General features: G+C 35.3%; 4 protein-coding genes across 4 annotated transcripts; 3 read left to right on the top strand and 1 right to left on the bottom strand.

Moving 5' to 3' along the window:
* The first annotated feature begins 11,651 nt into the window (after nucleotides 1-11,651).
* On the top strand, nucleotides 11,652-15,064 carry LOC136827895 (rhodopsin-like). The gene is made up of 2 exons (XM_067085368.1): nucleotides 11,652-11,792; nucleotides 13,233-15,064. Exon 2 carries the CDS (start codon nucleotides 13,233-13,235, stop codon nucleotides 14,349-14,351), a length of 1,119 nt encoding a protein of 372 aa, XP_066941469.1. The 5' UTR covers nucleotides 11,652-11,792; the 3' UTR covers nucleotides 14,352-15,064.
* A 16,962-nt stretch (nucleotides 15,065-32,026) lies between these two features.
* LOC136827893 (rhodopsin-like) lies at nucleotides 32,027-35,160 on the top strand. Its single transcript, XM_067085366.1, has 2 exons — nucleotides 32,027-32,203; nucleotides 33,882-35,160. Exon 2 carries the CDS (start codon nucleotides 33,882-33,884, stop codon nucleotides 34,995-34,997), a length of 1,116 nt encoding a protein of 371 aa, XP_066941467.1. The 5' UTR covers nucleotides 32,027-32,203; the 3' UTR covers nucleotides 34,998-35,160.
* A 7,837-nt stretch (nucleotides 35,161-42,997) lies between these two features.
* On the top strand, nucleotides 42,998-46,598 carry LOC136827608 (piggyBac transposable element-derived protein 3-like). The gene is made up of 3 exons (XM_067085084.1): nucleotides 42,998-43,401; nucleotides 44,036-44,225; nucleotides 44,540-46,598. The coding sequence occupies exons 1-3, from the start codon at nucleotides 43,399-43,401 to the stop codon at nucleotides 45,958-45,960; spliced, it is 1,614 nt and encodes a 537-aa protein (XP_066941185.1). The 5' UTR covers nucleotides 42,998-43,398; the 3' UTR covers nucleotides 45,961-46,598.
* A 16,733-nt stretch (nucleotides 46,599-63,331) lies between these two features.
* On the bottom strand, nucleotides 63,332-66,509 carry LOC136827894 (rhodopsin-like). Its single transcript, XM_067085367.1, has 2 exons — nucleotides 66,351-66,509; nucleotides 63,332-64,533 (listed from the first exon to the last, which is right to left on the bottom strand). Exon 2 carries the CDS (start codon nucleotides 64,531-64,533, stop codon nucleotides 63,400-63,402), a length of 1,134 nt encoding a protein of 377 aa, XP_066941468.1. The 5' UTR covers nucleotides 66,351-66,509; the 3' UTR covers nucleotides 63,332-63,399.
* Nucleotides 66,510-72,089: the final 5,580 nt, after the last annotated feature.

The following is a 72,089-nucleotide window of genomic DNA, read 5'->3' as shown; positions in this document are numbered from 1 at the left end:
CAGCTTGTTAAAGAAATTGGTCTATAATTATTGACATTACTGGGATCCTTTCAGGCTTGAGGATAGGAATTATTATAGCTTTGCCGCCATTCATCTGAAATAAATTTCGAAGCTATAAATGATTATAAATTTCAAGCTATAAATGATTATAAAACTCTCATTCATATGACTTTGCCAAAAGGTGCTAAATGGCAGATCATCACAAAACAAATATTGTCACTTCCAGGAGTAGATTTATGCTGTTCAAGAGAGTGTATTCTAATTCTGACCTATTAAATTTTCTAATATAATATATATATCTTCTGTTGTTTGAAAATTTGTTATTTATTAATTCGTTTTCTTTTTCTTTGCCGGAAGAGTTCATCTAAATTTTCATCATTACTTACATTGTAAATTTTCTACTTTTATATTACTAATTTCTCTTGGATCAAATGTTCTTTTCCCATCTTTTAATATGGCATGTCTAGGTGGTTTAACATGGGTACCATTTATTTTCCTGAATTTCCCATATTTTTGTATGGAGTATTATTAGAGAGATCTGATACATTTTCACCATGAAACGATTCCTTCCTTGAATTACTTCTTTTTAAATTTTGCAGATATTATGTTGTATAGATGTTTTAATGTATCAATTTCTAGTAATATAGTCATTTACATGGGTTCCTTCTAATACTGGTAATGTTTTGTTCACATTTACTGAACTTTCTATTCAAATTATCTAATCGTCTCCTATTGAATGTTTATATTTCATCTCTCTCAATGGAACTTTGTGTTTGGTTGGATGGGGTTTAGATTTGGTATTGCTTTATCATGAGCATTTTTAATGAAATCAACAAAAATTTATTGGTTTCATTATTGTCTTTTAAATATTCAAATGGTGGGATATTCTGGTGCATTTCATATCGCTCCCAATATGCTTTATAAATGTTACAGTGAGGACATATTTTTCAGAGTTATTTGTAATAAGAAATTAATATTGGGAAAATGATCACTTTAATTGATGATACCAAGTCATCAACTGTATTCCAATCTAATCTGTCAACTATATTTGTTGTACATAGTCCAAGATCTACTGAGGAATATGTTCCATGTGATTTTGAAAAATATGGGCTAATATCGTCGTCATTTATCGCTTTGTATGGTTTGAATCAATAGACTCTTCTATTTGCTCCTGCTCTATTTGAGTCTGTACAATTACACAGTCCCACGTCGGGTTGTGAGCATTAAAATCATCTACTATTAATGTAGAGGTGTAGCATTATTAATCAATTTTTCCAAGTTTGTCAATATCGTAATTTTTATTAGGTTGGTTGTATAAATTATAATTACACACTTATCGTTTTATATTCGTATTTTAATGCTTGATATTTGCAAGTCAGTAACGTTCTGGGTACTCTGTCATAACATACTTTGTTATGTACACATATAGCAATTACCTACATTTCCTTCTTCTCTAGATGTAGATACAAAGATTATATTTACCTATTGTTAGCGTATTTTATTTGACATGTTGTAAAAGCATAGTACAGTATCATTGGTTCATACTCCCTTAGTAATCATGTATTTCCTTACGATGTAATCCGGTCTAGTAGACCATTTACGTTCCATTGCATCATTATATAATCAATTTGAAAGAGAAATGTTTAATAGTGTGTTCAAGTATTTATTTTCTTTTTGTGGATCATCAATTTGCATTTTTTCTAAAAATTCTATTTACAACATTTATTCGTTTTTCTTTGCAAGACATTGTGTGTCCAATGCACATACAGCCCTTTTCGTGAGTATCTAAACTAGTAGTTTCTTTATTTCTGTATCTTATAAAATTTCGTACAGTGTCTGATAAACTGTCCTTTGTTATGCTTTTGTTCTTGTTGCAGAGTTCAATGAAACATTCATTACCTACGTGCGTTTTCATGTCGTTTTACGTTTACTCTTGCTGCACCTATTATTGGTGATAGAGTAATCTCTTCTGCCATCACATAATCATTCTTGTCAATGGTTTGCTCCTCTACTATTACTTTGAGTTTGTTCTGAGTATGTGTTTCCATTGGTTTTATTATTACTTTAGGAGACAAAGGTATATTCTTATAATTTTTTCGTTTATGTTCTTTCTTTGGGTCTTCCGCCTTTATTTTAATGGATGTATCTCTATTAATAGTTGGTTTTGTTGGTCTTGGTGGACTTCTCTAAAGGCCTCTTTTTCCTTTAGCTTGTAATTCATCATAACTATCTTCTAATATTTCTAGCGTTTCCATTTCTCTTAATATCTCAAATGAATTTGAACAAATATTTGTATACTTTTCTTGGTTCTTTTTTATATTAGTTTCTTCTTGCAAAGAGGTTATTTTTCTTTGAGACTGATCTATCAGGGATTTTGTTATATTATCTATTCCATTTTGTTCATTGTTTGATCTTGTTACAGCGAAACGTTCGTTTCTAGCGGGATCATGCATTCCCTCCTGCTTTTAATTCTAATTTGGCCTCTTTTATAAGGCATTTCTGTCCTTTCCTGAGTAATTTTAATTTTGCGTGCATATATAAATACATACGCTCCTTAGATCTTACATGGTGATTTTGTCCACAGTTCACGCATTTGGAGTTCACCACACCTCCACTGTGTGGTATGTTTATCCAGATCCAGTATATATACATATAGATGTATTACGGCAATTTTACTTGTATACATACATGCTACAGTTTTAGCACAGTAGTGGTTTTGAAACACTCAGTCTTAGTTCTCTGCTCAGCCCCGGTTTTAATTTTTAAGGTAATTTGTGGCCTTCAAATTTTATCTTTGCTATTCTCAGTGTTTTCCATTACACCATCTACTGGTTGTGTATTATATTTCGCAATCTTGTGTGCATTGTTGTACATTTTTAAAGGAATCAGCAATATATTTTTCAATTGGTTCTTCATCATTATCAGGGTACTATGGTGCCCTGTATACACTGTTCATATTAATATGTTTTTATATGTACCTTTATATATTATCATATTTTTAATAGTTAAGTAATTTTTCTTATTTGATTTTTTGTTGTACTTTCTATTAACTTCCATCCTGATCTTTTATTTGTCTGAATGACATTCGGTAGCTGAATGTCGATTCAACAGGAAGTTTCTAATTTCAATGCTGTGGCACTGCTTCTTCTCTGTTCTAAGGTCAGGAATCTTGACGAACTTCCACTTCCAAAGAGGGAGTCGAAGTGAGTCAAGGTTGGGTCAAGATATTTCCGTTTTTTGGTTTGCTTTGTACTGGAGCATAGGGTTCCGGTGTAATTACGGAATTTTATTTGAATTTTCCCGAGAAAGGTTGTCAGAGGAAGTTCCACCGGTTGTCAACTGTTCCGAGTCACTACCATCAAAGGGCCCAGGGGACTCGAACCTTTATTTCTACTTGTCATAAAGATTTGAGGTAAAAAAATAAGAAAAATTAAACCCGAAAACTTTAAAAAAATATCATCGGCTTTTCATGAAATTTATTCTTCCACCAATGGCACAAGTGAGCCAGGCCCCAAAGCCTTCCGTGTCCTACCTACCCCACAGGAGATAGCACAACATGATTAGAGTGGCCCAAGTGTAAAGCTGAACCCGCTTGCTGCTAGAACCGAAGGTATTACGAGAACCATCATCCCCACACTGATCACATTATGGAGCAAACCGGCTAGAGAATGCTGCAAGTGCCCCAGAACAGGAGCCCCTGAATCCGTGGTCAGCCCTAAGAGACAGTTTTGCCTTTGGGCTACCAATCTGATGACTCTTAGGTCAGAACATTATCGGGCATTTGATGGTCTACAGTTCTCACTATTTAACTTCGGATATAAACCCATTCCCAGCCATGATATCTTCTCTATTTAACAGATCCAATAAATTGTAGCAAATGTGAAAAATTCTAAGAATTAAATCAAACAACTATATAATCTATGAGACTCTTGGACTCAAACCAGGAACAAATTCCTGGGGTTCAAGAGCCCCTCACCACGTCAAGGTGGTCCCACATCGAGGAGAAATTTTAGGAACTGCTTTTCTTTAACGAGGATACAGTACCTCAAAGAGACTCTCCAATTAGTCTGAGTGAGTATGGTGCTCTTCAACTTGAAAACAGAGGTAACTTTCCACAAGGTAAATTGTGTAGAAATTATGTCTTTGATTTTTTTAATATACATAAATATAAGAAGGCTAATATTTTATTTAAATTCTGAATAACTGAAATTCTCACCATATAGAAGGAAAGAACAAAGTTATGCCAAGGCAAAGAATACATACGCCAAGGCGTAATAGACACAATAAACATAAGTCTATGTGAGGTAGTGTCATTGATCCCTAAGGCATAGAAATCACTTGGAAACTACTTACACAGCATTAAAATTCAAAATTAAAGCTATGGTAAAATCATAAAAAAAAATTATCATCACCTGCTTAATGATGCCAGTACGAATTGGCTCCCTAATGTGCATTCCTTATTCTGCCATGAAGGACTGCCACTAACATCTTTGTAGAAAAGTGTGGGTCCAACTCGCTCAATGGGTCTGGAAACATCAAAAGAATATAGTCATCCCAACCCCTTCTTCAATGTAAGGCATGGTGAATAAAATGCCGGGTCGCATTTTCCGAGATGTAACCGAGTACCAGGACCTTTCCCTGAAAAAAGCGGGATGCCATACCTTAAAACTAACCACAGAATTTTCTTGAAAATAATATCATTATGTTTCCCACACCCAAATTACCATAAATATACGAATCTATCCTAACCTAACCTAATCCAGGGGCATAGCAAAAATACTGGGGCTGGTGCATTACTAGCATACATCTCAGGAATTTGCTGCTGAGTCCTACTCCAAAACCTAGCTTATTCTAGGAATTTATGGACCAATTTTAAAGTATAGTTCTGTCATTTAGATGCTAAAAGGAATAGTTAATAGCTATTAAGTTTACCATTGGTTGACGACTGTACACAAACGCCCACGATTATCTCCAAATACAAACTCCAACCCCAATATGTTGCCTTACCCTATTTGCCAACACAATTCTCTTGAAAGTAAAAATATATGTGCTAGGTGAAACTAAATGATTTCAGAGAGTCTTGGTCGTGAATCCAGGAACAAATGCTAGATTCAAGAGGACCTTACCGGAGAGAGGGATCCTTTATAAAAGGAAGAGACCTTTGGAGGCTGTCTGTTAGCATTACCCAAGGACCATAGCTCTTTTACAGCTAAATGGGTACCACCACTTCCAAGAGGAAATTTTTTTTAAGTACAGGTAAACTGCTGCCAATGCATCAGTAGAAGATTACGAAGTCCCTTTTACTGATGAAAGTTGGCCTTGGGTAATGCAGCGGTATTTGTTTGGATGGGACTTTATCAGAAGAATTCACCAAAATTCAATGCCGGCATGGATAGAAATCCATCCACTTAATGCAGTTATTGCAGACAGGCGACATGTTTACTAAAACGTTATTGTTAAACCAATTCCAATTAATTATTTATACTTATAATCTTCAATCCCAATGAAAACGTAAGGCATACACGTAATGTACAGAGATGGAAAAATTTCAGGTGGAATAATAAAACACGTAAACACTGATTCCACGTCGAAGTACACGAAAACTGCAACACAGGTTTTTGGCCTATATGGTTTCAGTAAAAAATGTTAACAGATTAGCTCCCCTTGTAGCGCTCTTTTCCAGTCTCTTGAGAAGTGTTAATGTAATCACAGATGATGTAAACTAAGGCCATTTGACTTATCAAGAAAATGAGCGAAAGGTCTTACCCTCATTCTTCCTGATTACTCTGAAACATCCCATTCACCGTTGGACATAGAAGAGAACTGACTGAGTTCTTATTCAGTAATTTGTTCCTACAACACTAACATAGTAAATAATCGTATTCCGCCAATGAACCTCTTGTAAAATTTCCTCTTTTGTCAAACAACTTGTTAACTTCAGAACTTAAAAATGTTTGCAACACAGACTAAATGTGCAAGATAGCGAGAAAAAAGAACCATTTCCGAACTTCTATTCGCAATTCATCCCAAAACAAATAAGATTATTATGTTCGAATAAAAAATAATTAACAAGGAGAAACCAAGACTGGAACCTGAATTGAACTAAGGAATAACAAGAGTGGAAGCAAAAAGATTTTCAGGGGTTTGTGGCACTTATGGAGGGTTCATATATGACATTTTACTGAAACAACAAAAATGCCCATACTTCTGTAATAGAAAGAAGCAATTTGGCTGACAGAGCGAGACTAAACGTTCATCCTATAGCAAGGACCATCATGCAGCAATTAAAAACACACATTACAAAGAGCACACATTAATGTGACAAAATTCTTACTTATCACTAGTCATCATGAGTACACTCATCTGGGACAAGCTCATAAGACATTGACTTGATTGGCAACCTTACAAAGAGCTGAATATCCATTCGTGAAAAATGATACGGCAAGAAGCAGATTATTCGAAAAGTAATATACATATATAAAAATGGATGTATGTATGTATGTATGTGTGTGTGTCTGTATATGTTCCACATAGACTCTGAAACACATTGCGCAATTTCAACCAAACTTGGTACACATATGACTTACCATCTGGGAAAGAACACTGTGGGGGTAATGGGGTGTGGGAAAGGGGTGAAATGTAAAAATTACAGAAAACGACAGATATTAGTGTCTAATCCCTAGTTTTCGAGGTCACTGAGATGAATAGTGACACTCCCGATGCCCTTTACCCCCGATAGGGAGAGGGGTGGGAAGGGGTGACATGTAAAAATAACTGAAACGACAGATATTAGTGCCGAACCCATAGTTTTCGAGGTCACTGAGAAGAACTGTAGTGACACTCCTGATGCCCTTTAAGTCCAAGTTCAGCCCTGATAGAACAGGGGTGGGAAGGGGGTGACATGTAGAAATAATCGAAAACGACATATATTAGTGTCTACTCCATAGTTTTCAAGGTCACTGAGATTAATAGTAACACTCCCGATATCCTTCAAGTCCAAGTTCAGCCCTGATAGAAAGCGTGGGGTGAGAAGGGGTGGAAAGGTGGTGACGTAAAAATAATTGAAACAACAGATATTAGTGCCTAATCCATAGTTTTTGAGGCCCTTGAGAAGAATAGTGGGAATCCCAATGCCATTTAAGTCCACGTTCAGCCATGATATGAAGGAGTGGTGGGAAGGGGGTGGGAAGATGGTGACGTGTAAAAAATGACCGAAATGAAAGATATCAGTGTCTAATCCATAGTTTTCGAGGTCACTGAGAAGAACAGCTACACTCCTGATGCCCTTTAAGTCCAAGTTCAGCCCCAATAGGGAGTGGGGTGAGAAGAGGTGGGAAGGGGGTGACATGTAGAAATAATCGAAAACGACATATATTAGTGTCTACTCCATAGTTTTCAAGGTCGCTGAGATTAATAGTAACACTCCCGATGTCCTTCAAGTCCAAGTTCAGCCCTGATAGAAAGCGTGGGGGTGAGAAGGGGTGGAAAGGTGGTGACGTAAAAATAATTGAAACAACAGATATTAGTGTCTAATCCATAGTTTTTGAGGCCCTAGAGAAGAATAGTGGGAATCCCAATGCCATTTAAGTCCACGTTCAGCCATGATATGAAGGGGTGGTGGGAAGGGGGTGGGAAGATGGTGACGTGTAAAAAATGACCGAAACGAAAGATATCAGTGTCTAATCCATAGTTTTCGAGGGTCCTGAGAAGAACAGCTACACTCCTGATGCCCTTTAAGTCCAAGTTCAGCACCAATAGGGAGTGGGGTGAGAAGGGGTGGGAAGGGGGTGACGTAAAAATAATTGAAAACAACAGATATTATGTGTCTAATCCATAATTTTCAAGTCCGCTGAGATGAATAGTGACACTTCCGATGCCCCTCAAGTCCAAGTTCAGCCCTGATAGGAAAGGGTGGGGGGGGGTGGAAAGTGGGTGACATGTAAATATAACCAAATGCAACAGATATTAGTGTCTAATCCCTGAGAAGAATAGTGACACTTCTGATGCCATTTAAGTCCAAGTTCAGCCCTGATAGGAAGGTGGGTGGGAAGGGGTGGAAAGGCAATGACATGTAAAAATAGCCAAAAACTACAGATATTAGTGTCTAATCCATAGTTTTTGAGGTCGCTGAGATGATTAGTGAAACTCCCGATGTCCTTTAAGTCCAAGTTCAGCCCTGGTAGGAAGGGGGGGTGGGTGAGAAGACATCCATAGTTTTCGAGATCACTGGGATGAACAGAGACACTCCTGATGCCCTTTAAGTCCAAGTTCAGCCCTATAGGAATGGGGGGTGAGAAGTGGTGAAATATAAAATGACAAAAATGCTTGGCAATGTAACTGAAGCAACTATCTTAACAGGAATGGGGGGAGAGAGAGAGAGAGAGAGAGAGAGAGAGAGAGAGAGAGAGAGAGAGAGAGAGAGAGTTTATCGGCTGTCATTCAGAGATTTCCTGAGCAGCACCGGGTTCGTCAGCTAGTAGAATATAAGGAAGAGATAAGTCAACGTAAATGTACTGAGAACAAAATACGACGACACAAGTGCCAAGTGCTATGCTAGGGATGTAATGGACATTCCCTCGAGGATTGAAATAGTGCTGGCCACCTCTTTAGATGGGTTAAAGAAGGATAACTGTAATAGTTTTGTTTCGTGACCAAGAAAATGGACTGAAGGCAAACAATGGTTTATACTATAGAATCTATGGAATAAAATGATATTTGCAAATGCACACATACATAATTATATGATAAGTATAACTATACTGTAAAACCAATCTTTTGTACCCTGGTAATTAATGAGTAATCATACCTTTGATTACATCAGGTGCAATGCTGAACTCGAGAACTCACACCTTCACAAAAATACAGCTGGGACGATGGCCTGAAGGAGTACGTCAATTGCACCAGCACATGACGAAAGACATTGTCAGATAGAATGATGAGGTAAACATTAAAGTTTTCACCACAGTGATATAATGGGTATACTAACTACATCTCTTATCACCCGAGCCTTATAATGCCTGAAAATTTATATTTTCTTATTGGTATTTTGCCTACAAAGGCAGTTGGCTCTTGACTTTTTTATAGATGTATAGCAAGCAACTATCTGTACAGTAGTTAGTAAAGTAGATGATTGGGACTAAACCTTCTGGTGTTACAAACCTCCTGTGGAAGACAAGAAACTGCTCAAAGGCAAACATTAAAATTTACGTCCCCATAAATCGGCAATAGGTGTGCTATCTGTGTTAAGGCACATAACCCCTCTCGTCAGATCAAAGGGCATTTCACACTGACATGCACGAAAGAGGGAATGCAATGCAGCCTGCTACTCATCTCAGTACTATGAAAAAGCATTAAGTGTTTGGAGATCGAGTATTTGGAGTGAAAATGGGCCATGTCATGCCCTAATAGTGAAGTCGTTGTTATCCCGATATGGGTGGCATGATGAGGCCCACACTGTTCACTTTGGCAGGTATACCAAGACGTCAGGAGAGAAAAAGTTTTCTTTGACAGATAATAAATTGATTATTTTTTTATCTTGTAGTCCCATGAGCGGGATGGACATCAATATCTGTTATTTCTTATACTTTCATCTTTGTTGGCTGTTGTCAACTGCTTGAGATAGCAGAAGGTTATTTTGTCTCTGTTGTTGTCATAGTTAACATCTCTCGAGTTATACCATCAGCTGAAGACCCTCCTTGTGACCCTTCCAACAATGGTATTGGGCAGCTCACGAGTTTCATTTGGGTAGTGGCCCAACTACTGTAGCGTGAGAGGGCATGGCAGACGAAGGCAAGTGACAGTGGACTCGGGGTATTGAATGGAAACTTGCAGACATTGCTAACATAGTTCCCAAAGTTCACAGCCTTTGCATGGACTATGTTGTCCATATTTTTGTCCATATTTCTTAGGAGTATGTCAGAGGGAGGGGATACAGCATTATTACACTTCTCACGCATGAGATGTACCAGGTTTGGCTTTAAAGATATCCATAAGTCGTTGGTCCCTAACTGTTTCGAAAACAAACAGAAGATTTTAGCAGCTTGAAAGAATTAAAAACATATAAGGCTTTCCCACGCTGCTATAAATTTTAATCAAACACACACACACACACACACACACACACACACACACATATATATACATATACACATATATATATATATATATATATATATATATATATATATATATATATATATATATATATATATATGTGTGTGTGTGTGTGTGTATGTGTATATATATATATATATATATATATATATATATATATATATATATATATATATATATATATATATATATATAAACATTAAGCTACAAATGTCATTTAATATCCAATTCGCTCTACCTCGGAAATAATACCGAAGGGGAATTATAGATGATAACTGATAGTCACCTGATTGCTGGAACCATGGACGAAAACTATCAATGACTTCAGTGATAAGTACTCTACCAACACAACTGTCAAGAGAGTTATAAGTTGATGGCAACTCTGCCGTACAAATCATCCCCGGCGAGCAATGGTGTTTGTGCTTAGCGTCGGCATGAACCCACCCCTACAATGACAGCTGATTGGTACACGTACGGCAGAGCCGGCATCAACTTAGACAACCGAGTTGGTAGAGTACTCGTCACTGAAGTCACTAATAATTTTAGCCGGTGGTTCGAGCCCATCAGGTGGCTGTCACTAATATTATGGAAGTTTTATGCATATGAGTTTCATCAATCATTCACCGGCCCATATGAAGAAAAAATCATTAATTTTTTTTTAGAGTCCTGTCACGTTTCGCCTCTTATTAACATATAAGAACATAAGATTACTATATTTTCAAATGTGGTAATTATCAACTTTCTGAAGGTTTTAATTACTCCAGAAAGCGTATAGATAATATAATCTTCGATTACACTTCCTTTCATGTAATAAAAGCTCAGAATCCTGAAGCCCTAGGTGTATCTGAACCCAAGGAAATTGGTACGATGGGGACAAGAAGAAATCCCTTGCCATCATAAACATGGTACGCATGAAAATAGCAATATATGCTATCTATATCTTCATTCTTAGTCTGATCCTGCAGTTTTTAAGAAGGGTTAGATTAGTTACAGTGGTCTTTACTTCTCTAAACGTTGGACAGATATTTTTTTTTTTTTTTTATCAGGGGATAATTTAAACTGAACCATTTGTTCGGGGTTATAGTAGTGATTTATTAGGTACTGTTGCATGTAGTTTTCAGATTTGTAGTATTCGATTTAACTTGGTATCCTGATCTCACTGATCCATTTTGTGCGTTTTAACAATTTCTTTTCGAACTGAACTCTATAACGGGAGAGGGCAGATATATTTCGGAAATATTATATAGTTTGACACGATCTATAAAAAAAGCGACCATGGTTATTCTTTTTGTACTTAAATCCACAAACATTTGTTAAGAAACTGGTCTCTTACTGAATAAATGATTTGGGAACGAAGTATTTTAAGTGAAAGGAAATGAAGATTAACTTCAAAAGTAGATTATTCCTCTGGTTTTGCGATGACTTATGCGGAAAAGCTTTTCTTGTTGGTTTCACAAGGAAAGGTTATTAGGGGAGGTGGGATGGGGGCGGCTTCGTGACCTGGCTAAGGAAGCACTTCAAGTTTGCACATGGTTAGCGAGAAGTGCAGTATATATAGATCTTTGAGATGTCTGGACATCAGTCACAGCCGATTCCTTCTGGAACTCAGGTCTTGATTCAAGTGGCCATACTGCCATCAGCTGAAGTAGTTCTTCGGGAAATTCTTCACTTTCGGCAGGGTAAGTGACATTTAGAAATCAATTATTTATGATTGAAGTTGAATTTAAGTGTTAGAAATTTACCCTTAGTTTCTATCTTAGCTCTTTTTTTATATTTCACTTTCTTTTATAATAAGAATTCGGATCAGAAACCACACCATCATATGTGCTCTTCGTTAATAATAAGACATGTCTGAGATCATTTTTACTTTTATTTAAAAGCTACACAAGCACGAAGATGTTACTAAGTACTGGTTTCAACTGCCAACGTTTATTTCGAGGGACCAGCCTCCATCATCCATTTCATAAATACAGCTTCAAAGCATTTTTCTATCTTTAACTTTCACATTTTAAAGTTTATCTGGCAAACAAGACTTTCTCTGAATCTACTGTATTTATACTTCACATTAACTTGATTTCACATTTCAACTTGAGAACTGAAAGGAGCGTGTGGTTTTGCTGACGTGAACAAAGTAACATAAGTCATGAGCTAAACCTCTAAATTACCGGAGTGAGGATCAATCTATGATCATCAGGATATTCCACTTTGCAGAAAATACTGACATTTCAACATTTATAGCTACTCGTGTCTGACTTCATACCTCAAGACTCTACAGTCTCCTGGATAAAAAGCCTAAAAACTTTACCTGGGCTAAAATAATGCACTCTAATAGATAATGTATTCATTCTGCACTTTTCCAACACAAAAGGAATCAGATACAAAACCATTATAAACAAGGAATCCAATCTCTGTGTTAGCTAACATTCCTCATTACTTGGTTATATATATTTAATCACATGAAATGGTGCTAATGCCTATCATCTCGACTAAGATCTGTAGACTTTCACTTACATTTTCTTATGTCAGGATTCGATGTTTGCATCTATGGCATTTAGATTTAAACAAGAAGTATACTTATAATCATAATTTTTCCAAAAAGCTTCTATTGTACCTTTTCAATGAACGTACTACTGTAATAATATATATAGAGAAACTAGTTCCTTTATTGGACATCTCAATATTCCATTTTTCTTGAACTGTTTCTCTTAAAAGATACATATTAATTGTATTAATGGTTTACTTATTTTTTAATCAAGTAAGACAGCAAACCAAGCTTGCCTGCTTTTTTTTATAGGAAGACATATAAAAAAATTATGTATATAAGAAACCTTCTCATTTGCTTATACAACAATCATTAGATTACAAGGCAGACACTTACAGAGATTGAGAAGCAACGCCCAAATGAAAATGAATGAACATCGTACATTTTCCTCTATACAATGTGTGAAATAATTTAGGATAACCAACAACATCATACACTAGTAGATTTGAGCTGCATGACTAATTTTCGGAGGGCATAATGAAATGGTGTACATTAGTCAGGGATACAATGCTTGAAATAAAAATGGTAATAAATTGATGTGAACACGAATGGCTAAATTTACACTTTATCTTTTCAGATGTCGTGGAATAATGAACCAGACTACTACCTCCCTTCCACCAACCCCTTTGGGAATGTTACGGTGGTCGATATGGCACCAAAGGAGATCCTTCATATGATTGATGCTCACTGGTACCAGTATCCTCCTCTGAATCCATTGTGGTATGCTTTGGTAGGAATGTGGGTTGGAGTCATGGGGTGTCTTTCCATTGCTGGTAACTTCGTTGTCATCTGGGTATTCATGAATACCAAGTCTCTTCGTACTCCAGCTAACTTGCTTGTTGTCAACTTGGCCATCTCTGATTTCCTGATGATGTTCACCATGTTCCCACCCATGATGATTACCTGCTACTGGCGTGCATGGACTCTTGGTGCATTCTTCTGCGAAGTCTATGGGTTCATGGGATCTCTTTTCGGCTGTGTCTCAATCTGGTCCATGGTTTGGATCACCCTTGATCGTTACAATGTCATCGTTAAGGGTGTTTCTGGAACCCCTCTCTCTAGCAAAGGAGCCCTTATGAGAATTTTGGGAACCTGGGTTGCTAGCATTGCCTGGTGCCTTCCTCCATTCTTTGGCTGGAACCGCTATGTACCAGAAGGCAACATGACTGCTTGTGGTACTGACTATCTTACTGAGGATGCCGTCTCTCACTCTTACCTGTACATCTACTCTGTCTGGGTATATCTGCTCCCTCTGTTCTTAAACATCTATCTGTACACCTTTATCATCAAGGCTGTTGCCAACCACGAGAAACAGATGCGAGAACAGGCCAAGAAGATGGGTGTCAAGTCTCTCAGGAGTGAAGAGAGCCAGAAGACCTCTGCTGAATGCCGTCTTGCCAAGGTCGCCCTCATGACTGTGTCCCTGTGGTTCGTTGCATGGACACCCTATTTCATCATCAACTGGAGCGGAATGCTCAAGAAAGACATGGTCTCTCCTGTATACACCATCTGGGGTTCCGTATTCGCCAAGGCCAATGCTGTGTACAATCCAATTGTGTATGCTATCAGTCATCCCAAATACCGTGCAGCCCTCGAGAAGAAGTTGCCATGCCTGGCATGCACTACTGAGGGTAATAATGACACAGTTAGCGAAACCGTCTCTGCCGCTCCCACCGAAAAGGCTGAGTCTTCTTAAATTACTGATGACAATTAACTCGTGGTCTTAACTCGTGGTCCAGTATGAATTCTCTTGATCTTTGTTCCTTTCCCCTTATGCAATAATAAAACTACAAAAAAAATTTTTATAATTTAACCTACTGCTTCCATAATATTTCTAATTTCATTTATTATGTCTTACAATTAAAGTATGTTTGAAATGCCTCATCCCTGTGTACATATATGTATAAAGTAATCAGTTTGTGAGAGAGTAATTTTCCTAAATAATCAAAATTTAACGCCTTGAACTCCACACAAATTCAGATGCCATTCTCGGGCAAAAGTAATATTTCACGAAAATCCTTCGAACTGCCAGAATGACATTTTGAGCAATACTGTAAAACTTAGTGTCTTTCATCTATAAATACTTTATGCGTTGACTTTTAAGCTTATTTAAGTAATACCTAGTTGATGTTAAGTTTTCACTGACAAGAGCACGTTTCAGATAGAAATAATAGCACTTAAGTTTCATTTATTCGGAGTTCACTCAATCTATTTCTGTCTTTTAATTTTCATTAAAAAATTAAAAAGAAAGCATTAAAAGAGTAACTGATTTATTTTTTAAATTGCTAATTTAATAAACTTGAAATTTTGGGTGGGTTTCCTTTATTGTGATGAAAAAACACGGGTACGGTGTTTATAGTCTTTACACGTTGATATTTTATGTTCTAAAATACACCCGACATAACTGAGTATTGATTGATTGATTTTCATGAAACAGGCGTCGCAAATGTCAAAGATTAAACGACGCCTAATTTATCTTCTATGTTATTTAACATAAGTAAAGAGAAAATTATAAAACCTTCCTTAACATCAGTTCCGTTCATAAGCATGAAGAATCTGGTTCAACACCCTTTTTATTCTTAACTTCGAAATATCTACATCATAATTTTACTAATCACATCATTTCCCAAATCCTCGTGGAGCTTCCAATAATTAAGTATTTAGGTTCGTTGCTTAGAAATGTAAGAGAGGAAGTCCTTTAACAAAAAAAAAAAAAAAAAAATACACATTTTTCTTAACTACACCAATAGAAGACATAAAATGGGAAAGACAGTGAAACTGGTGTTAATGAGTGTTTCTCTAAGCAACCCCTTAAACACATAGAAACCAAATGATCCTGCTTTCCGCGCCCATTACAGTACAGTACACTTGAAATTTTAGTAGATCGACTAACTTCAGTCCAAAGCACTGTTCTCTTTATAGAAAGCTTTCAAATTTTTGCGGAAGTGCCCTGTTGCAGCTTTCACAAACCTCTCACTGGAAGTGGCCGACTTCATGATGAAGAATAAAATAATTTGCCTTTGTTTTCTTTATCCATAACTTAAACTATAAGCAAGGTCAGATGACAACTACCTGATTTCTGTACAGAGAAAGTTCAATAAGCAAGTGAGATCTCGATGTCATTTCATAATACTGACTGAACACTGATATGAAAATATTTATCCGTTCAACATCTCCTCTCATTCTACTTTTACAACGGCAGCAGTCATCACGGATTTTGCTTCAATTGTGGTACAAGATTTTGTAAAAAGAATTTCTGCTGATAAAAAGAAATGCCAATTCCCATTTGAATATTCATACTAAACATAAAAAAGCAGTTACAGAATCAAATAGTGAAATATGAGGATCTTAATCCTTAAAAACAACCCAAATTATATATTCCTAGGTGTAATTATAATATAAATTTCCTAGGTGTAATTTTACGCTTTGCCAAGTAGTTGATCTCTAAATTATAATATAAATTTCCTAGGTGTAATTTTACGCTTTGCCAAGTAGTTGATCTCTAAATTATACATGAAAATTACATATTTTCAAGTCTTAAAACTTAGATTTAGATATGTTGCAAGCTGCATTCACCAAAATTATTTCCATGGTGTAGGCTTTAGTTCTCAGATAATGCCAATTTTGAGGGCAGACGTTCTTAAAGTTGACTTTTAAGAGGAAGTAAACGACAATGTGTTGAATTAATTATTGTGACCCTCTTAGATAATGCCTTGTTGAAGTCAAAAAGCTTCACTATAGAATATCCTATGATGAAGCTTTGTGATGGGTGAGCTCTCAAAAAGGGGAATCTTTATGCCTGCAATTCGAGTCTATATGTCTCACTATGGTTCCTCTTCCTAACTATTTACTAATCTCTTTCATATTTTATTAGCTTTTTTCTGTCTTGTCACCAGCCACTTTGACTACTACTTCCATTGCTAACGTTATATACAATTTGATGTAAATAGTAGGAGCACTGTCATGTTTCCTAAAAATGTTGTGCTGAGGTCAACAAGGGAGGGATCATTGTTGGGAAAGGGATTGTATTCGTAGTTGCTTATGACAACGGGGTGACGTCAGCCACCCCAAAGATAGTCTGGCCCTCACGAGCAGAACTGGACTCAAGGGATGGCATCCTGGAATCCAAGGGGACCAGCTCCTTGGGTATGAACTACCAGCTTTGGGTCAAAAGCACTTCATTACAGATAATGGGAGGATAATTCCAGGTTCACATGGTCCCGGTATTAATGGGGATTTGCTTTACACCTGTGCCTCTATCCATTAGGTGCAACCTGCATGAGTAGGGTGTGGAGTGGCCTGTTGAGAGTAGTAGTAGTAGTATTGAAGTAGTTTAACCAGACCACTGAGCTGACTTTCAGCTCTTATAGGGCTGGCCCGAAGTATTAGGATAAAATACCAAGTAGGCACACGTTCTCATACTGTAACACATACACACAATAAATATTTACTCATGCTTCCACACTAAAAAGGTATATCAAAATTCATAATAAGTTAAGTAATATTTAAAAAGAACATTTAATTTTAAATTCAACGAATGCTGTTTTCGTGCTTTTATTATTTACTCATTTTATATTTTACCTGTCAAACCACAGTTCCTCATAAACAACAAAATTGGAACGACTGGAAATGTAACAGATTACTTGTGCATGTGTCTCTCACTGATATGATGAACTCCATTTTTCAACTTTAGGTTTTATTTGTTTTAATTTATTATTTTCGGGTTCTTCATTCCATATGGCCTGTTGAGAAAGTCGCCTCTCAATGTGCATCATGAGGAATGTGAATTTCCTGAGCAACTATTGATGAAACTTTCTTAATATTCTAATTATTATAATTAATATTTTTTCTTAGAAATTTTTATGCCTACATTAAAACTTACCAGTACTGTTGACAACCCATGCACCTACTTCAAATGATTCTAATCCTGGTGCAGACTCTAGAGCTGTTATAAACTCTCTTATTGACTTCTGCCAAGTCATATCTCTGGTACCCCCGGTTATAAAATTACTAATGGTGTAAATGGAAATATGTGTATCTACTCTATACTCTATTGTGTAATTGTATTTCAGTTACTAAACCATGAAGCTTTGTTTAATAGTATGAAACCTTCTGGCTTAGGGCAAAGGATTAAGCACTGAGTTACTATGACCATAAGAACTTTCAAGCTTTTACTAACTGTAAGAAAAGGAAAGCATGGATAGGGAATATGATTTTATACCCAAACTAATGTGTGTGTGTTTTATAAAGTTACTACCAATGTTCCAAAAATAACATGCATGAAACTTCATAAGAACCATTAAATGTCTCTAAAAGAGCTGCAAAACCCTGCTTCTCAACATAAAACACTATGGTAAAACATTCTGGTCAACTAAGTGCAAAATTCTCCAGACGTAAAAATGGAGGAAGTTACACATCACAGATATTTCAACACCAAAAACGGATTAGTATTCAGGAAAGACATCAACTTCTCAGAGGAGGAAATTTTAAATAGATGTCCTCGTAAAAATTATGCTGTTGATAAATCAGAGGGAGAAACCACACCATCTTATTGACCCTCTAATTCAAAACTTTGCCTGACAACATTACTATTGGATATCTGCCTGTCAGAGCTGAGAGATTCAAAAGTAGACCTAGTTAGTTCTTCGAGTGTTATATGACCTGTTTAAAGAGCATATTCTTATTGGTCAGTGTCCAGCTGTTGTATTCTGCTTTCACTGTCATTGTGAGATCTCTCAAAATTCAAAAATATGCCTAGATAAAATTTTGAAGGATTATGTAAGTACCAAGTGATAAAAAAATTTATGGAACTAATAAAAGCCCTGAATCAACAAATGCCCCCATTATCAAAAACATTAAAATCTTTAGTTTCTTTCAGCCTGGCTCCTCAGACTACTCAGGATGTGTGGGAAAAGAGAATTCTATCTTGGCCTTACACCTCTAGGGTAGTATATGAAGATAAACTTCCTACCAGTTTGTGGCACTCTGTAAGCCCGCTACATCTGAATTTGTTTCTAAGCTTCGTCCTCCTGGCGCAACCACGCTTATTAAGTGACCTGGGACAGGATATGGATGAAGCCATATCCCAATGGAATTTAGTTCATCTGTGTTACTTCCAGCTATCCCTAGGGATACCTTATACAATGAAGTACGATTAGGCCACTCAGAATCTGAGTCACCACCATAAATAAAACCAAAAAGTACTGATAATTTTGAATTTGCCAGTAATAAGTAATAAGCATGTAACACCTTCCTTGCCTTAAGATGCTAAAATCCTTAGGAAATCAAATTCCCTTGGCATCCTTAGTCGAGGTGCAACTGTTACTACAAAGCCAGACAAGATGACCGTAATCTTCAATTGCCTAAACCTTTCACGAAAAAAGATCAAAATTCCTTCCTCAGCAAACGTCAGATTCTCTTCACATTATGATCGAGGTTAAACCAAAATTTTTATCGTCCAACTAATCCTTCTTCCATAGCAAGTATGTCTGGCAAAAAATTCCAAATAACATCTTAAATTTAAATCAGACATTTTGCGATGGATCTGCAAAGGTTTGAGTGCTAGAGCCAAACCACATAAAGTCACGCTTTGCCATAATATTCCAGGAGTTGTGTGATTACACAAAACCTTGGTAGGCAGTTATCCTCTCAATCCTGGATTGACTTACCCAATTTTTCACTCTTCTCCTCCCATGGAGGTGCTACAATTATTGTACATAAGTCACTGCAGCATTCTATCTAGTCCAGGGGCCAAGATAAGAAAAGTAGCTTAGATTCAGAGTTGGTTCCAACCAACTTGCGTAAAGCTGAAACTCCATAGAATATTAGAGGGAACCTTCGCACATCACACCATACTGGTAGTAGACTTCTATCTGTGTGTAAGGCTTCACAATTCGAGATTCAAGAACAGCTTCTTCAAGTTCTTCCATGGTTGAAAACAACAACATTGCGCGGCACATGAAATAGGTCTTTGTTGTTATCGGGATTTTCAATGCTTATTTCCTTATCTGTCTTATTTCTTATTTGTCTTTCTTTTACCTAACAATTTGTTAATTAATTTATCCATCCATTTATTTAATCATTATCAAGATAATGTACTTTTTTTACTGTTTGGCAGCCCTTTTGTATTTGCCTGTAGTTCTTTTGGGTAATCGGTATCAAAATAGCCATGATAACTGGCTACAACTTTGTTATGGCGATATGAATGAATTTTAGAATCTTCAGCAAAAAATTACAGACAAATGAAAGAACTTAGCGCATATTTTTCAAACCGATTCCATTGGAAAATATACGTGGTTTTGAGGGCAAAGGACTTACTCGCTCCTCTTATTGTAAAACTTCACAGATGATTCTTTAATTTATCTCAATTTTATATAATCTATGGTACAAAACCCTTTTTACATTCACTTATTATCAGTATATTGATCAAATTATTTTCCTTTTGATTATTCTTCAGGCTCTAAGATTCAAATGTGCTTTTGAAAGTAATCAGCGGATTACTGACTTATTATTTGTTTTTTCTGGTACATTTCAAGTGACTTAATACTATTTGGTTTGTTTATTTTTGCTGAATATTTTGTGCTTAATTTCCTAATACAACATTTACATGTAAACAATAACTTGACCTTATATTCTGGACAGCCCATATTAGGCGGCTTAGTGGTAACAAATATGCTTACCCATATACACTGTATGTTATATGGGGATGTTTGCAAGCTAGAAGAGCTGCTCCAAAAGTTCAAACCTTTTGCAAGAAACTATACAGACCTGGTGTGTATTTCTAGCAATGACATTGTACCCCCTGATGTCCAGAGAGATCTATTAACTGCTCAAGAAAGGGGGAAACAATTACTGATAAGATTTATGCAAGGCCGTCTTCAACCAAATGCCACGCAAATGTTCCATGCCCCAATAACAAAGAACAAATCAAAAACTTTGGCAAATCTTCATAAAGTGGATGTGACCAATAAATGTGGAAAAGTTAACATTGTTAAAATAGACAAAGATATTTTCAGAAGACTCCTGAGTGCCTCAGCCAGTGGTAGAGATATCAACTATTGTGAAACTTGAGTTAGCCACAGTGCCTAAATCACTTGCAACACTCGATAGAAACCTGAGAAAGGCCGATAAAGCTCCCCTTTGAAACATACTTAGCAGTGGCCACAAAGTGAAGGAGCTGCCTAGAAGTAATGATACCACTTGTGCGCTTGTGGATGCAATGGCACTTCTTCGGTCATTGGGCAAACCCACAGGAGCTGCCACATTTGGTGACTTAGCAGATGTATATTGCAAAATTGTATTTGGGTTTTTTCAGGGACATGCAAACGAGTGGATGTTATATTTAATACATATCGGTCAAATTCCATCAAAGCTGGAACAATGGCATGTCGTGCCAATGTTAGCAGAAAAATTAGACGAGTGATAGATTCAAGAAATGTTCAGTTGCCAAGCTCCTGGCAAAATTTCATTAACCTCTCAGACAATAAGTTGAATCTTATTCATTTCCTTACCAATGAAATACTCATGCAGTCACAGAGATTGCCTCTTGAGCAAGAACTTGTTGCTGCAGGAGGATGTGAAAACCCTGAACTTGTTCTTTCTTCATCTGGAAAGTGTATAACTCATCTTAAGTCTTCTCATGATGAAGCTGACACCAGATTAGTGCTTCATGCCATTGATGCCTCCAAGAATGACTTTAAACGTATTATTGTTCAATGTCGATATACAGATGTGCTAGTTCTCCTTACTTATCACCAGACAACAGAGGAGGTGTGGATGGTTGTGGGTACTGCCAAAAAACCTAGGTATATCCTTGTGCATGATATTAGGACATCTCTCCCTAACAACATCATCAAAAATTTACCAACTTATCAATGCAACCACAGGTTGTGATACAACCAGCCAACTGAGTGGACATGGCAAGAAATCAACTTAGGCCACTTGTATCAGGCATCCAGACGTGTTAAGTACATTCTCTGATATCTCTGAAGGAGATCTGCATGACGCAGAAAAGTTTGTCTTAAAAGTTTATGACCCCAGAACATCACTAACTTCAGTAGATGACCTTTGAGCCGACATGTTCCATGGCGTAGGAAGCTAAGATAAGTTGCCACCAATACATGATGCTCTCACAATGCATCTTAAAAGGTGCAAGCACCAACTATTGATCTGGTTGAAAGCCTCAGAGCCTTTGCCCACTCTTAATTCACCGGAAACTTCTGGCTGGAAAAAAACGGAAACAGGTGAGCTAGTCCCAATTCTCACGACAACTGAATTCATGCCACCTGCTTGTAATGAGTTGTTAAAGTGTGGATGCAAAACAAGGAAATTCACATCTCGCTGTACTGGCAGTAGGAACCGAATTCCTTGTTTATTTGCTTGTGGCTGTAGAGCAAATTGCAGCAACCCTCCTAATCCTGCTGCCGACTTGGATGATACAGACGATGATGAGGAGGATGATGCCATAAATGACAATAGTGTTTTATTTGCAAACACAAATTAAACAATACTTTTTTTTATAAAATAATTCATATAAACAGATATATTAAACAACCATGTCAATGATGAAGTGTTGTTGAGTTTGTACATACTCTCAAGAAAGATGCTCATCATTTCTTATGACTGACATGCTGATAGGTTAAAATGTATTTTGCAATATTTCTTGCGACATATTAATCATAAGTACTTTGATATTTATCTCTTTCATATTTCACTGCATATCTTGAAAAATGTAGTTTTTCATATGAGTATGTTTCATTATCTTGTTTTTAATGTTTAAATTTGCCTATGAATGATAATGTGATTTTATTAGCAATATGCAATAATGGTGACATCAAATTAAAGACATGCATGAATATACTGTAAATGTTCTTATTTTAGATTGGTGATAATGAAGAAACAATGTTCTTGACTCAGGTTGCTCTTTAGCAAAACTTAGTTTCCCATATTTTATGAATGACATGCTGATAGGTTAAAATGTATTTTGCAGCTTTTTTGTGACTTATTAAACATAAGTATTTTGGTATTTATCTAATTCATATTTCACTGTATTTCTTGAGAAATATAGATTTTCATATGAGTATGTTTCACTATTTTGTTTTTTGTGTTTAAATTCGCCTAATAATGACCATATATGTGACTGTATTTGCAACATGCAATAATGGTGATTACAAATTGAAGACATACATATAAATGTTCTTATTTCAGCTTGGTGATAATGGAAAAACAATATTCTTGACTCAAGTTACCCATTAGCTTATGCAAGACGAGCAAAACTTAGAGTTTCCGATTTTTACGGCACCATCATCTTGCCGAAGGTAATGTTCCCAGAATAAGGTTTTTGTAGTCAGTCACACTCCTGTTATTTCTCTGTTTGATTTATTTTCTATTTCCATTATGCAACACCTTCAGTACTGTGTGTTGAATTATCAGGTATTAATGTAGTTATGCATCTAGTGTTGAACTGAGTTATTTGGCACCCTTTGTGCATTCCCTAAGTTCCTTTGAGTGCCTTATTGTTCATGCAAGTAACCTTCTTTCATCTACTGCAGATGGACCTCGGCTGTGGAACCACTTGGCTGTATCCCATGTGAGTGGCCTCATGCCACCCCTTAATGTACCCCTCTGCAATGTTCCTGTTATGAAGACATCATCAGTGTAGAATATTTCTCCTGTGTAGGATTCATTCATTTAGCAGGACCTTATTATCACATGCCCAGTAATTCGTCATTCTTCTGATATATGTTTATTATGTAAATATAATTAATTAAGAGAACCCTTGAGTTTACGTAATCTTCCATCACATAAAGAAGGCCCCAAGCCACAGTATTCCCCTTGATTTATTTGTTTATGGAGTTGCCTCAATCAGTCTATTTAGTTAGGTGTTTTAATGAAATGCAGTAGATTTCTTGATAATGTAAAGAATTCCCAGTGTTTATCCATTGCCGCCCAGAATCAAGCAAGTATCTAAGGTATAGTCGTAACAATATATATATATATATATATATATATATATATATATATATATATATATATATATATATATATATATATATATATATATATACTGTATATAATGTATATGTACACTCAGCAAGAAAAGTGAACATACAGTTTTCATTACATTTTGTTCATCGAATTTTAATTTTTTTCTTACAGAAAACACATAATCTCGGTAAATTTACTAGAATATGAAAATACAATGCAAATTATATCATATATGTTAAATCTGCAAAACAAAAACGTTCAGATACTTAAAATCACCATTCATGTCCGAAGTAATCAGAATTTCTCAGATGACTTCGTTCATTGAGATCTAAAAGCTATTGTGTAGATATCTCGGTGTAGTACTCTTTATCAGAATGGCAATATTTACTCGTTTTCCGTTATGAACGGGCTGATTATTGCATCATCATACGAGGTAATGATAATTTCTTTAATTTTTACACATTCATATTTTTATTTCCCGGTGTTAAAAGTCAGCTGGAATTAATGGCGGTAAATGTTGTGATAGCTAGGGTAGGCTGACCAAATCTATTTAAATCTGCAAGAGCGTTCTCTATGATGTGAGGAGCACTTCGGCGGGTAAACACAAGTAACTGGATGTTTCTTGACGTTGCCATGGTTTCTCTCTCTCTCTCTCTCTCTCTCTCTCTCTCTCTCTCTCTCTCTCTCTCTCTCTCCATTGCTAAAACATACTATACAAATATAGTATCGTTCAATCTCTAAAAGAAAAAATAATGAAACGAGTAGTTCTACATATAGGCCTAGGCTTACGCAGCAGCAACTCTCTCTCTCTCTCTCTCTCTCTCTCTCTCTCTCTCTCTCTCTCTCTCTCTCTCTCTCTCTCTCTCTCTCATCGTAACATTGTATTCGTTCCTTTATTGTTCCCCACGTTTTTCGTTCGATATTGCTCAAATTTAACTCTTGATTTCACTATAGAAGATCGCGTTTCCGATTATACAAGCATCCCGTTCATTGTGGTATCATAAATTCATTTGGGTAAGGTTACTTGGTAGGTTATGTCGAAAATTTTTTATTTTGTTCAGAACTGTCGCTGCAAATTACAACTTGAACGAATACTGTAATGCTTACTACTGCATTTAAGTATCAATGATTTCAGAACCGTAGAATATGATTGAAAGTTATAGGAGGTCAAGCAAAGAGCAAACACATTAAGACTGAAGCTCCTCCCCCTTCTAAAGTTGCCAGATGTTGCATTAATTAGCAATGTATGTCCGAAGATTTAAAAAAACTGTATCCTCACTTTCTTGCCGAGTGTACATATATATATATATATATATATATATATATATATATATATATATATATATATATATATATATATATATATATATATAATATATATATATATATATATTATATATATATATATATAATATATATATATATATATATATATATATATATATATATATATCTTATATATATATATATATATATATATATATATATATATATATATATATATATATATATATATATATATATATATATATATATATATATATATATATATATATATATATATATATATATATATATATATATATATATATATATATATATATATATATATATATATATATATATATATATATATATATATATATATATATATATATATATATATATATATATATATATATATATATATATATATATATATATATATATATATATATATATATATATATATATATATATATATATATATATATATATATATATATATATATATATATATATATATATATATATATATATATATATATATATATATATATATATATATATATATATATATATATATATATATATATATATATATATATATATATATATATAATATCTATATATATAATATATATATATATATATATATATATATATATATATATATATATATATATATATATATATATATATATATATATATATATATATATATATATATATATATATATATATATATATATATATATATATATATATATATATATATATATATATATATATATATATATATATATATATATATATATAATATCTATATATATATATATATATGTATATATATATATATATATATATATATATATATATATATATATATATATATATATATATATATATATATAATGTCACAATGCGTATCAAGTACCTGGTTATTACACAACTAATCTCAAAATTCAAAAATATACCTCACTTCAGCCAGATACCTGAACTCTCATAACATTAATTGTTACGACTGAGTACTCTAAAGGTAACAGTAATCCCTTAAGAAAAAACTTATTTATCAATCACTTGAAAAATCAAACTAAGTCTATCAGAATATGTGTGAGGTATCAAAATTAAACTAGAAATCTTCTAGAGTAAAAGGCATCACTCCATCAAAAACTCTAACTGTTTCCCTGGTCTTAATTCACTTTAGCAAAACTAAAAGAACAAAACATGTTTATCACTTTGCTTTATGCACACACAATCAATCCTATTCTCTGATGGTCAATAAATGAAACACTGTTTTTCTAAAAAATTTTAAATACAAATATTTATTTTTAAATTCAAAGTTTATAATTAGAATTCACAATTAATTAGAATTCACAATCTGAAAAATTTACTATTACTCGAAAATAACACAATACTCAATCAATTCTTGAATTAAATTATGAAACAAAACTAATTCACAAAAACTTTATCAGGAATTTAAATTAATCAAGCAATATTTAAACTTTCAAGAATTACTCAAGATTTAAAAAGAAAATCTTAATAAATGAAATCAAGTATGCAATGTTAAATTACGTATGCAATGTTAAATTACCAAGAAATATTTAAAATGTTATGTAAATAAATGTTACATCACAAACAAAAAAAAATGTGAAAATATAAAGAGATTGTAAATAGAAAATCACACAAAAATACACATAAGATTTATCAATAATGATTTCACTTGTTCAAAATTTCCTAACTTATCATACCATGGTATCAATAAGTAGAATTCACGTTACCTTACACAAAATTGTGAAAACCTCTGTAAATCACTTGCTGCAGCTGCGTTACACGATACACACTTTTTTACCAGGCGCCGTTACGAACTAAATAACTTTACTAAATTCAGATCTCAAAAGTTAATATTAATATGTGACCACAAAAAACTACGTTAAAAGTAAGCTCTTTCTAAGAACGAGAGAGAGAGAGAGAGAACCAATTCGACTGGTCTCAGGAATCAGAATGAAAAAGATTTTAGGATTCCAGTAACACGTGAAACAATTACATGATGTCATTAAAGCATTTTGGGTACGAGATACAAAAGTTCTAGAAGCAGGGAAGTGGCGTCATTAAAGCATTTTGGGTGTGAGATACAATGGAGAAGCTTCTAGAAGAAAGTTACGTCATCCCAGCAAAACGTTTTGAATGCAATCTTACAAAACATGACGTAATTGATCAAGACACGTATTCTTTCTCTCAAAGTGGCGAACGTGACTCGAACAACGCATGTAACAACATGAAATCACTCGTCTTGAGCTCGTATGGTACGAATCGGTATTTGTTTTCAAAAGTTGTCATCACTAGCCCAAAACAAAGTGCTCGCTCTTATCTGAACTGATGACAATTGAAATGAAACAAGCCCTTCCTGGACACACACACACACACGTGTTCAATATACTACGCTTTTACCAAGAAAGATATTCGTTCCAAATTACGTTACTATTAAAATTGTATTATCAATTCTAAATTACGCTATCAAGTTAATTAATCATTAGTTCTTTTGAGATCTGATGCCAAACTAAATATGACACTTCAACAACCACTATTATTACACATAACACATGAAAAAAAGTAAATATGTCAAAATTATAGGAGGATATACGTATTACAAGGCAACATCTTGAAAAAAAAAAAAAAAAAAATATATATATATATATATATATATATATATATATATATATATATATATATATATATATATATATATATATATATATATATATATATATATATATATATATATATATATATATATATATATATATATATATATATATATATATATATATATATATATATATATATATATATATATATATATATATATATTATATATATATATATATATATATATATATATATATATATATATATATATATATATATATATATATATATATATATCTTCTTCTTCTTCGTTTAACATGCTTTTTCCCATTTTTCATATGGGGTAAGCACGATGCCTTCTTTTGAAGGACTTTGATTTGGCATTGGGGTAGGCCGTAGCCTCGATCAGCTGCCCTGCCTGACATCGCTTAGACACCGGTAGCACTTGTGTATATGTATCGTGCCAAATCTCCAGCTCCCTTTCTCCCAGTAGCGAGGAGACGTGAGCGGTTAGGCTGACAGTTCGAGACGTGTGAGGGATCTGTTATGTTTTTAGAAGATGTTGGAGTGGCATAGTTTGTGTGTGTATTAGTCTGTAACAGCCATTTGCTTTCAGCAAACCTATCCGTTGATTACGTACATAATCCCTGGGGTGTCTACACGGATAGCAAAGTGTCCGCCTCTGACTGGTTTTATATATATATATATATATATATATATATATATATATATATATATATATATATATATATATATATATATATATATATATATATATATATATATATATATATATATATATATATATATATATATATATATATATATATATATATATATATATATATATATATATATATATATATATATATATATATATATATATATATATATATATATATATATATATATATATATATATATATATATATATATATATATATATATATATATATATATATATATATATATATATATATATATATATATATATATATATATATATATATATATATATATATATATATATATATATATATATATATATATATATATATATATATATATATATATATATATATATATATATATATATATATATATATATATATATATATATATATATATATATATATATATATATATATATATATATATATATATATATATATATATATATATATATATATATATATATATATATATATATATATATATATATATAATCAATAAGTTTTACAAACGTCCTTTAATATCCAATTTGCTCTACCTAAGAAATAATATATTTTCATATATGTTACCGAACAGGAATTTTTTATTTGATAATAAGTTCTTCGTCCCGTGGGCTCGAACCAGCGAAGGACAAGAACTCAGGACTACAGTGGACGCATTTAACCCACACGGCCAGCAAGTGAGGTATAAGTGGATATCGTCTCCCATATACAAATCGCCCGTCGAACTCAGGTGTTTGTATTTAGAGGCGATATCCACCCACCTCTGCCATGCTAACCGTGTAGTGCGTTTGTCGCACTCAGCCATATTATGACTTTTTATCACATCACCATGATTCATATACAATCAGTAAGCTACAAACGTCCTTTAATATCCAATTCGCTCTACCTCGGAAATAATATATTTTCATATTATATGTTACCGAAGGGGAATTTTTTAGTTGATAATAAGTTCGTCGTCCCGTGGGCTCGAACCAGCGAAGGATAAGAACTCAGGACTACAGTGGACGCATTTAACCCACATGGCCAGCAAGTGAGGTATAAGTGGATATCGTCTCCCATATACAAATCGCCCGTCGAACTCAGGTGTTTGTATTTAGAGACGATATCCACCCACCTCTGCCATGCTAACTGTGTAGTGCGTTTGTCGCACGCAGCCATATTATGACTTTTTATCACATCACCGTGATTCGTATACAATCAGTAAGCTACAAACGTCCTTTAATATCCAATTCGCTCTACCTCGGAAATAATATATTTTCATATATGTTACCGAAGGGGAATTTTTAGTTGATAATAAGTTCGTCGTCCCGTGGGCTCGAACCAGCGAAGGACAAGAACTCAGGACTACAGTGGACGCATTTAACCCACGCGGCCAGCAAGTGAGGTATAAGTGGATATTGTCTCCCATATACAAATCGCCCGTCGAACTCTGGTGTTTGTATTTAGAGACGATATCCACCCACCTCTACCATGCTAACCGTGTAGTGCGTTTGTCACACGCAGCCATATTATGACTTTTTATCACATCACCGTGATTCATATACAGTCATTAAGCTACAAACGTCCTTTAATATCCAATTCGCTCCACCTCGGAAATAATATATTTTCATATATGTTACCGAAGGGGAATTTTTTAGCTGATAATAAGTTCGTCGTCCCGTGGGCTCAAAACAGCGAAGGACAAGAACTCAGGACTACAGTGGACGCATTTTTTTGTGACTTATTAAACATAAGTATTTTGGTATTTATCTAATTCATATTTCACTGTATTTCTTGAAAAATATAGATTTTCATATGAGTATGTTTCACTATTTTGTTTTTTGTGTTTAAATTCGCCTAATAATGACCATATATGTGACTGTATTTGCAACATGCAATAATGGTGATTACAAATTGAAGACATACATATAAATGTTCTTATTTCAGCTTGGTGATAATGGAAAAACAATATTCTTGACTCAGGTTACCCTTTAGCTTATGCAAGACGAGCAAAACTTAGAGTTTCCGATTTTTTACGGATGATGCTTAGATTGGACGAAATAGGGAGTAAGAGTATATAATGTTCTCTGAACTGCCCGCAAATAGGTTTATGCATTAACATTTTTTCACAAGTCAAGCAGGAACAAAGGAGAATTTTTTTTATCACTACTATCATGACATCATGACAACTTATTTAGATACAGCCCGTTATGTCTAACAGTTAAAATTTTTAAAAACACTTTTTCACCGAATTTTGAATTTTAAACCCCTATAAGTCAAAGCAAAGTTTAAATCAAAGGTTTTGAGTTAACTAATCTTACAGTATGCCTACTCTGAGTCATTTTGGTATGAATTTTATTTATATGTGAGTTGGAACAACTGACTTAATCATGAAAGTTGAACAACTGGCTTAATCATGAAAGTAAGTCAAAATTGCCTGGAGAAATCAATAAAGCATATTCTTTACAAAAGTCAATATTTTTTCTAACCTAACAGACACTTGCAATCCTACTGCCGGTCTCAAATGGTGTACTTAGAGTTAGTCTGTCAAATAATAATGGTAGTAGCTTTACACAAAATAGCTGGAACGAAAAATGAAATTTGGACCATTGGCCCCCGGACTAATCTTAAAACTAAATTATTCTTTGCAGGTGTGGCAATTAATTTTAGACAAACAATAGACCATTTATTTACTTTCCTCACAGGTGTAGCTTCAGACTACTCAGAATAATTTCAGCGCTCATAATCCTCCGAGGGATGGTGATATACTAGATTCCAGAGGGCGAATAGTATGAGTAGAGTAATTATTAACCATAACCCCGTGACTGTATGACGATGGGTCAATGTCCATTCATAACAGCTATGGTGATCATTTATCTAATATGGACTTGAGCTTATGCGCCTTCATCACCCATACAGATTTTCTTTGGCGAATCAACGATATCTAAATGGAAGTTACCACTTTCCAATAAGCATAAACTATGTTAAAAATACCTCGACTGGGTTTCCTCGTTACTGGAGGACTGAAGAAGCAAACTGGAGAAAATTTAACCAGGATGTTGCCCTGCAGAGGAATTTAAACCTTTTAACACACACATTGAAGCTTATGAAGTGAAATTATAGATAAATGTGCCCTTATCGAACAGCGAAACTTTCTTTCAACTGGAATCAATTCTAAAACCCCAATGAGTGTTGTTGGAAAAATCTGAGGAAGGTTACCAGGAAGAGTGTCCCATCTCCTTTACCTATTTTAAAAGTAAGTCGTTCTTGTGCAGTTGTCGAGAAACCAGATTAACATTATTCAAGTATCTTGAGCTTAAAATATTATTCTCCTTAGTTTCAAAGAATTCGTTAATCTCAGACTGTCTTGGATCTTAGCTTTAATGTAGTTTTCTCTTCAAGAATTTAAAGGATACAGTCTTACATTAGATGTTAGAGCATCGTTTTTAAAATTTTTTTTTCTTTTTAAATGAACAAAACTTTTAATCAGGTATGGAAATAATAAAAAAATTATGATGGCATTTCAACATGTGCCACAGCCAATAATCAAGAATTATGATGCTAGACAATACTCAAAAGTCTACGGAATGAGCGCGAATGGCTCTTTGAAGTCTCTGGATAAGGAAGCCTAATAATTGCAAAACAAATTTCCTGGAATGTGTGGCGGGAGGAGCGTCTTCATGTTAGTTGCATTGTTAAGGATTTTTTGCATATCGGCACAAGGAAGGATTCCTTATAAGTGGAACAGAAGCACTTAAAGTTTGTAAACTGTTGGCAAGAACAATATAAAAGGCCTTTCCGCGCCTGGTCTTTAGTCACAGCCAATTCCCTTTGGAGCTAAGATCCTGAAGCAGGTGGTCAGTCTGCCCTAGCTGAAGTAATTCTTTAAGAATATCTTCTTTTTTTGGCAGCTGGAAGCGGCTGTTTCAGGCTCAGCAAGGTAAGTTGGAAACAGATCAGTTTTTCACAACATATGCATGTTTCTTTGAGGTTTTCAAAACCTTTTTTAGAGCGAAAGTAATCACTTAGGACTATGGTTTAAGTACATTAGTAAAAATCTTACATTTATGTTGTAATCCTTACATATGCTTGCAAAATATTGACTAATAATATATTGCGTTAACAAATAATTTGATTTTATGATATTCATTACGATTACGAGAAATGTTTAGTGATCAAATATCTTTGTCACATCAGCTCTGTGAACTGCTAATATAAACCTTATAGAAAATTATTATTTAAAAAAACAAAAATGTAAGAGTCCAAACACATGCAGCTTTATCTACCGTGCATAAAAAACTATTACCTGTTTACTCCCTTTTTACGTTTCCATGTGATATATTTTTTAAAGTTTATAATCCCTATACTTATTTGCCATTGTACGTTCTTCCAGATCCAATGTAGATATTTATTTAACAAAGATAAACACTACTTTACCATCATTGGCGCTATCAATGAGCCTAGAAATTTCTCTACGTTATAAGCAAATCCATGCATAATGGCCGGTTTAGAGCCGGAGTAATACAGACTGAAAAGCTCTATCATCAATGGCGTTTATTCTTTAACTTCATTGGTAAACTGTTTACTTTGTCCTAATGCTTCAAAAGAAATGAAAAATACATCAGACGGTAACGAAGCAAATCTTCCCCCGCCTCTAAAATATTAAGCATTTTCTCGGCATATACATTTTTATTAGTAACACAATACCGTTTCCTTTATAATGTCTCATATTTACAAGATAATAATTTTTAGATATATTTCTAAGAACATTAATCGTTTTCTTGACTATATATTCGTTATCATTTACACGACTGAAATAATAGATTGACCAGTTATCCAAGTGCAATAATGACTGCTGAAAATACTCAACTCCCATAGTTAAGGGATCATAAAAATTCAGTGTAGATTTGGTGTTCTAGAATCTTTCGAACTGTAACAAATGTTGAATACAGTTCAACGTCGAGGAGGAAAACCAATCTCAGGCCCTTGGCAAGGGAAGATTTCTGATCATCTGTTCATTGAACCTACTGTAGATAAAAATCTCATTTTACGCAGACACGTTCTTATCATCATAACCCGTTTTTAGTTTCCTTTGCTGCATACAGACAAGATGATCAACTAACTCACAAAACCCAAACAAAAGTGTCGAAAAAATATTATTTTCGCTCTTCCTGGAGCACCAGTTTTAAAATAAGAAACCATCTCAGAAAACTTATTCTTGAATTCTATTCATAGGTTTCGTTAAAGTGTTTTTCCTCCCCATAACTATATGATTAGATTTTTTAACCTTAAAAGTAATGTTTCATATAACCTTTGCTCGGGTGTCTTTTATGAATAGAGAGTGATCGCTGCAATGCATCATTTGTAAGTAAAAGGAAAGGCATTGCCGGACAAGATGGTCTGAGCACTTCGGTGGACTTACAAGAGCTGGTAATTACATGGAAAGGACCCCTCATTTAGTCATCAATGGGTCAATCTCAAAGTGACCAACATTCAATTTCAAAAGTCCAGCTTTTTATTTCTAGCCACTTTTGGAATGTATATTTACAATGTCTGAACTAATAAACAATTATGTAAATATTTGCAAATCTAAAATTGTTCAACCTGTATCTTTTCAGATGTCGTGGAAAAGCCAGCAGGAGTTTTCCCTTCCATCTACCAACCCATATGGAAACAGCACGGTAGTGGATATGGCACCAGCAGAGATCCTTCATATGATTGATGCTCACTGGTACCAGTATCCTCCTCTGAATCCACTATGGTATGCTTTGGTTGGCTTGTGGGTAGGAGTCATGGGATGTCTTTCCATTTCTGGTAACTTTATTGTCATCTGGGTCTTCATGACCACCAAATCACTACGTAGCCCAGCTAACTTGCTTGTTGTCAACTTGGCTATCTCTGATTTCCTGATGATGTTTACCATGTTCCCTCCCATGATGATTACCTGCTACTGGCAAGCATGGACTCTTGGTGCATTCTTCTGTGAAGTCTATGGGTTCCTGGGATCTCTTTTCGGCTGTGTCTCAATCTGGTCCATGGTTTGGATCACCCTTGATCGTTACAATGTCATCGTTAAGGGTGTTTCTGGAACCCCTCTCTCTAGCAAAGGAGCCCTTATGAGAATTTTGGGAACCTGGGTTGCTAGCATTGCCTGGTGCCTTCCTCCATTCTTTGGCTGGAACCGCTATGTACCAGAAGGCAACATGACTGCTTGTGGTACTGACTATCTTACTGATGATGTCGTCTCTCACTCTTACCTGTACATCTACTCTGTCTGGGTATATCTGCTCCCTCTGTTCTTGAACATCTATCTGTACACCTTTATCATCAAGGCTGTTGCCAACCACGAGAAACAGATGCGAGAACAGGCCAAGAAGATGGGAGTCAAGTCTCTCAGGAGTGAAGAGAGCCAGAAGACCTCTGCTGAATGCCGTCTTGCCAAGGTCGCCCTCATGACCGTGTCCCTTTGGTTCATTGCATGGACACCCTATTTCATCATCAACTGGAGTGGAATGCTCAAGAAAGACATGGTCTCTCCTGTATACACCATCTGGGGTTCCGTATTCGCCAAGGCCAATGCTGTGTACAATCCAATTGTGTATGCCATCAGTCATCCCAAATACCGTGCAGCCCTCGAGAAGAAGTTGCCATGCCTGGCATGTACTACCGAGGGTAATGACACAGTTAGCGAAACCGTCTCTGCCGCTCCCACTGAAAAGGCCGAGTCTTCTTAAATTATAATAAGAGGGCATCCTACTGCTAACCATCATCTCTTAACTAACTATTGGTTGATTAACCGACTTATTAAATTTGACCCAGCACTATGACCATGAGGTTATGAGTGCCAATTGACAGATGCTTCCCTTTTCTTCAGTCAAAATACATTAATCTGGAAAATGTACTTTTATTCAAATCCTTCACTTTCATTCACACAAACTGTAAGCATACTGCCTGAATGCATGAAAATATTTTCTACGTTTATTTAATTGTGCATTTGTTCTCATTAACTGCTGGTTGCTTATTACTTATTATTTTTTTTTTTGGTCAGCCAGTCTGTTTGTCTCTTTATCTCTCTAACACTGAAGTTTTTAAAAACACTGAAGGTTTTAAAAACCATTCTGAGTTTCTTTTTATCGAATGAAAATTATTTATAAATATTATATAAACACAAGTGGTAAAGCCAAAACATAAGATATTATGTAGATCTCTTACACAGATTTACATAATCAAACCAGGATTTTTAGTAACCATGCTCCCATATGGTAGCATTACCAAACTACAACTAATGACTGTGTTCTGAACAACGCAGAAAATCTAGTATTACATAGTATGATTTTTATTTATATCTAAATATGAAATGAATTACTTTAAATACTTGCTTTGAGGTTACTTGCATCAACACCTGAAAATTTAACTTTGAAATCTTAGCTTAGTCGAAACATACAAAATAAAAGCCACATATTTTTATCGTCATTATCATCATCAGAATCGCTGTTTATTTTTCAATGCCCCACTACAGCCGATCAGTGCCTATTGAGAAGACTAATCCCGCAATTAAAGGGGTATAAACATCTTTTTTGGCCCATCAGTGGATATTTAGAAACAAATTAAACAAGTGTAGACAAACAAATCGCCATCATCTTCACATACCCTCTATGCCTATTCAGAACACAAATCAAACAATTACTGATTAACACCCTTCACTTTAATTAACCAATCAATACCTATTTAGAACAAATTGAACAGTTAATAATAAACAATCATCACCTTTATAAGCCCGTCAATGTCTGTTTAGAACAAAAATCCCATAATTGTAAACGACCAACTATTGCCTTCAATGGTTCATCAGTGCTTATTTACAAAACATATCACACAATTGTTGATAACCAACCATCACTTTTCAACATAACTGATTCAAATCAGAAACAAATCTTTAAAAAGTGAGATCTATGAGAAAGTTGCCAAACAAAATCCCATGCAATGTCGTCAACTTATTAGGCAGCATTTACTAATCTTTAAATGTTTTCAACAGTTCTGATAAAAGAAAAATCATAACGGCTGTTGGTTACACTAAACATGCACGCACACCTGTATAATATATATATATGTATGTATGTGTATGTATATATATACATACATACAGATAAATATATATATATATATATATATATATATATATATATATATATATATATATATATAAATGTATATATATATATATATATATATATACATATAAATGTATATATATATAAATATATATATATATATATATATATATATATATATATATATATATATATATATATACTGTACATATAAAAGAAAAATCATTAAGGGTTTTGGTTACACTAAACACGCACGCACACCTGTATAATATATGTATATATATATATATATATATATATATATATATATATATATATATATATATATATATATATATATATATATATATATATATATATATATATATATATATATATATATATATATATATATATATATATATATGTACACTGGCAAGGAAAGTGAGGATACAGTCTTTTTAAAATCCTCGGACATACATTGCTAATTAATGCAACATCTGGCAACTTTAGAAGGGGGAGGAGCTTCAGTCTTAATGTGTTTGCTCTTTGCTTGACCTCCTATAACTTTCAATCATATTCTACGGTTCTGAAATCATTGATACTGAAATGCAGTAGTAAGCTTTACAGTATTCGTTCAAGTTGTAATTTGCAGCGACAGTTCTGAGAAAAATAAATGTTTTTCGACATAACCTGCCAAGTAACCTTACCCAAATGAATTTATGATACCACAATGAACGGGATGCTTGTATAATCAGAAACGCGATCTTCTATAGTGAAATCAAGAGTTAAATTTGAGCAATATCACACGAAAAACGTGGGGAACAATAAAGGAACGAATACAATGTTACGATGAGAGAGAGAGAGAGAGAGAGAGAGAGAGAGAGAGAGAGAGAGAGAGAGAGAGAGAGAGAGAGAGAGAGAGAGAGTTGCTGTTGCATAAGCCTAGGCCTATATGTAGAGCTACTCATTTCATTATTTTTTCTTTAAGAGATTGAGCGATACTATATTTGTATAGTATGTTTTAGCAATGGAGAGAGAGAGAGAGAGAGAGAGAGAGAGAGAGAGAGAGAGAGAGAGAGAGAGAGAGAGAGAGAGAGAGAGAGAGAGAAACTATGGCAACGTCAAGAAACATCCAGTTACTTGTGTTTTCCCGCTGAAGTGCTCCTCACAGCATAGAGAACGCTCTTGCGGATTTAAATAGATTTGGTCAGCCTACCCTAGCTATCACAACATTTACCGCCATTAATTCCGGCTGACTTTTAACACCGGGAAATACAAATATGAATGTGTAAAAATTAAAGAAATTATCATTTCCTCGTATGATGATGCAATAATAAGCCCGTTCATAACGGAAAACGAGTAAATATTGCCATTCTGAAAAACAGTACTACACCGAGATATCCACACACTATCTTTTAGATCTCTATGAACGAAGTCATCTGAGAAATTCTGATTACTTCGGACATGCATGGTGATTTTAAGTATCTGAACGTTTTTGTTTTGGAGATTTAACATGTATGATATAATTTGCATTGTATTTTCATACTCTAGAGTAAATTTACTGAGATTATATGTGTTTTCTGTAAGAAAAATTAAAATTCGACGAACAAAATGTAATGAAAACTGTATGTTCTCTTTTCTTGCTGAGTGTACATATACATTATATATATATATATATATATATATATATATATATATATATATATATATATATATATATATATATATATATATATATATATATATATTATTAATATGAATATACTTTAGATACTTGCTTGATTCTGGGCAGCAATGGATAAACACTGGGAATTCTTTACATTATCAAGAAATCTACTGTATTTCATTAAAACACCTAACTAAATAGACTGATTAAGGCAACTCCATAAACAAATAAATCAAGGGGAATACTGTGGCTTGGGGCCTTCTTTATGTAATGGAAGATTACGTAAACTCAAGGGTTCTCTTAATTAATTATATTTACATAATAAACATATATCAGAAGAATGACGAATTACTGGGCATGTGATAATAAGGTCCTGCTAAATGATTGAATCCTACACAGGAGAAATATTCTACACTGATGATGTCTTCATAACAGGAACATTGCAGAGGGGTACATTAAGGGGTGGCATGAGGCCACTCACATGGGATAGAGCCAAGTGGTTCCACAGCCGAGGTCCATCTGCAGTAGATGAAAGAAGGTTACTTGCATGAACAATAAGGCACTCAAAGGATGCAAAATTATTTGTCTATTTAGTATGAATTTTACTTTATTATCATCAGCAGTGCTTACGCAACAATTTCTTCATCTTTTATCTCTGCAAAGTAACAATGTTATGCATCTACACTATTTTCTTCAGTTACTGCTATTACATCATTTATATCTACTTTATTTATTTTGTTTAACAACAATACTTCATTTAGTAAATTCTTATCATTATCACAACTTATTACTACATTGCTATAATTATCTGTATTTATCTCTGTGTATTTATCATTATAGGAGCCTTGTTTTTCGTCATCTTTTGTATTTCTTCTCTCATTGTTTTCAACATTTGAAGGCTGGTTTTCTTGGGATCAAGTTTTATTTTTCTGAAAGCCTTCTTTTCCTCTTCTCTAAGGGCATTATATATTGTTCCAAATGACAAGTAATTTAAAACATGTATTAGCTCAACTAAGTTACTGGCACTATCTCCAGACTGAGTCTTATCTCCTATAGTAATGCCTGTTTTCTTTAAGTTTTCTGTTATTTTCTCTATTGCATTCTCCACACTTGCGTACAAATTAGCAATTGTTTTATATTGCGGGTTAAGGAATCTGGTTATGTTATATAAACTGTCAGTCTTATTTACTGGTTCCCAGAGTGATAAACAAATTTCTTTAAATTCTGCATAGTTATTAAGTTTGCTAAAACTTGTGGAATTCAGAGTTTTATGAGCGTCTCCATGTTCTGAGCTGACAAGCAACAAGGCTTCATTTATTTTAGTTCTTTCTTCTGTTATTCCCCCTGAAGTTATGCGACTATCTGCATCTGCGAGCCAATGGTTTACAGTATAGGATTCGAGTCTACTTTTGTTAGGATTTGAATCATCCACCTGTCCACAGAAGCGTGTGGCTGTTGTTATTACCGCTGCTTGATTCATAGTGCGAGTATTATTAGTATTGTTACTATTATTATTACTGTTAGTAGTATTAGACTATTTTGGTTCTGGTTAGTTGTGTTATTATTGTTAGTATTTCCTTGCACTACAGCTAAGTGGGAATTTAGTCTTGAAATTCAGCTACGTCTAAGTGTCGATGGTCTTAATCGTATTGTGAATGTCTAACCGTGCTCAGTAATTCTTCAAAGACCCTTTGCATGTTAAAAAACTTATTAAATCTGAGTACATTGATTATATTTTATAAAAAAAATGTTATACTGTACCAAAATAAAAGAATTGTCAATTTATCACAGTAAAAAAAATTAAATTCTCCACTGAGTTCAAGTGCACTGGTAAATTAAATCCTTCAAATATCAATCAATACACAGAAAAAAATTCCTATGTGAAACTGGGCATCATATCATCAAAAAAAAAAAAATTCATCACAATGAGTACACAAATTTATATATAACTTCTCAAATATTCATACCAACCGAGTGAAAAAAATAACTAATTCCCTATCTAAATTATTTACTAAATAATTAATTATCATAGAGATAGTAATAATGGTAATTATGCAAAAAAAATTATTCACTAGAGATATATTTTTTAATTTTCAATCTCATAAAAAGATGTAAAAAAAAAAATCTTCTCTTATTCACACATTTAAAGAGAGAGAACAGTAATTTTCATTTCTCGATAACTTACAGGTTGTTGCTATTACGAAGCCCCCAATCCATTGTTTTTTGCTGTGGGTTTTTGCCTTCAGAGCCTTGTTGAAAATTCTCTGTGTTGTTTTTCGGTCACACTCGTAATAATAGTTTAACAAACACTCTTCTTGTTATGGTTGTCGGGGTCTGGCTCAATTTGTTGACGTTAACTGTTCTAAGTGTTTTTGCTTCTTCGGGACTCACCAATACTGTTTTTTTTTTCTGTTTACTTTCGTTCAACACTCTATTGCAGGATTTTATTTCTTCATATAAGTTTTGCTCACCTTCGTAAAATCTAAGTTCGTTTTGTAGATTTTTGTTTCACTGTAACTTAAGTAATTGCACTGATAATTTCATTAATGTTCGTTTGTTTCGTCTCGCCTTCTGGATCCGCTAAATGCTGCCACCATAAATGTAATGTGTCCCATTGAAAGTATGTTTATTCTCACCTGCAAACTTCGCCAAGTGTAGACTCCTCCTTACTGTTTTCTCGTACCTGTTATTATTGAAGGGAATTTATTCCCAATGTACTAATACCTCTCAGAAAGGCGTAATAGAGACAAGCATTTTTAGTTTCTTGATTTAATGATGAAAGTGGATTACAGTTTAAGTACAGTTTTTAGTTACAGTGAGGCAAACAAAATCACTCTTATTAAAACAGTTCAGCTCAGTCTATTTAGGGAGCACGGAAGCAAGGGAGACGTAACTCTCCCTGGTGGATGTTAACTCGAATCTGGTCTCGTCAGCTGCTCTCCTGCCTCTCGAACCCCTGGATTTCTTGTTATCCGCAATCTCCATTTCCTTCCAGTGTCCTATTGGAAAGATTCATCTGCAAGGCCTCCCCTCAAACAGTTGATTGGGAAGGACTTTAGTGGGTGTGGTTCAAATCTCTCCTTATAGGACTTGATTGGAAATGATCTTAGGAGGGGGTGTAAAAGACCCCTCCCTAGAATGTTTGATTTCCTGGAATTTCCATGAAAACGCCTCCTATTGAAGCCGGGGTTATAGATAGGGCTTGTTGGCGGTGCTGAGTCATTACTTGAGTAAGCTAAATAGCGAGGCCACAGTTTCCAAATTTTACGATCGGTTTTATGGCCCTGGGCGCGATATACTCACTCACTGTTTTGAGTTCGTGGAAGAAGTTTAATTTCAGTCAGCACTTCTTAGTTCTCTGCAACAACAACCTAGGCGTTATCATTGTTCTCTCTGCCTCTCCTTTATTCTTTATGTTTTCTCTCTCTCTCTTTCTGTTTCTCTCTCTCTCTCTCTCTCTCTCTCTCTCTCTCTCTCTCTCTCTCTCTCTCTCTCTCTCTCTACTGTCCCTATCTAATTTCCCTAACACCTTCGTCCACAACCCAGGCATGGCTCGTTGGGGTGTTGTCCCGTTTGAGGATGTAGAGGGGTCTTCTGGCTGATTCTCAGCCTTCAAGCAGCACTGTTCAGTGGGGTGCCCTGTTCTCTTACAATACCCACACATGGGTTTCTTATGGGGGTGCCCACTTGAGTGACGAGAGCTGGTACAGCATATAATAAGAAGTTCTTGAGCTGGAAGGGTTCTAGGACATCCTCCACACTAGTGGCTTTCAGAGATTCTAGCCATTCTTTTAGGGCCTGGGTCTTTTTGAAGTTCCTCTCAGACCAGGGTTGCCCTGATTCCTTGGGCATATTTCTCCATCTTTTCCTCCAACAGTTGGGAGTTATTTCAAAAGCCTTTATAATGGCTTGGTGGACAAGGGCAAGATTTCCTTGATCCTCAGGGGGGAGAGCATTGAATGCAATGGCACCCTTCCCTTCAAGGTGCTTTCCCAGGATCAGAGACACTTCTTCAATAAAGGGCTGATAGGTCGTCAGGACCCTTTCAATATGGTCAGGCCAGGCTTCAGGCTCGGCTTTGTCCCATTTTCTTATGAGGGAGCCTACATTGCTGAGTTGAATAAGGAGAGGGTGTTGGTGTGTTGTGCATGGTGTGAGCTGCCATTGCAAGCTGATGAGGTCTTTCTTTCTCCCTCTCCTGCCTTTCTTTCTCCCTCTCCTGCCTTTCTTTCTCCCTCTCCTGCCTTTCTTTCTCCTCCTCCTGCCTTTCTGCCTCTTCTCGTTTCTCCCGGGTTATTATTTCTTTCTCCTTACCCTGTCTTTCTTATTCCTTCTCCTGTCGTTCTTTCTCCTGCTCCTGCCTTTTTGCCTTTCCTCATTTTTCCCATACTATTTGTTCAGCCTCTCTTTCCGCCTTGGCATCATCTACCCTCTCTCTTGGATCCAATCCCTCAAGGCTTGTCCTGACAGTCCCATGTCCTTTCCAGCGGACATGTAGAACTTGAAGTCCTCATTTTGCTGGACTCTGGATGTTGCAGACATCTTGAGATAATGATTATATGGGCGTGACCCTTTAGAAAATCAATATATCTGAAAACACTCAGGGAAGTTCGAGTGAAGAGGTTCAATATGTCTGAAGAGACTCAATATTGTTCAAGTAGTAGTAGTATTAAAGTAGTTTAACCATACCACTGCGCAGACTTTCAGCTCTTAAAGGGCTGGCCCGAAGGATTAGGATAAAATACCACATAGGCTCACGTTCTCATACTGTAACACATACACACAATAAATACATTTAAAAAGGTATATTAAAATTCATATTAAGCTCAGTAATATTTTTAAAAATTTAAATTTAAATTTGACAAATGCTGTTTTCGTGCTATTATTATTTACTTATTTTTATATTTTATCTATCAAACTACAGCTCCTCATGAACAACAAAATCGGAATGACTGAAAATGTAAAAGATTCGGACAAAATTTCATTTTCTGATTTATTTCCAGAAGCTGAGTCATTGTTGGTCAATCTTTGGACACTCACACAATACATGTTTGACCATTACCGTCACCTTGCACTCTGAGCATTCTGGAGCCAGGCCACATGGGTTTCTCATTAACCATTTATGGTCCAAGTGGCCCATATGAGCCACTTAAAACAGCTACTTTTGGTGCATTCGTCACCAACAAGCTAGAGAGTGTATGAAATTGACGCTATGGCAACTCATAGCAGCACTCCTTGGCTCTTGAAATCAACTAATCAGAAGCGAATACAGCCCTCCAGTGAAAAACAGCAGAGCACCAAACGAACCTCAGTCGCACTCAACAGTGAAACTGTGAAGTCGCCACACAATTCTTCCGACGAACCCCCCCGCCTATAACCATGGTGAGTAAATAGTGATTTGATATGTTGTAGTTGAATGTTTTGCCTTCATTCTGAACTAAGTGTGATGGTGCTGTGATTTTACTGAAGCGGTGAAATAGTGACAGAAAAAGTAAATATCTAATATGGGCCACTTTGGGCGAGTTTAGGCAGAGTAAGCTAATCCATTCTGGGACACTTTGGTCCGTAGCTGTAAACAAAATCCGTTAAGATACGGCGTCACCCACAAGTTGTTATTGTGTGTTATTGATTGTTTGTTTACAAAAGTGAGTGCTGTTAGTGTCATCTCTAGTAATTGTAGTTATGTTAGGCTCATTTGCATGCATTTTGATTTAGTTTGCAGTTGTTAGGCTTATGTGCATAGAGAGAGAGAGAGAGAGAGAGAGAGAGAGAGAGAGAGAGAGAGAGAGAGAGAGAGAGAGATTGATTGTTTGTTTACAAAAGTGAGTGCTGTTAGTGTCATTCCTAGTAATTATAGTGATGTTAGGCTCAGTTGCATGCATTTTGATTTAGTTTGCAGTTGTTGGGCTTATGTTCAGAGAGAGAGAGAGAGAGAGAGAGAGAGAGAGAGAGAGAGAGAGAGAGAGAGAGAGAGAGAGAGAGAATTATTACATGAATTTTATTTTTTTCTTTGCAGATTAAAAGTTCGATGTTTTATGGGTGCAGGAATGCTGCATTGGAGCATGAGGATGATAGTCAACGTTCTTGGATAGCCCCTGATGATGCTGCAGGCAGTGACATGGACGTGGCATCACTCGAGGACGACAGTGACCTTGACGAACTCAGCCTCTACGAGGATGTGCCTTCCACCTCGAGATCTAGGCCATGTTAGTATGACGCATATTATATAACCAGTTATTGCCATGAGTTTTTTAAAAGTCATATAATTTTTATATTGATGTTTTGTGTATGAAAATGAGTACATTTGCTACACTCACTGCCCACACATACACACATGTACACTCACTGCTCACACATACACACACATACCCTCACTGTCCACACATACATACACATACAAACATACTCACTGCCCACACATACATACACATACAAACATACTCACTGCCCACACATACATACACATACACACTCATGATTCATTTACTGTTTTACTAATAATACTTTCTTTTTATTTCAGGTCGCAAGGTCTGTGTTGTTGTTCCTCAGCAGATGCCAGAGGATGGTGATGCGGTCCGGCCTTCCACTAAGAGACCTCGGGTTCAACAGTGGAAGAAGGAAGACATCACTAACCAGCCCCGGCAGGAGTATGTTCACCCACGTTCTGACTTTCTGAGGCCGGCCTCTGAATACTTCACACAGTTTTTTACGCCTGACTTGAGGTCCCACATCGTCTTTCAGAGTAACCTGTACTCGAAGCAGAGGGACGTGGTCAGTAACTTCAACCTCTCCGAATCTGAGTTCATGGTTTTCCTGGGTTTCATCATGTACATGGGACTTATGCCTTTGCCCAGCATAGTGGATTACTGGGCTGTCAGGAGGAGGGTGCCTCAAGTTGCTGAGTATAGGTCCAGGAATCGTTTCAAGGCAATCCGGTCAAACCTCCACTTCAGTGACAATGACCAGGCAGCAAGATCACAGGACCAGTTCTTGAAGGTGCGTTTCCTCTTCACTAAGATTACCAGGGAATTCTTGAATGTTGCAGAGACTCCTCTGCAATCCGTAGATGAGGTTATGGTTGCATACAAGGGCACCACGGCAGGTAACCTTCGTCAATATGTAGCCAAGAAACCGGACAAGTGGGGCTTCAAACTCTTCTGCCGTTCCAGTGTGGATGGATTTATCCATGACATTCTCATGTACCAGGGGGCCACTACATTTCAGAGCCACCACACATCACTGTCTGAAGAGGAGGAGAAGTTGCCAGTCACTAACAAGTTTGTTATCGCCTTGGTCAAGACCCTCAAGGACCCAGAGAACTCCACTGTGTATGCCGACAACTACTTCACAAGTATAGCATTGGTTGAGTACTTGAGGTCACAGTATAGTTGCTGGTATGTTGGCACTGCCAGGGACAACAGAGTTGGCTATCCACCCCTGCAGTCTGTCAAGGACATGACCAAGAACTCGGTAGCCAGGGGCACACTTGACTACGTCTCTTCTGATGGCATCCTTGTCGCCAGGGGGAAGGACAACAGAATTGTCACAATCTTATCCACTGATGTTGGTGTGGAGCCTGTTTGTGAAGTGGAGAGGTATGACAAGGAAGTGAAGAACAAGGTTCCTGTGCAATGTCCAAATGTTATCAACAAGTACAACAGTCGCATGGGTGGCACTGACAAGAGCGACATGTTGGTCCACCTTTACAAGACCCGGTTCAAAGCAAAGAGGTACTACATGAGGCTGTTTGCTTACATACAGGACTTGATTATCTGCAATGCCTGGATCCTTTACAAGAGAGACTGTTTGGCATTGCAGTGCAAGCCTATGCCCCTCAAGGAGATCCGCCTTGAAATCTGTTTTTGGCTGGTCAGCTTCAAGACCCCCATCAGCAAGGTAGCCAGGGCTTCCCTTGGAACAAGAGATGTGCCTAAACCTTAGCAAGGCCAACGTCCAATAGTGCCTTCCATAGAGTCCCGCCAGGATGCCACCTCTCTGCATATGCCAAAGCGTGTGGACGAAAGGCAAATATGTAAGTTTTGTTCAGGGAAGGGCCACATTTGTAGATCCCGTTGGGTGGGCGAAGACTGCAAGGTTGCATTGTGCCTCAATGATGTGAGAAATTGTTTTTCATTATTCCACAAGGTAGGCCAGTAATTGTGAATACATTGTAAATATCAGTAATTGTAAGTGTTTTTTAAAATTCATTGTAAAATAAATAACTAAACCATCTCAGCATTTCTTATATAATTACCTGAAGTAAAAAAAGTCTGAAAAAAATTAAAAGAAATAAGTTGGTAAATTACTAGAAAATAATACAGTGAAAAGATATAAAAAGTAATAAAAAATACAAACAGTAAGAAAAAAATTTTTTAAATTTAAAAAGTTTGATAAAAAACTAAAATAATAAATTCAAATTTTCTGATATACATTTTTTAAAGTTTATATATGAAAGTCATATCCATGCCTTGTATCCCTAAGTAATGATTGTTAAAGAGAATAGCTAAATAAATGGTGTATACAAGTGCTGGATGTCAGAAAGTCATAAGCGGTACCACCGGAAAAAAGTTTACTGTTACGGCCCGAAGTATCCCAAGGTGGATGAGCGTGGTCCGTTGAAACTCGCCCGAGGTCTCCATATGGGCCACTTCATTGCATGCATGTCTTGAACATTTTTGCAAGATATCAAAAAATACACAAGAATGAAAGAGTCTTGTATTTATATGTAGAATAACATACTAAGAGGGTTTTTGAAATTCCCCATAAAACTTAAGGTGGACCTTAAATGGTTAAGTGTCTGTGAGTCAGACGAGTATGGCCTATTCTGAGACGTGTTAGAATTACCTGTGCATGTATCTCTCTCTGATGTGATGAACTCCATTTTTCAACTTTAGGTTTTATTTGTTTTAATTTATTATTTTTCAGGGTTTTCATTCCATATGTATTGCCATTTGTTTATGATACCCACCTTTATGTGTGTTACATAATCAGTAACAAAGATATTCGCATTTGATCTTGTCCTGTGGGTTGCTTCTTTAGCTGCTTTATCTGCCTCTTCATTTCCTTTGATTCCTACATGGGCAGGGATCCAAAATATTTCTACATTTTTTTCCATTATTATGTAATTTATATGAAAAAATAATTTAATTTGTTGTACAATATTATTTTTTGATTTGTAACTCTGAATAGCTTCTATAGCACTTCTCAAGTCACTAAAAATAAAAAAATTATTGGATGATGTTTATTTATTTTTATAGCTGACACAATTGCACACAATTCTGCTGTGAATACTGAAGCATTATTAGGTAGAGAGAATTGATAAGTTTTGTCTTGGGACACTGCAGCATATCCCACTCCGTGCTCTGATTCAAATCCATCTGTATATATTGTGCAATGTGGACCTTTTCGGTTTGTGTACTCTATTGTATGTTGTCTGTGTTCTGGTGTATATGGGCAACTTTTTATATATATTTCAGGTATGTACAAATTCTTATTTTATTCATTGCCCAGGGAGGAGGTGATTTTACTATTAAAGGCACTTGTATATTTATATTCAGCGACTCAAACAATCTTCTAGCACTAATTGGGAAAGCTGGAGGATGGTTATTTATAAATACATCTCTTAATTCAAATAATTCTTCTGTTGAGGAATCACTTCGATGAATTCTTAGAGCACTTTTCATTGTTACTAGCTCTCTATGGAGAGACAGAGGTAATTCACCCATTCAACTTGTAAAGATGATTTTGGTGATGATCTAAAGGCTCTGAGCATATTCTAAGGCATTCATTGTGAACAAGGTCTAAAATTTTTAGCGCTTCCATAATCAATGATAGACAGAACTGTTGCTTTATACAGTACAGTAAGGGGTATGTCTATCGGCTCCCCAGGTAGTGTTTGATAGTTTTATAGTCAGGTTTAATGCTCTTTTACATTTTGATTTTATGTATGTTATGTGGGCTTTCCAGTTCAAGTGAGTATCAAATACTAATCCCAAAAACTTTGCTGTTTAGCCAGTTGGTATACTATGGTTTCTGATTTTTAAATCTATTTATTCACCTTTTTTCCACTTTTTATTTTTATAAAACATTACTGCTTAAGTTTTTTGTATAGAAAATTTAAAGCCTACAGACGAGGCCCATTCATCTATTTTTATTATAGTTGTATGCAAGATACTGAATAATATATGGCAAAATCATCCATATATACAAGTTACTTTTAATTCCGATGGGTAGATTATTACTGATATCATTTATTGCTAAAGTAAACAGTGTGCCACTAAGGACGCTTCCTTGTGGAAAATCATTTTCTCACTTGAAAAGTGTGATTTGTCAGAAGGTTTTGGATATACCTAGGTAAATGTTCACGGATGCTGTTTTTTTACATACCATTTTTAATACTGCATATCCCCATGTAGTATCATATGCCTTTTCAATGTCAAAAAAGACGGCTATAGTAATTTGCTTTCATTAAAATCCTCTTCGTATGTGGTCTTCCAAGTTAGACAGAGAATCCAGTGTAGATCTGTTACATTGTGACCCAAATTACGTGGGAGTCAAAATTTTATTTTCTCGAATGTGTCACATTAGTCGAGCATTTACCATTTTTTTCCAGTAATTTACATAAACAACTTGTTAAAGAAATTGGTCTGTAATTGTTTACATTACTGGGATTTTTTCCTGGTTTGGGGATAGGAATAATTATAGCTTTATGGCATTCATCAGGAAATAAATTCCGAAGCCATAAATGGTTATAAAACTCTAAAAAGTGTCTTCGCCAAAGGTGCTAAATAGCAGAGTCAAAACAATACTGTCACCTCCAGGGACAGATTTATTGCTGTTCAACAGCAAATTCCAAATCTTTAAATTTTCTATTATAATATATATCTTCTATTATTTCAAAATTTATTGTTATTAATTCTATACTATTTTTCTTTGTGCGGAAATGCTCATCTAAATTTTTGTCACTACTTACTTTTGCTATATTTTCTCCTATTACATTACTTATTTCTTTAGGATCAAGTATTCTTTTCCTATCTTTGATTATGGCATGTCTAGGTGGTTTAACATGGGTACCATTTATTTTCCTGAATTTTTCCCATATCTTTTGCATGGGAGCATTATTAGAGAGATCTGATACATATTTCCTCCATGAAATGACTCTTCCTTGAATTACTCCTCTTTTAAAGTTTGCAGATATTTTGTTATAAAGAAGTTTTAATGTATCGATTTCTAATAATAATGTTGTCATTTTTTGTAAAGGTCCTTCTAATATCGGTAATGTTTTGTTTATTTTACTGAACTTTCTATTAAAATTATCTAATCGTCTTCCAATTTGGTGTTCTATTTTTATTAATTCTGTAAGTTTTTCAGACCACCATGGGACTTTGTGTTTTGTTGGATGAGATTTGGATTTTGGCATTGCTTTATCAGCAGCATTTTTAATGAAATCAACAAGAGATTTATTAGTTTCCTTATGGTCTTTTAAATATTCAAATGGTGGGATATTCCTAGTGAGGAATTCATATCGCTCCCAATCTGCTTTATAAATGTTATATTGAGGGACATGCTTGGTGGGATCATTTTGTAATAATGAAATTAATATTGGGAAATGATCACTTGTTTGCAAGTCATCAACTGTATTCCAATCCAATCTGTCTACTATGTTGTACATAAGAGTTAAGTCGATTGAGGAAAGTGTTCCATGTGTTTTAGAAAAATATGTGCTGATTTCGTTATCATTTATACAGCACAGTCGTATGAATCTATTAATTCTTCTATTTTACTTCCTGCTCTATTTGAGTCCGTACAATTACAGTCTCACATCAGGTTGTGGGCATTAATGTCACCTACCATTAATGTACAGTAGGTTCCTTGACATTATTAAGTAATTCTTTAAGTTTGTCAAAGTCATAATTTTTATTAGGTTGGTTGCATAAATTATAAATTAACATAATTAATTTCCTTCTTCCTCTCTAGATGAAGATGCTAAGATATATTTACCTATTGTTGATTTTGTTTTGTTCACATGTTGCAAACATAATATCATAGGTTCATATTCTTTTAGTAATCATTGTATTTCTCCTAGGTGTAATCTGGTCTGCAGACCATTTACGTTCCATTATATGACATAGCTGTTGAAAATATTTTATTATAGCAGTCAAGTTTTACCCTCTTTTTTTATATTATCAACTTGGATTTTTTCTAATTATTTACTCACGATATTCAATTGTTTTGCTTTATAATATACTAATTGCTCAATGCACATACATCCTTTTTCATGGGTACTCAAATCGGCGGTTTCTTTTTTTCTATATTTCATAAAATCTATTATAATGTTTGTCAAACCATCTTTTGTTATGTTTTTGTTATTATTGCACAATTCTACAAAACATTCATTACATCCACATGTGTTTTCATGTACATTCCTTGTTTCATTTGCTTTTGTACCAATTATTGGTGATAGAGTAATCTCTTCTCCCTTAACATAATCATTATCATCTTCAACTTCAGTGTTTTGGATATCTGTATCCATAGGTTTTACTGTTATTTTAGGAGATAAAGGTATATTCTTAGTTTGTGTTTGTTCTTTCTTCATATCCTTTGTCTTTGGTTTAACCGATGTTGCTTTAATTGTAGTTGGTTTTTTCGTTTTTGGTGGTGTTCTCTCCAAAGGCCTTTTTTTATCTTTAACTTCCACTCCATCGAGACCTTCCTCTGTTTCTTCTGTAGTAGTCTCATCATCTCGCGCTATTTGCATTAACTTTTCAAATAAGTTTGATAAAATGTTACCCATATCCTTTGTGTCTGATTCTTGATTCATTACCATTTTAGTTTTTTCTGTAATGCATTATTTTCTTTTTGATATTTATTTTCCTGCATTTTGTTACTTCGATCTGTACGTATTTTTGTTTCATTATTAGTTCTTGTTATTGAGGCATATGTAAGTTTCTTAAAGAGATCTTGAATTTCTCTCACTTTCAGTTCTAATTTAACCTCTCTCATAGACATCCCTGTTCTTTCTTGAAGCATTTTCAATTCCGTATTGTATATGTAATATATTCATTCTTTGGATCTTGCATGATGATTCTGACCACAGTTTATACACTTTGTTTTGCTGTAATTCCATTGTGTGGCATGTTCTTCAGATCCATAATACGCACATACAGGTTTGTTTCGACAATTTTTTTTGTATGCCCATATTTACTATATTTTTGACACTGTAGTGGCTTTGGGACATAGGGCCTTGTTTCTCTGTTTTGACCTAAAACTTTTAATTTTTGGGGTAGATCTTGACCCTCAATTTTGATTTTTGTGATTTTTAAAATTTTCTTATTTTTTGGTTTATTTGGTATATTATTTACCTCACAATCTTGGACTCTGGCATATCTTTTTTTCAAGAGAGTCTAAGAGAATAATATTATTCTTTTCGATTGGTTCGTCACTGCTCTCAGGAAGCACAATGGTACCCTGAATGCTATTCATAGTGTCACGCTTTTTAATTTTTACATTTATATGATCTATTACTGTTATAGACATTGACTCTTTGTTGTGGCTTCTATAAGCCATGTCTTTTCTCTTATCTGTCTAAACGACATTTCTGACGTTGAATGTCTGTTTAATAGGTAGTTCCCTAACTTTAGGGCTGACATTTTCTGTTCTGTTTCTAAGGTTAGAAAGAAGGAGTCGAAGAGAGTCAAGGTTGGGTCAAGATGATACTTACTTCTTTTGGGTTTGTTTTGTGCTGGAGCGTAAGGTTCCAGTGTAATTACAATAGTATTTTTTCTGTTTTTTTTTTTTTTCAGAGAGACGTTATCAGAGGATGTTCCAGAGGTTGTCAACTGTGTCGAGTCGCTACCATCAAAGGGCCCAGGGGTACTTAAATCTTTAACACTACTGAGCATAAAGATCGAGGTACAGTACATAAAAAAATAAAATAAATAATTAAATAAACCTGAAAACCTTAAAAAGATATCATCAGCCATTCATGGCACAAGTGAGAACTGACTCCCAAATGTCCGCTCCTTACCCTACCCCACAGAGGATAGCACAACATAATTAGAGTGGCCCAAGTATAGGCCAAACCCGCTTGCTAGGACTGAGAGTATTTCAAGAATACAATCGTCCCCATCCTAATCACATGAGCAAACCAGATAGAATGCGAAGAGTCCTATCTCCAGAACCAGACTCCCTGGAATCCGTGGTCTAGCCCTAAAGAATAGTTCCACCTTTGAGCTATCAATCTGATAACTCTCAGGTCTGAACATTATCGGGCAGTTGATGGTCCTACCACAGTTCTCACTATTTAGCTTCAGATATAAACCCATTCCCAGCTATGATATCTTTTCCTATTTATCAGGTCCAATAAATTTTAGTAAAAGTGGAAAATTCCACAAATATTAATCCAAACAAATATATAATGGCATATGGGACTCTTGGACTCAAGCCAGGAAACAGTCTCCTGGGGTTCAAGAGCTCCCTCACCACATCAAGGTGGTTCCATATCGAGGGGGAATATTGTTCGAAATGAACAGATTCAGGGTGTCTGAATAGACTCAAGTTGTCTGAAAAGTCTCAGTTGTCTGAAAAGATTTAAATTTCAGGGTGTCTGAAAGACTCAGTTTTTCAAAATGAACGGAAATTAATATGTCTGAATAAGACAAAGTTCAGAGTGTCTGAAAAGACTCAATTGTTCAAAAAGAACAAAAATCAATATTTCTGAACAAGACAAATTTCAGGAAGACTCAGTTGTTCGTAATGAACGAAAATTAATGTCTGAATAAGACTCAAACCTCAGGGTGTCTGAAAGACTCAATTGTCTGTAGGGAACGTAAATCAATATGTCTGAATAAGACTGAGACTCAGCCATTCGTAATGAACGAAAATTAGCCCAAGCTAACGTAAGCTTTTATGTATACTTATTTGCAGAGAGACACTGCAAAACTATTTATAGGCTTATGGGTTATACACCTGTAGTGTGTAAAGGAAATTTCCTTGCACTGTCAAATAATTTAAATGTGATGCAATGAAAACAGTACATCGACCTATCGAAATTTTAAAATCTCCAATGCACTAGGGTAATACAAAATGCTTAACCTTAACATGCACAGGCAGTCCGGACTGCCAACAGGTTGTGCGTAGGGAAGGAAAGACAGTGTTATTCTCCGTTATCAAAACAAACCTTAGCTTGCACGTGACTAATAATAGTACTCTGTTTACTTCTGGTCTCGTGACGTCTGCCGGCAATGAGTGAGTCAGGAGGTGGGGGGGACTCTTGACTGCTTGTCTGGCATTTGCCCGGGCAACCCCTTTTTCCCATGCTTGGGGAAGCCCCACAGCAATGAATGAAAGAGGAAATTCTCACTGATATATTCATCAATAAATAAATTTACAGGATACTACGGGCTCACCAAGGAATATCCAACTCGATTAAAGAATTACAATTTTTACTCTCAAAAATGCGGCTAGGTGCACGGATGTATGGATAAAATTTAGCAAGCAAAAGAAAGGGATTTATATATGAGCGCTGTGCATGCATTGTTTATAACAATAGGATTCCCAATGGAACTCAAAATTAGAGATGGCGGACGGTTAGGGATGGGTCCACGTGGTCTGGAATTGAAGATTCCAAGTCTGAATTACTATTCTCTTGTCTTGAGAGTGGAAATTCAAATTCCTAAATACTTCCTAGTTTTTCCTATCGATCAAGCGAGAGAGAGAGAGAGAGAGAGAGAGAGAGAGAGAGAGAGAGAGAGAGAGAGAGGATAAATCCAGCAATGCAAAAATAGCTGGAGTCAAAGCCTTGGTGGTTGCCTACAGTGTGCCTACCTGGGAATTCGGGACTTTCAAATTGTCCTTATCAAGTGGACAAACGAATGGGGGCTCTATTCCTTCTTATTAATTCTCCGACTGAATTGCTCCCTAACTTCCTATTCTTAAACCGTAGTTAACATGCTATAGCACAAAATTTTCATGGAATGGTTAATACGCTCCCTCTTCTCAGGAACTAAATTGGCATGTATATGGTCTATCAATTACCTAACACTGATTGCAGTCACTTTTTGCACCTAGCATAAACCTAAACAAAGTATTTTGACATGTACTTATGCTGTGGAACTAGCTCTTCTCATGTGCTTAAAATGGAGGGGGTATGAGACCAGGGTCGTCTCTAATTATGCAGACCAGCTAGCAGTTGCTATCCCACTGGTAATTGCACGCAATCGCATATTCGGCAAAGGTTGCCAATTGCTACGAATATACCTTAGATACTTGATTCTGGGCGGCAACAGATAAACACTCAGAATTCTTTACATTATCAAGAAATCTACTGTATTTCATTAAAACATCTGACTAAATAGACTGATTAAGGCAATTCCATAGACAAATACATCAAGGGGAATTCTGTGGCTTAGGGCCTTCTTCATGTGAGGGAAGATTACGTAAACTCAAGGGTTCTCTTAATTAATTATATTTACATAATAAACACAGATTATAAGAATGGCAAATTACTGGGCAAGTATTGATAAGGTCCTGCTAAATGAATGAATCCTACACAGGAGAAATATTCTACACTGATGATGTCTTCATAACAGGAACATTGCAGAGAGGTAAATTAAGGAGTGGCATGAGGCCACTGCACATGGGAAAGAGCCAAGTGGTTCCACAGCTGAGGCCTACCTGCGATAGATGAAAGAAGGTTACTTGCATGAACATTAAGGCACTCAAAGGGAACTGAGGGAATGCACAAAGGGTACCAAATAACTCACTTCAACACTAGATGCACAATTATGTTAACACTTGATAATTCAATAAACAGTACTGAAGGCAGTCGCATAATGGAAATAGAAAATAAATGTGACAAAGAAATAACAGGATCGTGACTGACTAAGAAAACCTTATTCGGGGAACATTACCTTCGTCAAAATGATGATGTCCTCGTCAATAGGGTGCTGACACTGGAGGGGGGAATTAAGGGGTGCCACGACAAGAGTATACTGGTTCGAACCTCAGGGTCACACACCTGAAGGGTACAAGGGACAGGCCAAGGTAAGGACATCTGTCCTTGGTGGACTTCTGAGTGCTTCCCTCTCTCAGCTGCTGTTGCCTCGTCTATTTCTAACCTCGGGGGGTTGCGCCTGGGCATCCAGGTAGAGGGCGCAAAGGTCGAACTTCGCCTCATTTTCTATAGCGAGCACATAGCATCCAGTCAGACCTCATGGAGAAGTTACCATGGCCCGGGAGGTGCTGCACCAACTTTCTCTTTTTTGGCTCCTCCCTTGCCCATTGTCTGATGCTGTCAAGGAAGGCATTTTCGAAGGTCACCTGGAAACAAGGCCTTAGGCAGTCATTTTGAACAGAGAGAAGGATTAAAGGCTTAACCATTCTGGGTATGAAGGAGAGAGTTTAAGAAGGGCCAAATGAAAACCCACAGTTCTAGTAATTAAAACAATTGAAATTAATTTTATTTCATTCTCTGTTGTGTTATGGATGTAAAAACTGGTGGGATTGCTTGGAAAGAAGTTTCCTTCATTGCAATATATATATATACATACATACATACATACATACATACATACATACATATATATATATATATATATATATATATATATATATATATATATATATATATATATATATATATATATATGTGTGTGTGTGTGTGTGTGTGTGTGTGTGTGTGTGTGTGGGCAGGAGAAGGGCGCAGGAACACATACAGATCCAGTATATACATACATTTATTTGTCTATGCGTTTCTTGACCCGTGGTCACATCATCAGGACATCATCTACAGTTATAAATTAAAAAGGGGCATTCAGCATACATGGTTAAAAGTAAACATACACAAAACATAAAAAACTTAATATAGAAAATCAGTTGAACTTAAACAATCACACTTAAATACATTTACACATTAAAGAACCAATAAAAGAAAACTTAAAATGAACTTAATAAAAAACTGAACTTAATAAAAAGGAACTTAAAAATAAACTTAAAAGGGAGAGCAGAAGGCACACCTCTCAGGATGAAAGAGGAAAACACACTAAAAGAAAACAGCATAAAAACAGGGGGAGGAGGCGGACAAATATAAACAAACAATCGAATCATGCTATGAACAGGGGAACACCTGATGGCTGGCAATTTAACGTCGGTACAATTCTTTTGATGTTCAGATTTTCCAAGAGAAGCAGTTCCCCAGTTTCCTTAGCACACACACGCACACACACACACACACACACACACACACACACACACACATATATATATATATATATATATATATATATATATATATATACATACACATATACATATATATATGCTTGTACATATATATATGCTTGTGTATAAGATAATATATATGCAGCTTCTGAAGTAATTTTTATGAAATGCTAAAGTTAAATTGATGAAATAAATTAGCAAATTAGAATAAGTAAACAAAGCATTTTTCGGTCGTTATTCAGAATGAAGCGCATCTGGAGTTCAGTCACACGCACTGAACATATCGTAAAATAATGAAACAGTCAAGTGAGTGCATTTTTCATACTTCAGTTGGAATAATGTCAATGAACTACAATTACTTATCGTTTTTCATTTGCGCTAGAGCTGGAAAAGTAAAACAGAGAAGAAAGTAACTCATTACCGATACAAAGGTGGGTTAGATAAGATTATAACCCTTCTACCCCATGCGTCGAAAGACCAAAATTCCGTGTAAAGAGAACGAACCAGCCCTGCAAAGTGTTGTCTCGCTACATAGCGATGTCGCCAAGTGACTGGTGAATTCCCGCATTAGATATAGAAAATCAGGAAAATTATGATAAAAGGGGGTTCGGGAGGAAGTGTTTTTGTTTGGATATGGTCAACAAGACTTCGTGGGACCTAGAGAAAACATATTTTAGTGGATTAACCTTGAAAGGAGGGCAGGAAAAATCGATCGTATATAATATTATACGTACTAAACGCCATGGTCAAAACATCTGCTCCCCGTATATATACGTACTAAATGGCTCTGGCAGCGTTGGCGCGCTAGGTATATATACGTACTAAACGGTTAAAGGGTTAAGTTTCTATTAAGCTATTTTTCCTTTTACATTTCTTGTATTTTCAGACTGAGTGATGGAGCTAGATACAGCCATGGCTAATGACTCGGAGGAAATCAGATGGATTGACCGAATCCAGGCTATAACCTTCTGAGAGGCCAGGGATGCTGGCACATCCTTCATTTCCCGTTCCTGGATAGCTAAATACATTAAGAGAGATGAATCTTTTGTTAAAAGAACCTGGAACAAAAATCCATGACTGTCATCGCAAAAAGATTGAGAATCTTGGAAGTCCTGAAGTCCTTTCTCAGGAGTCAAAAGACATCATAGCTGAGGCAGTGGGTAGACCAAGAAAGTCTTTACGTAAATTGGCGCTTGAACTAGAAACAAAAAGGGGAAAGAAGAGCAGTTATAGTGCTGTATATTGTTGCTGTATATCGTGAGTTGAAAAAATCTGGTATCAAGCCATTTCATGTTATCAGCAAGCCCAACATCACTCAGCAACAGAGAGAAGACCGTGCATGGTTTTGTGGTTCATTTCTTAAAGACTGGGATGAAACTGACTTTCTCCATGTTGCCGCATCAGATGAATTCTTCATTTACAGTCAGGAAGCCAAATCATAAAAATGACATCATTTGGGCTGCAAAGTTGGATGATATCAGCGATGACGTGCGCTATCGCCAAGTTGTGAAATTTCCTGAATGTCTGGGAATTTTTCTCTGTTTCACAGCCAAACGGTTAATGTGGATCATCAATGAAAAAGGACAGTCGTGGAATGGCAAATACTTCAGAGAAACTGTGCTTACTGGTGGAGTATTTCCTTTCCTCAAAGATCCTGAAAATGTTTTATCTGTTGAAGAAGTCACATTTTTGTATGATAAGGCACCATGTCTCAAGGCTCTTCAGACACAGGAGCTGCTTCGAAACAGTGGTATCGATTTCTTCTCATCAAGTGAATTTCCAGGTTGCTCCCCTGCCTTAATGTGTGTGAAAACATTGGTAGTATCTTAAAGGATTGTGTTGAAGCACACACATGAACTATGATGGTATACCAAGCCTCGACGACCTGTGAAGAGAGGTGACCGAAGTGCTCAGGGAAATGGAGTTTGAGTCTCAGCTTTTTTGCGATTTGCTGAAATCATACCCCTCAAGAATGCAGGCTGTGGTACAGGCAGATGGAGGCCACACAAAATATTAAATACTCAGAGAGAAACTTAAATAAATACCTGTTCTGAATTACTTTTGTTTTTGTCCATATCAATTTTAGTTTATGCTGTAGAAAGGGGGCCTGAAACACCCTTTATATTATAAAATTATTATATATATATACCTTTATATATATATATAAATTATATATATATATATATATATATATATATATATATATATATATATATATATATATATATATACAGTATGTATTTATGTACAGTATCTCAATTTGTATATATATACATCTCAAATATATATATATATATATATATATATATATATATATATATATATATATATATATATGTATGTATGTATGAATGTATATATATGTATGTATACTCGGCAAGGAAAGTGAGGATACAGTTTTTTTAATCTTCGGACATATATTGCTAGTTAATGCGACATCTGGCAACTTTAGAAGGGGGAGGAGCTTCAGTCTTAATGTGTTTGCTTTTTGCTTGACCTCCTATAACTTTCAATCATATTCTACGGTTCTGAAATCGATACTTAAATGCAGTAGTAAGCTTTACAGTATTCGTTCAAGTTGTAATTTGCAGCGACAGTTCTGAACAAAATAAACATTTTTCGACATAACCTACCAACTAACCTTACACAAATTAATTTATGACACCACAATGAAAGGAATGCTTGCGTAATCGGAAACGCGATCTTCCAATATGAAATCAAGGGTTCAATTTGAGCAATGTCCAACGAAAAATATGGGGAACAATAAAGGAACGAATGCAATGATTATGATGAGAGAGAGAGAGAGAGAGAGAGAGAAAGAAAGAGAGAGAGAGAGAGAGAGAGTTGCTGTTGTGTACCCCTAGGCCTATATATGTAGAGCTACTCATTTCATTTTTTTTTTTATTTAGAGGTTGAGCGATACTATACTTGTATAGTATGTTTTAGCAATGGAGAGAGAGAGAGAGAGAGAGAGAGAGAGAGAGAGAGAGAGAGAGAGAGAGAGAGGGTTGCTGTTGTGTGCCTAAGCCTATATGTAGAGCTACTCATTTTATTATTTTTTTCTTTTAGAAAGTGAGCGATGCTATATTTGTATAGTATGTATGAGAGAGAGAGAGAGAGAGAGAGAAGAGGAGAGAGAGAGAGAGAGAGAGAGAGAGAACTATGGAGAAACGTCAACGTCAAGAAACATCCAGTTACTTGTGTTTTCCCGCTACTCCGCACATCATAGAGAACGCTCTTGCGGATCTAAATAGATTTGGTCAACCTACCTAGCTGTCACATCATTTACTGCCATTAATTCCAGCTGACCTTTAACACCGCGAAATATAAATATGAATGTGTAAAAATTAAATAAATTATCATTACCTCGTATGATGATGCAATAATAAGCCTGTTCATAACGGAAAACGAGTAAATATTGCCGTTCTGATAAACAGTACTACACCGAGATATCGATACACTATCTTTTAGATCTCTATGAACGAAGTCATCTGAGAAATTCTGATTACTTCGGACATCCATGGTGTTTTTAAGTATCTGAACGTTTTTGTTTTGCAGATTTAATATATATGATATCATTTGCATTGTATTTTCATATTCTAGAGTAAATTTACCGAGATCATGTGTTTTCTGTAAGAAAAAAATTAAAATTCGATGAACGAAATCTAATGAAAACTGTATCCTCAGTTTTCTTGCCGAGTATACATCTCAAATACCTCCTACGTCGTCTGTCACATCTACAAGTGACTTGTAAATACTAATACCACCTACCAAATATCCATACTCACCAGGGACAATATTATAAATTATTGCTGATCAAAATATATTGTTGTGTTTCTCTTTCTCTTCTTCAGTGTTTTGGTTAATTGCATCCATAGGTTTGACTATTATTTTAGGAGATAAAGGTATATTCTTTGTTTGTTTTTGTTCTTTCCTCATATCCTTCGTGTTTGGTTTAACAGATGTTGCTCTAATTATAGCTGCTTTTTCGTTTTGGGTGAGTTCTTTCCAAAAGTCTTTTTTTATCTTTAATTTCTACTCCATCACGACTTTCCTCTGTTACTTCTGTAGTAGTATCATCATCTTGTGCGATTTGCGTTAACATTTCAAATGAGTTGGATATAATAATTCCCATATCCTTTGTGCCTGTTTCTTGATTCTTTACCATTTTAGTTTTTTTTTCTGTAAAGCATTATTTTCTTCTTGTGATTTATTTTCCTACGTTTTGCTACTTTTATCTGTAGGTATTTTTGTTTCATTATTAGTCCTTGTTATTGAGGTATAGCCTATGTGAGTTTCTTAGCAGGATCTTGAATTTCTCTCACTTTCAATTCTAATGTAGCCTCTCTAATAGACATCCCTGTTCTTTCTTGCAGCATTTTCATTTCCGTATTGTATATGTAATACATGCATTCTTTGGATCTTGCATGATGATTATGCCCACAGTTTATACAGTTTGGTTCGCTGCAATTCCATTGTGTGGCTTGTTCTTCAGATCCACAATACGCACATACAGGTTCGTTTCGACAATATTTTTATGCATGCCCACATTTACTAAAGATTTGACACTGTAATGGCTTTGGGAAATAGGGCCTTATTTCTCTGTTTTGACCCAAACCTTTTATTTTTTGGGTTGGATCTTTTGACCCTCAAATTTTATTTTTGTTATTTTTTAACATTTGCTTATTTTTTTGCTTACTCAGTATATTATATACCTCACAATCTTGGACTCTGGGATATCTTTTTTTAAGAGAGTCCAAGAGAATATTCTTATAGATTGGTTCGTCACTGTTCTCTGGAAACACAATGGTACCCTGAATGCTATTCATAGTGTCATGTTTTTAATTTTTACTTTCGTATTATCTATTGTTGTTGTTGACATATACTGTAGTCCTCAGACTGCCTCTTTGTTGTGGCTTCTATAAGCCACGTCTTTTCTCTTATCTGTCCAAACGACATTTCTGTCGTTGATTGTCTGTTTAGTAGGTAGTTTTCTAACTTTTGGGCTGAAATTTTCCGTTCTGTTTCTAAGCTTGACCAACTTCCTCTCTTTTGGGTTTGTTTTGTACTGGAGCATAAGGTTCCAGTGTAATTACATTAGGATTTTGTGATTTTTCTGAAGAAAGGTTGTCAGAGGAGGTTCCAGCGGTTGTCAACTGTGCCGAGTCGCTATCATCAAAGGGCCCAGGGGTACTCAAATCCTTATAATGACTTGTCATAAAGATTGAGGAAAAAAACATGTAAACCTGAAAACCTTAAAAAGATGTCATTGGCCTTTTACGGAGTTTATTCTCCCACCAATGGCACAAGCGAGAACCGACTCCCAAATGTCCGCCCCTACCCTACCCCACAAGGGGATGGCACAACATGATAAAGTGGCTCAAGTGTAAGCCAAACCCACTTGCTAGGACTGAGAGTTTTACAAGAATACAATCGTCCCCACCCTAATCACATCATGGGCAAACTGGATAGAATGCCGAGAGTCCTATCCCCAGAACCAGATCCCCCTTGGAATCCGTGGTCCAGCCCTAATGAATAGTTCCGCCTTTGAGATATCAATCTGATATCTCTCAGGTCCGAACATTATCGGGTAGTTGATGGTCTTACCACAGTTCCCACTATTTAGCTTCGGATGTAAACCCAATCCCAACTGTGATATCTTTTCCTATTTATTAGGTCCAATAAATTTTACAAAAAGTGGAAAATTCCACAAAATTAGTCCAAATAAATATATAATAATATATGAGACTCTTGGACTCAAACCCCCGAACAAATTCCTGGGGTTCAAGAGCCCCCTCACCACGTCAAGGTGGTCCCACATCGGGGGCGATAAATAGGAAAAGATGATCATAGTTCGGAATGAGTTTATATATATATATATATATATATATATATATATATATATATATATATATATATATATATATATATATATATATATATATATATATATAATATATATATATATATATATATATATATATATATATATATATATATATATATATATATATATATATATATATATATATATATATATATATATATATATATATCTCACACGCTGTTGCACACAAACTCCACGCACACTGGTAACCAAGTACGTTTTTTTAATTGACATAAAAGATCAATTTAACAACATAGTTTATACAAATGATGATGCAGAGATCACTGGAAAATAATCATAAAATATTTAACATATAAACATTTCAGTATTTTTCAAGATATCAAATACGGTATGTGGCAACATATTTTACTGTGTGTTCTCATATGTTGTTTCTTTGTCACAAGAACAGAACGTGTAACACTCTTAAGAAGTAATGGCGTCCTGAGATTCCTTCGGGTTTGAGTAAGGTAGAGGTAGTTAACACAAGGATTTAACATGATTACCTTTCACCAAACGCCTTATGCCATATTTCGTCATCACAATTCTTTCAACTTTGTAAGACAAAGCTTATCATGTTATTCAGTCAGTTATAAGCATATCGACAGAAAAAACAAATTTAAACAATTATGCAATATGCATAATCAATTAGGCAAAGCCATCCATATACAGGTTACTTTTAATTCCCATAGGTAGATTATTACTGATATCACTTACTGCTAAAGTAACCAGTGCGCCACTAAAGACGCTCTCTGTCGAGCACTATTTTCAAGTGGCAGTGTTTTTATTATAACATCATCAACTCTCACCTGAAAATTGCGATTTGTCAAAAAGTTTTGAATAAACTTAGGTAAATGTCCACGGATGCTATTTTTGTATAAGATGTTTAATACTACACACACACACACACACATACATATATATATATATATATATATATATATATATATATACACATATATATATATATATATATATATATATATATATATATATATATATATATAAATATATATATATTACTGGTAATAGTGTTTATAGTTTCATATGGAAAGAAAACCAGAAAAAGCCATTAAAGGAAAAAATGCTGCGACAAATGCAGAGATAATATAAAACATATGTGCGGAAATAACTTGTTTTAAGGATAAAATAAACAATGTTATGGAAAAACAAAAGAACTAAGAGAATAAAAGGATATTAAAAAACATGTTAAATTTTATATTTATTGCACATTAAAGAAAAAAAAAAAGAGATGATACTGATTTTTCGCAAAAAGCTTAAGAACTCTCTGAACTCTCTGGTGCCTTTTCATTGGTAGTAGCAGCAGAAGCAGTTTCACTAACTGTATCATTTCTCTCAGTATTACATGCAAGGCATGGAAGCTTCTTCTCAAGAGCTGCACGGTATTTGGGATGACTGATGGCATACACAATTGGATTGTAAACAGCATTGGCCTTGGCGAATACAGAACCCCAGATGGTGTATACAGGAGAGACCAATTCTTTCTTGAGCATTCCACTCCAGTTGATGATGAAATAGGGTGTCCATGCAACGAACCACAGGGACACGGTCATTAGAGCAACCTTGGCAAGACGGCATTCAGCAGAGGTCTTCTGGCTCTCTTCACTCCTGAGAGACTTAACACCCATCTTCTTAGCCTGTTCACGCATCTGTTTCTCGTGGTTGGCAACAGCCTTGATGATAAAGGTGTACAGATAGATGTTTAAGAACAGAGGGAGCAGATATACCCAGACAGAGTAGATGTACAGGTAAGTATGAGAGAATATATCATCAGTAAGGTAGTCAGTACCACAAGCAGTCAGGTTGCCTTCTGGTACATAACGGTTCCACCCAAAGAATGGAGGAAGACACCAGGCAATGGAAGCCACCCAAGTTCCACCAATTCTCATAAGGGCTCCACTGCTGGAGAGAGGGGTTCCAGAAACACCCTTAACAATTACATTGTATCGATCGAGAGTGATCCAAACCATGGACCAGATTGAGACACAGCCGAACAGGGATCCCAGGAACCCATAGACTTCGCAGAAGAATGCACCAAGAGTCCATGCTTGCCAGTAGCAGGTAATCATCATGGGTGGGAACATGGTGAACATCATCAGGAAATCAGAGATGGCCAAGTTGACAACAAGCAAGTTAGCTGGAGTACGGAGAGACTTGGTGTTCATGAATACCCAGATAACAACAAAGTTACCAGAAATGGAAAGACATCCCATGACTCCAACCCACAGCCCTACCAAAGCATACCACAGTGGATTCAGAGGAGGATATTGGTACCAGTGAGCATCCACCATGTGGAGGATCTCCTTTGGTGCCATATCGACAACCGTGAAATTTCCATAGGGGTTCGTTGAGGTGAGGGAATATTCTATTGGTTGGTTTTTCCACGACATCTGAAAAATGGAAAGTTCTTATTCAATAATGTTATTTATAAAGTGTCCCTAATGCTCTTAGGTTATTTGACTAATTGCTTTAAAAGATTCTGACTAGATTGAAAATTTTAAGTAGGTGCAAATATTGCTTTTTGTAAGTATAATCTACCACGGCAAACTATATATCAATAATAGTTTTTTCTATAAATATAGGAATAAGTCTTATTAACTGTGAGATTTGCTTATCTTATCAACGAATCTTTACTTCAGTACTATAAAGAGGGAAAACTGTAAGATTAGAATTTATGGCAACACCAAATCACAAAAACTCTCATGCGTTTACCATGTGTTTAACATCCATAACTAATATCAGAGACTACTCTCTCTCTCTCTCTCTCTCTCTCTCTCTCTCTCTCTCTCTCTCTCTCTCTCTCTCTCTCTCTTCCCAACTCACTGGTACTTCCTCAGGGACCAATGTCTTAATGGTATTGTTTACTACCAGTGTAAGAGCAGTCAATTGTAAACTGACCTACAAGAAACAAAGACGGAAAACAGTTGTACATCAAAAGAAATAACATTGATTTTGTTAACCCATGTTAAAACTTACAACCAAGAAACAAAGTTGTCTTTGCAGGCCAAAACGTTTGATATACAGTTAGGAATAAAAGGGGAAGCTGGCACGATCTCCTATTTGGGACGCTTTTAGACAAGTTACAATTTGAGACAGCAACATGAGGAGACAGCATAACCCTTTTACTGGCTTATTGCGTCCCGAGAGCAATTCAGCTTCTATTAATTCTTGGTAAACCAATCTGTGAATTAACTACCATCTCTTCCACTATAATTGCGGCACCTGATCTCATTTCAAAGACCTCCCTTGTGCTACTGTAAACATTTTTGCAATTACAAGATTGGGTAAGTTCAAAAACAACGAAGAATGAACATCTACATCGTCAAGCAAATAGTTGTTGCTCGAATAGTTAAACTTACAATATCATTATTCATGGCAATAATTCTAGAGATTCAGTAGTAATGAAATTATCAGGAGCGGCAATAACAGCAGTTGTTAGAATGACTGAAATCTAAAGTTATTTTTCTTTTCTGATGTATAAATAAAAAGGTAATCTATTTTTTAAGATGATACGACATTAATAAACAGATAATATGTACTCAAGTACGAAGTGATCTCTTTACAAACAACTAATATACAGTATAAAGAAAATGAATGTCAGTCTTTGAGTGCCTCAGTTTTGGGATCTTAAAAATCAATACCGCCTGAACTTCATGGTGAGAATAGTAAGACACAGCCTTGACCAATCCTGGGAGTTGTGACGGCATATTACTTAGTAAGTCAATCCTTGCTAAGAATCTTGGGGAGGATATGGTTTCAGTGACATGTTGACAATTCTTTCACGAGCAGCTTATCTATAAAACATTTAATTTTCCTTGGTATCCGGTTCATTTGTTTTTTTATGGTTTCAGATGTTAATTCTTTAATACATTATATTGGTGTCAATGACCTTAGATATCATGAAGCCTTAGAGCTTCAAGTCAATCATTCAGCTATGTAAATACAGGCCTAGTTACCCAAACAATCATGAGCAAAATCCCCAAAACTATTCTACAACTCAGACAAACACACAGCGATGTTGACGTGGCTCTCTGGCAGTGAAACTGAACACAGAAGTCCTACTGCCATGCATCAACGTATATACTCAACGAATTTGCATCCGATTCACTTAATCACACAGGAGACTACAGTGCGTAATTAATAAGCTGGGATAAGATAAAAAAAAATGTGCTAGACCTAAAACACGAAAATTTATAAATGAACTTACTTTGTAGTAACTGAAACAGCAGCTTACAACCACCAAAACTAGAAGATAATCTCGAAGAGCTACTTCAGGTGAGGCGGACTGACCAGCTGCTCCAGTGGCTGAGTTCCCAGTGGATTCAACTGTGACTGAAAACGCAAGATCGCTCCCGCTTTTATGTAGTGGCTGCGAATTGCGGAAAGACTTGAAGTGCTTCTGCACTATGTAAGGAATCCTTTCTTGTGCTAACTTGGCAAAGGTTACCATTTCCTCACAAGCATAAGAATAAAGACAGAAATATTATAAATTCTTGTCATAAACAACATATTAATTAATCTCAATGAATTGAACGTCTGTTCAGAAGAAAAATCATGCAATTCTAGTCAACGTAGAAACAAATAAGAGGTACTCGAGTCAATCATCTTTACAAAATGAGAGCTTTGAGAGATTACAAAGAATCTGAAGAAAAATAGCCAACTTTTCAAAACTTTCAATATAAGAATGTCAATTATTCGTAAAAAAAAAAATATTTTTAATCAATATTGCGTTACTCATGGAAAGCCATGGTAAATTAAACACAACCCACTATTTGTTTTTGGTCTTTACTGGTTCAGGTAAATCATCACTTTAAATTTAAAATATTGTTCATGACTTCCTAGAAAAGAGCTTTCTTTTATCCGATATCGGATACTTCTGTTACTGAATAATATTTGTGTCACTTTGGAGTGGTATGATTTGTCTTACAATATGGTATCAATATTTTTATAAAGTAAATAAGGAAACCGAACTCTGCGTCATTAACACAGATCGGTTATGCAGTAATTCAACCGATTCGTGAAAAAGAGTTAAAACGGCAAGGCAACACAGAATACTTCGGTGATTAGGAAGTAATATTAACACACCAAACTTTTACAGTGACACTGAATGTTTATTAATCGATATTTTAAACTTCAGATCATGCGTTTATATTCACACAAACATTTGAATTCAAAATAATTAGAAAACAGGGACATATAGACTAAATGAGGTTCAATAACGCCAGATTCAGAGAGTTTTATAGTTTCCATGTATTACTGAAATTTCACCATTCTTACTGGCCTTTGTTTCAACCTTTAAAACGACCTTTTTACCTCCCTCCTCTGTTACCTAATTGCAGAAATCGAAGCGCTGTTTACATTTTAATTTAGTACATACAAACTTGTCGTTCCTGAGCTATATTAAAACTGTTTACATTATGATTTAGTATAAAACTTGGTGAAGTTGTCGAGTTCTTCGAACTGACCAATTTAAACCAAGGCTGCCATTCGTAAGGGAAATCCCTTACAGTAGGGGACATTAGCCAAAAGTAGGGGGTAGGGGATACCTACGGGGAAAACTGCCATATGTAGGGGAAGGTAGGGGATTTTGATATCTAGTAAAAATAAATATATATATATATATATATATATATATATATACACACATATATATATATACACACACACACACACACACACACACACACACACACATATATATATATATATATATATATATATATATATATATATATATATATATATATATATATATATATATATATATATATATATATATATATATATATATTTCATCAAAAACTTATATTTCCCTTGCTGGCAAGAGAAGCTAGAGTTTATGTCTTTGTTTTCCTTCATCAAGCGTTAGAGGCGCCATCGTATGTGACTACAGTCTAATGTGAGGCAACTGATATAACTGTGAATGAAGTTTTCTATGTAAATGTCCGTTACCTTAATCCTGACAAAGACCTTATTACACCATTTTACCGCCTTATTTTCGATGAAGACAGGGATGCCAGTGGACTTTTTGCATCATTGGAAAGTGCTTTGGAGAAGGATGGACGTAACTGGAACAATATAATGGGACACGCATCAGATGGAGAATATTTGATGCAAGAAGCCAACAACTCTCTTTTGGCAAGAATAGAAACTGCTGCACCAAATATCTTTGTACTAAAGCGTTACTGTCATACATTCCATTTAGTTGCTGAGCATGCTTGTAAGGTATTGTCGAAGACAGCTGACCAACTAATCCATGATATATACAATCACTTCAAAATGTCTCCTAATCGACAGAAAAGTCATGCTGAGTTTCAAAATTATGCTGATGTCGATGCCCACCGAATTCTACAACCATGTCAGACAAGGTCCTTATCTGTGGCCCGGTGCATTAGACGGATTTGAGAACAATGGCCAGCTCTTCTCTTGTATTTTACTGCAGAGGTAAGTGAGACGAACTCCCCGCAGCCTGAAAGGATACTTGATGCACTAAAATCCAAATATGTCAAGGCAACTCTACAGTTTTGTGATTATGTCCTTGGAGACTTGACTGGTTTAAATGATATCTTCCAATCAAATGCATTTCAGCTTCATCGCCTTATTCCAGAGGTTGAGCGTGTTGTAAGGATGCTTTGCCAAAACTTCAGGAAGCCAATCAAGAATTTGAGTGCCATCAACGTTGCTGATGGATCGCAGTGGTGGTTGCCCCTTGACAAAGTATATCCGGGGATAATGGCACAGGAAACCTTGACACGCATACTTCCTTCCACATGAGAGGGAAAGCTTCTAAAGAAGATGAAGAGACTGGTGTAGGGAAGCTGTCCGCCACATTCTCCATAGGACTAACCTCATGGACCCACCCAGTCTTGCATGCACTGGATGACGTCAATCATGAAAAAATACCGGATGGCAGTGCTGATGTTAGATCAGGGGGAATTCTTGCTACTGCATTTCCTAGGATCAGTTTATCAAAAGTGCAAGACATTGATCGACAATGGCGTTCTATTTTGATTGTTGAAACTGTAAGAAAGGAAGGGTGGGAGAACAAACCTATTGTGGAATTTTGGCAAAGTCTCAACAGTCTTCCTGAATATGAAGACGTTGCCATTTTCATCCTTCAGATGACCTCTTGACCTCAAAGCACTGCACAAGTAGAGAGGACTTTTTCCAAACTTAAAGCAAACAAAACGAAGCTCAGGAATTCCCTTGCTGTACACACCTTAGAGGCAATTATCAAAACCGCAGAAACCTTTCCCTCTCAAGTTGATGTGAACCCAAGGCTTGCTCACTTGTATACCAATGCAAGAAAAAGCTACATGGACAAGTATGGGCATAAAGGAAATTATCAGATCCTTGATGATACAGGGACTGAGGATTTTGTTTGAATTAATTATATACATTATAATCGGTAGACTATACATACTTTAACTAAGAATTCAACCAAAAAAAATCAGGTGTTAAGAAATGACAATTGAAAAGAATACCAAAGATTAATTTTTCCTTTACGTCTTATGCCAAAAGAAAAGATACTAAGCCTTTTATCTGCTTATTATATATTTGATTTATTATTTAGAAATACCAAAGAATCGATTAAGTTTTCGTTTTCTTCTTTTGCAAAAAATATTCTTTATTTGCTTGTCACATACATATATTTTCTTAGGGAAAATATATTTTTCTCCACATTACATTGCTTTTAAAAATGAATAAAATTGAAATATATAAAAAGCAGTTTTACTCGTATCATCCTTGTTAAAAAGCATTGGGAATTTGGGATGACTGGCGCAATAACTCCAATATTTAGGCTGCGAGGGAATATCTTATTCTGAACTCGTGTAAAAGAATAAAAAAAAAAAATCATTTTTGGGGTAGGCTGAGCTGGGGGATGACCGTAGGGGGACGTAGGGGAAAATGAGCATGAGTGGTAGGGGGAAATGAAATTTTAGAGTGGCAGCCCTAATGATTTTAAACTGATGTGGAACCTCAGAGTATGACATGCGGTGACTGAGTCATCTCATTTTCATTCTTTTCTCGTTTTCATTCACAACAGACCATTTTCTGGGGTGCTATTTCCGTATATATAGAGGAAATATGGTGCTATATTGCCAAAAATAATGCAGTAAAAATAAAACACATACACAACAGTAAGAGTATTGCTTCAGAGATATTCGAAGATTATCAACAAATGGAGCATCTAACCAGTCCAAATCTTTCCAGTTAGACAGGGGTAATGGCATAGGGTAACATGAATTGTTGCTATTCATCAAGTTAGCAATATACACCACAGTCATTATCATAAGTGGTACATATCTACGATTTTCATCTTTAGTGACAACAGGTAGTACAGTATATCTTAGTGATGAAAATTTCAAACCTATAATAAATTTTAAAGGGCTACTGCTTTCAACTTCAAGCAGTGTATGATACTCAACCGCTTGGTATATTAGACTAAAAAATTTTCTTTGTTACACACTATTCTTAATTGTTTCACTTAATGAATGCTTGATAATATTAGATAACAGATAAACCAAACCTAAGTAAGGGAAATGTTGGCATTTGATTACTATGAATGATTAAGATTCATATACAGGTCGGCTTATAACATAACCCCCTAATTAAAACTATTTCTTAAAGAGTAAATTTAATAGGATTTGTAGACAAACACAGCCAAAGCCCGAAGAAAACAAAAGGGGAAGTCAGAAGGGTAACCTTCCATTTGGGGAATATAAACTTGGAAAGGTTTTTGGCAAGCCTTCATTCAGCAATTACATTCTGAAATACAAAGACTTACTACTGCCACTTGAGATGAAGTCTTTCAGTCACGTTTTGAGCCTTCACTCATACAGGAGGATTGACTGACTGATTTATGACGACTAAAAATGGCGTCACAACACCTAGGTTATGACGCCACAATAAAATTAAACAGGAAACTAAAAGATAAATAAATAAATTTAAAAGGTGTTTCATATAGGAAATAATATCTAAAGATACATATTTAATTATTTCTGCAAATTCATATATACTAATATATATATATATATATATATATAATATATATATATATATATATATATATATATATATATATATATATATATATATATACATATACATACTGAGTGTGTATATGGTTTAAAATTCGTTGAGGAGGACGGCCTTCCTCACAAAGCTATATTACTGCTCTATACTACAATCCTCACCAAGAATTGTAACTAGAATAAAATGTCCTTCTCTCCTGGACAGGAACCTATGTCTTAGATTCGACCAGCAAGCGCCTCACAGTCAAGGGCACAACAGATATCGCAAATTGGAGGATTTTCGTGAGACATCAAGAACGCATGTGTGAGTCCCCAATCTGCACAACATCGTTTCTTGTCTCCTTGGCATATAGGGATATGACCAAGGAGACACTGATGACATAATACTGCGCATTGTTTGATTCGTTGCAATACTTTCCCATAGGGACTGCCAAAGCTTTTTAATTTTCTGACCTGCTACAGGATATGCATTCCATGGTAGTTAGATCGATTGATTGACTGACTGATTATGAAATTTAGATCTTGAAGACCAAGCGCCGGAACCCATCAGCATTATCCACCGCCATAATGAAGATGAAATATATAAATCAATGATATGATTGATACTGTAATGAATAAGTGAATGATCACATACTAGTACAGTTCAGTGTTAAAATATGAACGTAAAAAAAAGAAGAATGATATTAGATAAAACCAATAAAAAATAAATATATATAAAACTTTTATATCTAAAATATATACTTAGTATAAAAAATAAATATGACTAAAATCTTTATTAAGTATACTAAAATCATATCTCATTAAGATAACCAGATTTTTCAGATAACCCATAAGGTTATCTACCTCAACACCATGATTTAAAATTTCTAAAAGTCTTTACCCTAAGGCGATTAAATCTAGGACAGTGCACC

The sequence above is a fragment of the Macrobrachium rosenbergii genome, chromosome 42 (assembly GCF_040412425.1).
Source record: "Macrobrachium rosenbergii isolate ZJJX-2024 chromosome 42, ASM4041242v1, whole genome shotgun sequence".
Taxonomy (NCBI): Eukaryota; Metazoa; Arthropoda; class Malacostraca; order Decapoda; family Palaemonidae; genus Macrobrachium; species Macrobrachium rosenbergii.
This window is presented reverse-complemented; position numbering and strand designations above follow the sequence as displayed.

Excerpts from the sequence above, each read along its gene's own strand:
- LOC136827894 (XM_067085367.1), bottom strand. The coding sequence starts at position 64,533 with ATGTCGTGGAAAAACCAACCAATAGAATATTCCCTCACCTCAACGAAC.
- LOC136827893 (XM_067085366.1), top strand. The coding sequence starts at position 33,882 with ATGTCGTGGAAAAGCCAGCAGGAGTTTTCCCTTCCATCTACCAACCCA.
- LOC136827608 (XM_067085084.1), top strand. Across the intron at positions 44,226-44,539 it reads CACCTCGAGATCTAGGCCAT|GTCGCAAGGTCTGTGTTGTT; the intron begins GTTAGTATGACG and ends TTTTTATTTCAG.
- LOC136827895 (XM_067085368.1), top strand. The coding sequence starts at position 13,233 with ATGTCGTGGAATAATGAACCAGACTACTACCTCCCTTCCACCAACCCC.